General features: G+C 33.2%; 8 protein-coding genes across 11 annotated transcripts; 5 read left to right on the top strand and 3 right to left on the bottom strand.

Annotated features, from left to right (window-relative positions):
• Positions 1–1,601: 1,601 nt before the first annotated feature.
• On the top strand, positions 1,602–3,043 carry LOC128195545 (uncharacterized). 2 transcript variants are annotated; one of them, XM_052873491.1, is made up of 2 exons: positions 1,602–1,898; positions 1,983–3,043. In XM_052873491.1, the coding sequence occupies exons 1-2, from the start codon at positions 1,799–1,801 to the stop codon at positions 2,348–2,350; spliced, it is 468 nt and encodes a 155-aa protein (XP_052729451.1). In that variant the 5' UTR covers positions 1,602–1,798; the 3' UTR covers positions 2,351–3,043. The 2 variants fall into 2 exon arrangements, with proteins under 2 accessions (XP_052729451.1, XP_052729450.1); XM_052873490.1 differs by having other exon boundaries at positions 1,602–1,913.
• Positions 3,044–6,739: 3,696 nt separating this feature from the next.
• LOC108327382 (uncharacterized) lies at positions 6,740–8,994 on the top strand. The gene is made up of 4 exons (XM_017561091.1): positions 6,740–7,214; positions 7,490–7,739; positions 7,786–7,894; positions 8,119–8,994. The coding sequence occupies exons 1-4, from the start codon at positions 6,740–6,742 to the stop codon at positions 8,992–8,994; spliced, it is 1,710 nt and encodes a 569-aa protein (XP_017416580.1).
• A 2,204-nt stretch (positions 8,995–11,198) lies between these two features.
• Positions 11,199–17,413, bottom strand: LOC108327767 (enoyl-[acyl-carrier-protein] reductase [NADH] 2, chloroplastic-like). 2 transcript variants are annotated; one of them, XM_017561465.2, is made up of 13 exons: positions 17,210–17,413; positions 16,203–16,516; positions 14,200–14,309; positions 14,026–14,081; positions 13,852–13,936; positions 13,718–13,765; positions 12,700–12,774; positions 12,518–12,629; positions 12,380–12,431; positions 12,241–12,292; positions 12,073–12,130; positions 11,732–11,830; positions 11,199–11,639 (listed from the first exon to the last, which is right to left on the bottom strand). In XM_017561465.2, exons 2-13 carry the CDS (start codon positions 16,477–16,479, stop codon positions 11,485–11,487), a joined length of 1,179 nt encoding a protein of 392 aa, XP_017416954.1. In that variant the 5' UTR covers positions 16,480–16,516; positions 17,210–17,413; the 3' UTR covers positions 11,199–11,484. The 2 variants fall into 2 exon arrangements, with proteins under 2 accessions (XP_017416954.1, XP_052729843.1); XM_052873883.1 differs by lacking the exon at positions 17,210–17,413 and adding an exon at positions 16,888–17,015.
• Positions 17,414–23,654: 6,241 nt separating this feature from the next.
• LOC128195612 (uncharacterized) lies at positions 23,655–27,595 on the bottom strand. Of its 2 annotated transcripts, XM_052873766.1 has the most exons (4): positions 26,904–27,595; positions 25,827–25,940; positions 25,339–25,466; positions 23,655–24,099 (listed from the first exon to the last, which is right to left on the bottom strand). In XM_052873766.1, exons 2-4 carry the CDS (start codon positions 25,921–25,923, stop codon positions 23,806–23,808), a joined length of 519 nt encoding a protein of 172 aa, XP_052729726.1. In that variant the 5' UTR covers positions 25,924–25,940; positions 26,904–27,595; the 3' UTR covers positions 23,655–23,805. The 2 variants fall into 2 exon arrangements, with proteins under 2 accessions (XP_052729726.1, XP_052729725.1); XM_052873765.1 differs by lacking the exon at positions 26,904–27,595 and having other exon boundaries at positions 25,827–25,960.
• Positions 27,596–40,538: 12,943 nt separating this feature from the next.
• Positions 40,539–43,918, top strand: LOC108327004 (U-box domain-containing protein 9). Its single transcript, XM_017560654.2, has 2 exons — positions 40,539–41,331; positions 42,618–43,918. The coding sequence occupies exons 1-2, from the start codon at positions 41,035–41,037 to the stop codon at positions 43,701–43,703; spliced, it is 1,383 nt and encodes a 460-aa protein (XP_017416143.1). The 5' UTR covers positions 40,539–41,034; the 3' UTR covers positions 43,704–43,918.
• A 4,231-nt stretch (positions 43,919–48,149) lies between these two features.
• Positions 48,150–48,479, top strand: LOC108323614 (chaperone protein dnaJ 20, chloroplastic-like). Its single transcript, XM_017556090.2, has one exon. It carries the CDS (start codon positions 48,150–48,152, stop codon positions 48,477–48,479), a length of 330 nt encoding a protein of 109 aa, XP_017411579.2.
• Positions 48,480–56,635: 8,156 nt separating this feature from the next.
• Positions 56,636–59,617, bottom strand: LOC108328537 (E3 ubiquitin-protein ligase CHIP). Its single transcript, XM_017562417.2, has 8 exons — positions 59,281–59,617; positions 59,107–59,174; positions 58,493–58,556; positions 58,105–58,176; positions 57,547–57,680; positions 57,249–57,399; positions 57,028–57,138; positions 56,636–56,943 (listed from the first exon to the last, which is right to left on the bottom strand). The coding sequence occupies exons 1-8, from the start codon at positions 59,398–59,400 to the stop codon at positions 56,803–56,805; spliced, it is 861 nt and encodes a 286-aa protein (XP_017417906.1). The 5' UTR covers positions 59,401–59,617; the 3' UTR covers positions 56,636–56,802.
• A 2,296-nt stretch (positions 59,618–61,913) lies between these two features.
• LOC108327380 (uncharacterized) lies at positions 61,914–63,173 on the top strand. Its single transcript, XM_017561090.1, has 3 exons — positions 61,914–62,309; positions 62,425–62,759; positions 62,849–63,173. The coding sequence occupies exons 1-3, from the start codon at positions 61,914–61,916 to the stop codon at positions 63,171–63,173; spliced, it is 1,056 nt and encodes a 351-aa protein (XP_017416579.1).
• The last annotated feature ends 7,744 nt before the right edge of the window (positions 63,174–70,917 follow it).

Below are 70,917 nucleotides of genomic sequence, written 5' to 3'. Positions count from 1 at the left end.
AATATCATGTGATTGAGTGAACATTGAAAGCATGTGCACCTCTTGATTGAAGTCCTGTTGATGAACTAAATTGAGTATTTACTTATCTTGAAAGAAGGATTTTTGAATGTGGTGAACCATTGAATGGATTGGTAGAAGATTGGGTTACATCTTATTTGCTTGAGGGGGAAGCAAAGTTCTAAGTTTGGGGTTGTGATAACAGTTGAAAAGCTGTTATTTTTATATTTAAAATTGACTTCAGTTACAACCTTTATGACTTAGAAATTAGCTTGAACTCATGATTTTGTTGAATTAGTGGAAATAATAGAGTAGACAGGTTTTATGCTTGATTCCCTTGTTTTTGCAGGTTTTTAGATGAAATTGATGAAAGAAGTGAAAAGGGATAGAGATGGAATTAGAAAAGGACAAGAAAAGTGCAAAAGAGGACTCGCAAGAACCGTTGGCACCGCTGAGGGGAGAAAATCTGCTGAGGGGAAGAAGTGTCACGCGTTACTACCGCTGAGCGGCACTTTTCTGGGCTTGGGCCTACTTTTCTGTATTTTTTAGATTATTATATAAGCTTTAGGACGTTCTAGGGTTTGTATCTTTGGTTGGGAGCGAAGCAGAAACACATTTTTCACCCCTTGGAGGTAGAATTGGAGATGATGACGACTCTCCTCTTCTCTTTCTCGGGTTTTTCTATCTCTTCCATTCTTTCATTCCATTGTTCATCTAGTTTCACCATGAATATGGTGAACTAAACTTATTTTGTTGTTGGGGAATCAATGTAAATCTTTAGAAACTCTCTTGTATGGCATTTGTTCTTCAAGATCATTTATATGATACAGGCTTTCTTTCATTAATTGTTAGGGTTTTTCCTCTTTGCTCAAAGCATGCATAGTTTAACTCATTTGATATCATGATTATTGGTTTTGTCGATACGGAGACGTACGGGGAAGTCTAGATCTGGGGAATCTCTCCCAACAGTATATTACCAACCTAGAGATAGGAGTATGATAGTTGGTTGCCTTTAAGCTTCTGTTCACTATAATGCATGATTAATTGCTAGAGAGACAAGAGATTGTAAACTAGTGGTTATGATTAGGCTTTCTTCGCCGAGAGATCGGGTTTAAAGTAATTTAGAAAGTGACATTAACATTAATGAAAAGAATGATGAATTCCTAAATACAAGAGAGTGGAAAAGATGAACTTGATAAACCCCAACAACATATTCATCCATATAATTCAATTCACGCTTTTGTTTCTTCTTACCATTGATCATCATATGCATACATATTTACTTTTGAGTCTTTTGCATTTAAAACTTATAACACTTTGTTCTCAAGTCTTAATTAATTAATTAATCACATAAGTGTCTAGGCCTTGAGTTTCTTGGGAAACGATACTTGGTCTTACCAATATTATTACTTGCTACGATTCGGTTACACTTGTCGAGAGGTAAACAATACACATATAAAATCACATATTTAACATATATGCAATGAACAACACAATCATGTTCTCATATATGCTCGTACAGATTTACCACAGTAAAGAACAACATATAACATGTAAACACATAACATGTAACACAGAATATACATGTGTTATTAATTATGTATTGTCACCATCAAAAACACAGATATTTTTGAGATTAAGTTAAGCCAAACCTGTGCTCCCCTATCAACAATCTCAACAACTCAAGGTATAAATAACGGATGCCGGTCGGTCTAGCTTTTATTTGGACGACGAGCGACCCAAATTTCCCTTCTATTGGACCGCGCATCCTAAGAGGGTGATTTCCTGGGCCAAGTCTGCTATGACTCGAATTGAGTTGGAAGTGGTCAGTCAGCTTGATCAGCTACCCCGACGGACCTCTTCCCGAACGCTCATCGGCTACCTGGGTTCCAACGCTCTATGTACTAGAGTGTTCGGTAAGCCTTTTATGTTTTTTTTCTTGGGCTGTCATTTGTAACTTATCTAAATTTTCTTTTGTGTCGCAGATTTCTTTGGTGCAATGGAGAAAGGTAAAGTTTTTTTTACCGATGATGGCTCGACGAAAAGAAGAGTTTCAGAAGACCGGAGAAGGTACCTCCTTCGGTATCGTTCGTCCTCTGCTCCCAAAGTCCATCATTCCTTCCTGCACCGTCAACGCTGCTCTGCAGATAGCCCTGGAGCCTCAACCTTCTTCCACCCCTCCTACTTCAGCCCCTGCTCCCGAGGTTGCCCCCGTAAAAGTGGAGGAAAACGGAAGTCCTCTCGGGAAAGGTCTATATATTCACATAAAAGGCGAAAGAGGAAAATTCCCGAGGGGCCTTTGATTGTTGGTCCGTTGGACTTGAACGTGAGAATAGTGGAGCACCTTCAATAAAATCTCACTCTTGACAAGAAAAAACCTTTCAAAGGAATGAACGCTGGTGAAGCCTTGGACATGGGGTATGAATTAAATTTTCGATCCAACATTTATATGGTCTACGCTATGGGTGCACTAAGTACCTAATGACCGAGGAGCTAGACTCTGCCCGACAAGACCTAGAGGCTTCCTTGAAGGCAAACGAGGATCTGACTCAACACTTGGAGAAGGTCCTGAAGAATGTAGAGGACGATCGGGAAAAAGTTGTTGTCGCTCTTACCAAGGCCTAAAATGACAATCGTCTACTACAAAGGTCCAACGAAGATCTTAGGTTAGATCTTCAGAGAGCAACCGGGAAGAATAAAGACTTGGTCAAGGAGAGAGATGCCCTTTTGAGTGAGAGGTTGACTATTGAGAACAACTTTCTAGGCGATGAGATTTGCAATGAACACCTCCTTGGCTTCGAGAAGGGGATTTCCGAGTACCATTACTTTTTCAAGGTGCCACTTGATCAACCTGGTTATGATATTATGAAGACGCTGGTTGACAGACAACTTGTCACTATGTCCCTTCCTGCGGAGACCGAGGTGACTGCACCGCCCATGCCATCCGTGACAGAGGAACCTCAACGTGTTGAGGATATCTTAAATAGTAATAGGTCATGTATGAAATAGGTTTTCCTTGAGCATTTTCTATATTTCCTACTCGACACATTTTGTACGGCTCCGTAGTTAATGATCAATATAGTTTTTCCTGTCTTATTTTCTCCTTGCCTCTTTACCATACTCCAGTTAACGATTTATTACTTTAGTATTCTCCGTGAGTTCATGAAGAACATTCCTCACCGAACCACGGACACTAGGAGTTCACTTAGAACATTCCTAAGGTCGAAGAGGTCCGAGTGAGGGTTCACAAAGAATGTTTCTCATCGAACGACAAACACTAGGAGTTCACTTAGAATGTTCCCTAGGTCAAAGAGGTTTGAATGAGAGTTCACGAAGAATGTTCCTCACTGAACGGTAGAAACTAGCTAGGAATTCACCTAGAACGTTCCCTAGGTCAAAGAGGTTCAAGCGAGAGTTCACTTAGAATGTTCTCTAGGTCAAAGAGGTCCGAGTGAGAGTTCACGAAGAACGTTCATCACCGAACAACGGACACTAGGAGTTCACTTAGAACGTTCGCTAGGTCGAAGAGGTCCGAGTGAGAGTTCATGAAGAATGTTCCTCACTAAACGACGAACATTAGGAGTTCACTTAGAATGTTCCCTAGGTCGAAGAGGTTCAAGTGAGAGTTCACGAAGAACGTTCTTCATCGAACGACGGACACTAGGAGTTCACTTAGAATGTTCCCTAGGTCGAAGAGGTTCCGATGAGAGTTCATGAAGAACGTTCTTTACCGAACGACGGACACTAGGAGTTCACTTAGAACGTTCCCCAGTTCGAAGAGGTTCGAGTGAGAGTTCACGAAGAACGTTCCTCACTGAACGATGGACACTAGGAGTTCACTTTCAACGTTCCCAAGTTCGAAGAGGTTTGAGTGAGAGTTCACGAAGAACATTCCTCATCGAACCGCGGATACTATGAGTTCACTTAGAACGTTCCCTAATTCGAAGAGGTTCGAGTGAAAGTTCACGAAGAACGTTCCTCACTGAATGACGAACAGTAGGAGTTCACTTAGAACGTTCCCTAGGTCGAAGAGTATCAAGTAGGTGAATAGATATAGAACAACTGAAAACATCTGATATTATTACTTTAATGACTAATTACATAAGGTAATTAACTAAAATAAAATTTAAGATGAAAGAAACATTCTAAGTGTTTGGCACGACCTTGCCGTTTGGAAACTCGAGGTGGTAAGCTCCATAGTCGAGATTTTTCACAACTCGGAAATGGCCTTCCCAATTGGCTACAAACTTCCTGTGGACGCGGTTTCTTTGAGCTTTCGCAATTTTGCACCACACCAAATCACGTTCGACAAATTGTCGCGGTCATACCTTGGTATTGTACCGACGCGCTATCAAACTTTTTTGGGCCTCTGCACGAAAAATATTTTAAATAAAACAAACAAGCTACCTATTAGCGACAAAAAATAAGTTCATTATATTATCACATTTGTAACCAAATTAGTGACAATTTTTTTCAAAAATTAATAATATTTTTTCCCATTACTGAAAGAAAAAGAAGTCATCAAATTTTTATATTTTTGCAACTAAATTAGCCATCGAAGTTTCAGTTCTAAATTGATTTCCCATGGTAGAAGGTGACCAAGCTTTTTAATGAGAGATTAACGACCAAACTTTTTAATGAGAGATTAACGATCAAACTTTTAGTAATTATTTAACAACCAACTTTCAGTAATTATTTAACGACCAACTTTCAATTTTATCGTTAATGATTTGCGACTACGATTTTCGCTACAAATATTTTTGATCATTAAAAGTTTTCTAACTGACTTTACGCATTTTAGCCATTACGAAAGGTTACTAAAATGTTCTTTTTTTAGTGATATAATGATAGCAATTCAGGCCTAAATGAAGAAACCAACACTATCAACCAGGCCAGTGCAGTAGCTGATCCAATGATGTCAACAAGGGTTCGCAAGATGCCAAGATATTTAGCTGATTTCAAGCTTTGATTAGTGGGGGTATGAGTGAGAGAATATTTTTATATGACATGTCAAGATCTTAGTGGGTTTCTTATGGGTTTGTTATTAACCATATTTCTGTTATATAAGTGCTGATATGGTATGAATGGAATAAAGAAAGTTTCCTCTTTTCTTTATCACCAATTCTGCAGGAGGATCCTTGACCTCGAATCAAGGCTTTTTAACCTATCAATTTTGTGCTTTTGTTGAGAGTGTTCCCTTTTCTTTTTTTCACAATTTTTCCATGTCAGATCATAACACTCGTTCCAAATCCATCACCAATTTGGAAGAAGCTGTTCTCAAACTCACCGTTAACCAAAATGAAATTACTACCCGTTTGAATGCCATTGTTTCTCAGCTTTCCAGTCGAGATACACCCACTCCGCATTCTGATGACCACCGTTCATTTCACTCTGATGCTACTCCATTCACACCACATCTTCGTTTGGATGTTTCTCGGTTTGATGGAATAGACCCCATGGGTTGGATCTTTAAGATATCCCAATTTTTTGAATACCATCGCACACCGGAAGTGGATCGACTTCGGATTGCGTCTTTTTACATGGAGGGCCCAGCTCTTAATTGGTTCCAATGGTTGCATCGGAACAACATGATTCCTTCGTGGCAAGAGTTTCTACAAGCTTTAGAGGTTCGTTTTGCTCCTTCTTATTATGAAGATCCTCGTGGTTCTCTCTTTAAGTTGACACAGAAGGGTTCCATACAAGATTATTTGAATGAGTTTGAACAGCTTGCTAACCGCATTGTTGGTCTCCCTACAACTTTCTTGTTAAGTAACTTTATCTTTGGGTTAAACCTCGAGATCCGCCGAGAGGTTCAAGCATTGCAACCATAGACTTTAACACAGGCTACGGCATTAGCTAAGTTGCAAGACGACAAACTCAATTACTAGCGTCGTTACTTCTGTAATCGTCTTTCCACCTCTTCTTCATCTGGCCCACCGCTGCTTCCAATACCTTCTCGACCACCGACACCCGTTTCCACACCATCCAAACCGCATTATAAAAAGTTGACTCACGAGGAGATGTTGGCTCGTCGTGAGAAAGGATTGTGCTACAACTGTGATGAAAAATTCAGCCCGGGTCACAAGTGTAAGAGTCGTTTCTTTCTGTTAGTTGTCGTCGATTAGGATGATGACGTCCGGGGTGAGTCCCCGCGTTTAGAGGCGGATCCAAGTATTCTCCATCTGGAAGGTGTCGATCTGGGCCAGAGTGAAGTACTCACAACTTTATCCAAGACAGAGTGGCGAGTTTCTTGAACTTGGATAGTCAGCCCACTAACACATTGCGAGTAATGGTGGGAAATGGTAGCGAAATTGAATGTCATAGCATCTGTCCAGGGGTGAAATTAAAAATGCAGGGTCATAAGTTTATGGTGGATCTCCACGTACTCCTCATCAGTGGTGCTGATGTTGTCCTTGGTATCCAATGGCTCAAAGATTTGGGTCCGATTATTACTAATTATTCCTAACTCACTGTGAAGTTTATTAAAGAGGGGAAATTTGTGGAGTTCAAAGCTGACGCCCCTCCAAAGCCTAGTGACATTTCGGCTCAACAAGTTAAACGTATCCTACACACACATGGTGCAGCAGGATTCTTTCACATTCGTATACTACCTACTACACCTTCCCATATTTTACCTAACACACAAATCGCCCCTACTCATCCTATTCCTCAAATAGCCACCCTCTTACACAAATACTCTCAACTTTTCCAAAAACCGACATCCCTACCACCTTCTCGTAGTATGGATCACCAAATCCACCTCCTTTCCAATTCCTCACCAGTCTCGGTACGTCCGTATCGATATCCCCATTTCCAGAAAGTAGAAATTGAGAAACAAATTGAGGAGATGTTGTTTGATGGCATGATACAACCTAGTCATAGCCTTTTTTCCTCCTCAATCTTGCTTGTCAAGAAAAAAGATGGTAGTTGGAGATTCTGTGTTGACTTCCGAGCCCTTAATGTTATCACCATCAAGGACAAGTTTCGCATTCCAACAATCAATGTGTTCTTGGACGAGTTGGAGGGAGCATCATGGTTCTTGAAACTGGATCTGCAACAAGGCTATCATCAAATTCGGATGTTTGAAGTTGATGTTCCTAAAACCGTTTTTCGTACGCATCATGTGCATTATGAATATACTGTCATGCCGTTTGGGCTTTGTAATGCCCCTTCAACGTTTCAAGCAACTATGAATGAATTGCTAAAACCATTTATGCGTAAATTTTTTATTGTTTTTTTTATGACATTATGTTTTGTAGCAAATCCTTGGAGGATCATATTCAACACTTGGAGTTGACTTTCCAACAATTGACACAGGGCACGTTTTTTTTGCGTGGGTCTAAGTGTTTGTTTGCTCAACAACAAGTTGAGTATTTGGGGCATGTGGTGTCTGCAGCTGGTGTCGCACTAGAACATTAAAAAATTCAAGCAATGTTGGATTGGCCACCTCCTACTACGGTCAAAGCATTACGTGGTTTTCTGGGATTGACAGGATTTTATAGGCGATTCATAAAAGGTTATGCAACCATAGTGTCCCCCTTGATAGCACTTTTAAAGAAGGACGCATTCCTGTGGACCAGTGAAGCTCAAGCTGCTTTTGACACCTTGAAGAAAGCCATGACTGAAGCACCAGTCTTAGCCTTACCCAATTTTGACTTACCTTTTGTTTTGGAGACAGATGCCTCTAACTTAGCAATGGGGAGCAGTTTTGATGCAGGAGGGACATCTAATAACGTTTCACAGTAAATCATTTTGCCCAAAGCTTATGCGTTCCTCTACCTATGTCAGGGAACTTCATGCCATTACAGTTGCAGTTAAGAAGTGGCATCAATACTTACTTGGACACTCCTTTACAATCCTCAGGGATCATCGTAGCCTCAAGGAGTTGATGTCGCAGGTTATCCAAACACCAGAACAACAAGTTTATTTATCGAAGTTGTTAGGTTTCGATTATTCAATATAGTATAAACAGGGAGGACTAATGTAGTGGCAAATGCTTTGTCCCGTCCTTTTGATTTTGGGGACAACCAATTTTTTGTTCTATCTATGCCTCGTCTTTTATTTCTGGAGGAACTTCACAAAGCTCTTCTTACTAGTCCTGATTTTGTTCAATTGTTTAAGGATGTACAGAACAACCCGAATATTCAGGAGCACTACAGCACTCACCAAGACCTCTTGTTGTACAAAGGAAAAATATGGCTCAATCGTGACAATCCCTTCATTTTAGTATTGTTAAAGGAGTTTCACAAGACTCCACTAAGCGGGCATACAAGGGTTGCCAAAACTTTATCGAGGCTCCAACACAATTTTTATTGGAAAGGCATGCGTGAGGATGTTCAACAATTTGTTGCTCACTGTGAAACTTGTTTGCAAACCAAGTATGAAACTAAGCGACCAGCAGGGTTATTACAACCCCTCTCTATTCCAGTGGAACCTTGGGTTGACTTGTCATTGGATTTTATTACGGATTTGCCACTTTTCCAAGGATATACGGTCATTCTGGTGGTTGTTGATCGCTTTTCGAAAGGGGCGCATTTTGGAATGCTACCTGTGCACTTCACCTCGTTTAAGGTTGCACAACTCTTTTTGGAGATGGTTTCTAAATACCATGGATTCCCTCGCATCTTGGTTTCGGATCGAGATCCAATCTTCATTAGCAAATTTTGGAGAGAACTATTCAGATTGTGTGGTACCAAGTTACGCATGAGCACCTCCTTCCACCCTGAAACTGATGGCCAGACAAAGGTTTTAAACAGGGTATTAGAACAGTACCTACGTTCCATGGTTCACAACAAACCTAATGATTGGGAAAAATATTTAGGTTTAGTAGAGTGGTGTTACAATACCACTATTCATTCAGCCACTGGAATGTCTCCTTTTCAAGTCATGTATGAGAAGGAGCCTCCTTCGATTCCCCAATATTTTGCAGGCTCCTCGTCGGTGGATGCAGTTGATTCTCTACTTTCAACTCGTCAAGACATGTTGATTGCCCTTTGAAAGAAACTCCAAAAGGTACAAGATGAAATGAAGGTAGTTCTAGATGGTAAGCGGCGGAAAATGGAATATCAGGTTGATGATTAGGTATATGTGTGATTACGACCCTACCGCTAGAAGTCTGTTCGAGGTTTAGCTTATGAGAAACTGGGCAAGCGTTTTTACGATCCCTTTCGCATACTTGAACGACTTAGACCTGTTGCTTACAAGTTAGAGCTGCCTTCAAATTCCAAAATTCATCCAGTTTTTCATTGTTTTATGCTTAAGGCTCATCTTAGTCCTCTTCCTGATCATCAAGTTGATTTACCAGCAGAAACCCATGGTAATAGTCTGACAATTACTCCTATGGCTATACTGGATTCTAAGATAGACAAGTCTACAAACCCTTCTGTGAAATTAGTTTTGGTACAGTGGAAAGGTTGGCCCCCAAAGACACCACTTGGGAAGACTGGAATGAATTGCAGCTAGGACAAGGTAACTTTCCTAGGGAACGTTAATGATAGCAATTCAGGCCCAAATGAAGAAACCAACACTATCAACCAGGCCAGTGTAGTAGCTGATCTAATGATGTCAACAAGGGTTCGCAAGATGCCAAGATATTTAGCTGATTTCAAGCTTTGATTAGTGGGGGTATGAGTGAAGGAATATTTTTGTATGACATGTCAAGATCTTAGTGGGTTTATTATGGGTTTGTTATTAACCATGTTTCTGTTATATAAGTGCTGGTATGATATAAATGGAATAAAGAAAGTTTCCTCTTTTGTCTGTCACTGATTCTGCAAGAGGATCCTTAACCTCAAATCAAGACTTTTTAACCTATCATATAATGTATTGGTCGTGAGCTTCCAATCCTTTTTACGCATGTAAGGCTTATAGCCTTAACCCAGTGGATGCATGCACATAGCCTTATTTTTATGCCTATATGTAAAATATTCTTTATTGCAAACCAAAGAAGTAGCTTCTAAAGTACATAAAATAAAGCAAATGTATACTTGAAGAGTCCTAAATTTTAAAGTAGCTTCCCTAAGTTCTTGCTTTAGCTTCTAAACTTGTTTTCCTGTTAAGCTCTTCCTAATATGTCCCTTTGGCTTGAATTCTTATCTCTCTTTCTCATATTCTTGTTTTGCCTCCCAAATAGAAAACTCCTCCATCAAAAGGACTCAAGTCAGTAACATTAATGTTGTGCTTGTTTTTGTTGATAGACTATCAGACAGACAAAAATAAGAAAATGGCGTGTGTTTATTTCTAGCAATGAGACCAAAAGTACAACAACAAAAAAAAGACATGTTTATTTGTTCCGAGTGAAATGAGAAGAAAGAAGAAAAAAATTCCAGGTAAATGTTAATAATTAACATCTTTGTCCTCATTATTTTCTACACAACAAGAAAAACTAAACTTTGAAGTAGTATACACATATATATCATTTAATCGACTATTGATTATGTTATGTATATAATATAATTAATATAATATAATAAAATAATAAAAATTAAAGTAATTAAATGCAATTATTGCTTTTGCATGAGTAGTTCCAGTTTTCGGATGGATATTCTAATTCTTTGTTTGAATACATCTTTCCCAAAACCTTTCTTCTTTTATCCTGTTCTCTTTTAGTTCAAGTAATTCTTATAACCGGTTAGTTTCACAATTAAATATATATATATATATTTTTTTTAAATACAATTTTGTTAGGATGTAAAAGATATACTTAAGCAAATTAATTTTACTTCCAAACAAATACTTAAGCAATAGTAATTATAAAACATAAATTACTAATAAAGTCTCTAAAGAAAGTAATAAAATTATCAAATATAATCACATAAATTAATGAGTCATCAACCTACCTCATTGACCTTGTTCTCATCCCTAAATTTGGTGATTAATGATATACCTTTTTCTTCTAAAAGAAAATAAAAAAAAATCTTAATAAGAATTTGTTATCCTAGGGTTTAGCTAAGCTTCGTGCGATACATTCGTTATATATCTATTTGTTGGAAGCAAGAGCTGCAATAATTTGAAATCTTAAACAACATGTTCATAAATAAATAACAGTTTAATTGTTGTATTTTTCAAGTAATAAAGTTACCATTTTTTTATATAGTGGAAGTTAAACCTGCAAAATTTGAGAAATTTAAATTGATTTCAATTTTTAAATACAACTGTATTTGAAAGTACAAGGACTTCGTTAGAAACATTTCAAAGAGACATTAGAAAATTCAACCAACCTATTCAATTTTTTAAGAACTAAAACAATCTCAAATCCTCATCCCTCAAGGTATGACTCTTCAAATGAGAACATACATTGTGCAGAGGATGATGAAAAGTGTATCATAATTGATGAAAAACAGTGGTAAGGTAACAAAGTTCAAACAATGCTTAGAAATTTATGGAATTGTGAAAACTAACACCTCATGGTTTTTATTTTTCTTCATAATCCTAGGCCATAGGGTCTAAGTTGTAGCAGAGAAAAACTAAGGACCTCAATCTATAATTTCAATGGTGCTCCTTTGGAATGTCAAGTTGATGGAATATTGGACTGTCAACTCCAACACCCATAGCGTTTAGGCCATTGTCAACATAAATAACAGAACCTGTAATGGCTGATGCCAAAGGTGATGACAAGAATGCAGCAGTGTTGCCTACCTCCTCTGTTACAAAATCTCCAATGTGTAAGTAGTTGCAGGCAAAAAGGTGCAGAAGGGTCATTTCAGAAAGGAAGAGTCTCAGAGTGAAACATTACCAGCGTGTAGTTCTTTCTGAAGTGGTGCATTGGTGAATGAATAATCAATCATCATGTCAATGAAGCCAATTGCTTTTGCTGCACGGCTTCCCAGAGGACCTAGTCATTCAAAACAACTCAACATGTTGATCAATTTCTACTGAATTCATTGACATGCAACTGAAAACAATTTAAGTCAACCTGTCTATCAATTTGTTCTGAATTCAATGACATGCAAAAAAATAAAAAATAAAAAACCAACACTTCCTTCTTCACCAAGCAATTCACGTCATTAAGAATTTGTGTCATTACATGGAGAAAAGGAAAGCAGAAAAAAAACTCATTTGGTAAGCCATCAATACCTGCGGATATGGTATTGACTCTGATTCTTTTCTTTCTGCCAGCTTCAAAAGCAAGAACCTGAAAAGCAGAAAACATTATATATAATATCAAATATCCAAAGGGTAAAAGGGGGTTAGGAATAAGAAGCTAAATGCACATAATTTGAAAAACTGAAAAATAAAACTCACTCTAGTATCACTTTCTAAAGCAGCTTTTGCAGAGCTCATGCCACCACCATATCTGCATGCAGAACATTTTAAAACATTAAGTAAAAAAATGTGATCAAAATAAACAAGTTTGAGAACTTTTAAAGCATATCCAACACACCCAGGAATGATCCTCTCTGAAGCAATGTAAGTAAGAGAGATTGCAGATCCATCTACAACCAAAACAGTAAGGTGAGAACAATAACTGATTGAACAATGAAGCAACAAAATGGCAACCCTCTTTCAGTAATGAACATGCCTTGGTTCATGATTGGAAGAAAATGTTTGAGTAAGGAAATATAAGAGTAACTTGATGCAGACAAGGCAGCAAGATATCCTTTTCGAGATGTCTCAGACAATGGTTTGCTGACCTAAAACAAAGTTGAGTGTCAGGTAAAGCTAAAAGACATGAGGTAACAAGAAACCTCATTATTGTAATACCTCTGGTCCATTAGCAAGCGAGTGCACAAGTATGTCGATAGTGCCAAAATCTTTCTTGACAGATTCAGCAACTTCCTATAAAGTAAATCAGATCACAGTGTAAACTCTACATGTCACAAACTGAGACATATCACAATGTAGATGCCACTCAATAAAGCATCCTATGTTTCAAACATATATTGCCTATAATTGATCTCCATTATAAGTTAAACAAAAATCAAGTAATTAATTAATCATATAATCAGAAAGAAATTACGTTTTCAGTCTCAGGTTTGGTCATATAGAAGTTTAAAACAAACAACAAAATGTAAAGAAAAAGACCCTTCATCTTGTAGATGATTACATCATGTAAGGAATTTGTATGACTTATTTATGATTAAACTCATGTACCTTGTTGAATAAGTTATTAAAGCTTCTAGTCAACAGCCCAAATAAACTTTGGTATTGACTTTGACAAGGTTATACATGTTCATTAACAGGCAGGGAGCAGAGATACAACATTTAAAAAGATTTTCTTTTCTTTTATTAAAATGTAAATTCAAGAGTAGAATATATCTCTTTATTGGGTTGCAAGCTTTGGGTCTACATTATCTTAAAATATGAATAGATTGTATGACCTTGTATCCAGTCTCCCCTAAAGAATAGGTCCTAAAATTTTCTTGAATAAAAAAGCTTAATTATGATTTCTGTCTCCAAATTTATGATGAGCTTTACCTGTCTAAGAAGTGAAGCTATTTTGATTTGTCTTTACACATTGAATTGGCACCAGTGATGTTTACCAGCCAACTAATTCATCTTTACAATTATCAGGTGTAAAGCTTAAATGTATTCTAAACTGTATAAAAAATGGAATATTCTTCGAATTGATCATTAGTTATATGTTACAATTCCTCCTTTTTAAGCTAAATCAAATCAAAAACCTCTTTAGGCACAAAATTGCCACTCATTTCACATCAAAGCTATTGAAGGCGTATCATAATGGAAGAGAAATACAGATTACAGAATATTTAATCAATACCTGTACAGTCCAATTTGTGGCTCCAGCATAGCGCTTGTTAGCTTTCACCTGTACAGTTTCCACAAACATTAAAAGATTGTATGTTTAGTAAATGTAATTTGTTTATTTTGATAACTCAAGGATTTCTCTCTTACATCTTCTGGGACATCTTCAGGGTTGTCATATACTGCATCCAAAGGATACACTTTAGCAATCTCCATTAATGAACCATCTTGTAATCTGAAAGATGAATAGTTCCTTGTTAGCAAAATAAATGAGTCTCAAACTTTCTAAAAAATAAAATCAATAACACCGCTTAAGAGTTTTACTTGCGTGACTCATCGAATTTTCCTCGTCTTAGACTGGACTCAAATATATTTAAAGCCTGCATATAAATGTTCAAAGTTAGTACTTGACCACTTGTGTACTGCACAAAGATACATCAGGGTAAAAAGAAAACAATGCACAAATACACAACACCAAAATCTGTAATAACTACTCACAGGTACCCATGTGCCAACAAGAATTTCAGCTCCTGCTGCTGCAAGAGATTTTGCTATTGCCCAGCCATATCCATTGTCATCAGCCACACCAGCAATGAAAGCCCTTTTACCTGCAGATCACTAAACATTCAGTGGAATGCCACAACAAATCAAAGATATAAAATAGGACACTATGAAAGAAAAACTTACACTTGAATTATGAGAAAAGTGTAAACTCTTAGACATTATTGTTGAGTTGTTATATTATATAGAGGTTGCAGACACAACAGTTTTCTTAGTTCTCACATTTTCCAAGAATTCTCATTGTATTCAAATTGAGAAAAAGGTATCTTACATAAAGAAAAATAGAGCTTATATAAAACTTTGTATAACTGAATAGCTGTTACAAAACCAACAAAAAAAAAACAAAAAAAAAACTGTAACTGCTTATTTCAACTATTAGGAAAACAGAAACTAAAAGGGAAATATCTAGTAATAATCCCCGTCAAGTTGGGCAGTGAAGTTCACAAATTCCCAACTTGGTAACAAAAATGTCAAAAGAGGTGTGATGAATAGGTTTAGTGAAAGCGTCAGCAAGCTAGGCTTAGGTAAAAATAAGAAGTAGGTAAATTAAGCCTTGTTGAATTTTCTCGAGAATAACATGGCATTCGATCTTAATATGTTTGGTGTGTTAAACACATGATTGTGAGATGAGTGGATGGCAGATTGATTATCACAACACGACACTTGGATCCAAGGAAACATAAATATCATGAAGGACAAAATCCAACCATTGGATTTCACAAGGCTGGCCAAAGCTCTATATTCAACTGCAGAGGAAGAACAGGAAACAGTAGCCTGCTTCTTTGATTTCCAAGAGATCAATGAAGAGTCAAGAAAAACTCAAAAACCAATGATAGACCTTCTGGTATCCAAACAGCAAGCTCATCTGAATTGGCAAAGGCCGAGAGTCTAAGGTCTGATGAAGCAAAGAAGAACAAGCCATGAGCAGGGGATCCGTTGAGGTAATGAAAGATTCTTTGAGCAGCATTGTAATAAGTATCAAGAGGTTTGCACAGAAATTGGCTGAGTTGTTGTACACATAATCAATATCTTGCTTGATGATGGTGAGATACAAAAGTTTGCCAACTAACTGCCAGTAACCAGCAGCATTAGATAAAAGTTGTCCATGATTTGCTTGAAGTTTAATAGAAGGATCAGAAGGAGTGTTAGTAGGTTTAGAACCAATCAAACCACTGTCATCGAGAAGTTCAAGAATATATTTTCTCTGATTCATGTGAATTCCAGATTTGGACCTTGCAATTTCAAGACCGAGAAAGTATCTTAAAGATCCTAGGTCTTTGATTTTAAATTTGGTATCTAAGATGTGCTTAACATGATTAATTTCTGCCATATCATTGCTAATTAAAACAATATCATCCACCTAAACAAATAATGCAGTAAAAGAAGTAGAAGCAGATTTGACAAACAAAGCTTGATCTGCAGAAGATTATTCGTAATTAAGAGAAAGAAGAGTAGCAGATAAGGTACTATGCCATTGTCAACAAAGGGGAAGTAAACTAGGAGGAGGGACAATGTAAACCTCCTCATGAAGCTCTCCATGAAGGAAAGCATTGTTGACATCCAGTTTCTCCCAAAACCATCCTTTAATAGCTGCCATAGCAAGGGAAAATATGTAGTAATAAGTTTATTGATACTGTCTAAGAAGCAATGATTCTTACTCTTTATCTTTTCTAGTATGCCAACTTTCAGCAAAGTAGATTTTGGAATGAGTAAACTCTTGAATAGAGAAAAGAGGCTATGTAGTCTCAACACAAACCTTTTAACATTACTCCATATAACCACGGGAAGAAAAATTAAGGGCAGGGAATATATTCTTGATATCGTAAAGTAAACAAAAAAATTCAAGGTTACAGAATAGATTAAATAAAAACACACGATGTTTTGGACATATCCTACATACATGTGTTGATACAAAGCATTCATGGAAATAGAAGTGAAACCTTTCAAATCAATAGGCAATCCTGTAACTTCACTGTCTGAACTAGACACGGACATTGCATTTGTCCTGATTTTTTTGTATGTTACAGCGGCTGCTGTCATTTTCAAGAAAGGTTGTGATGATGAAACATGAAAAACACTTGCCAGTTTATGACATGAGTCATCAACCTTGAACCTGCCTCCAAGATTGACAGGGCTTACATTTGCAAACCTTTGTGATGATGGAATATTGGGTCTTGACATTGCAGTTGGAAAGTTGGACACTGTTGTTGTTGCCATCTCGTACAAATATGCAATGATGGCAGAGCACCTAGATCTGCACACAGAAATAACATTAGGATCAAAACATCACAATATGCTGAGAAATGATTAATACCTTTTCCATTGTCCTAACCTTGTACTTAACAAAACTTAAAATGACAAAGAAACCTTGGATACCAAATAAGCACAGCTCAGAAAAGAGGACAGGTTGATAAATAATTCAGAAGTTAAATCCAAAATCCAACCTCCTTATTGATCAGAGTCTAAAAGTGGCCAAGAACCAGGAAATAAAAACAAACAAAAAATAAAGGTTAGCTTTTACATTAAATCTATAACCCCTCAACGTTAAAGCTATTTACTAGATCACTCGCGGTTTCTAAAAAGCTTTTATCTTTTTCACAGATAACAAAAGCATGAAAAGACCACCTCAGTCCAATTACTAGATCCCCACAAATCTCCGCAACTGAGCCACCCACTTGTTTAAAAGTTCCATTTGTCACAGTCTCCGATGACAAAAACTGTTACTTGATCAAACATATCACATGCAGAAAGCCAACAAAAAAAGAGCCAAAAACATCAATACACACTTCCCTTGATCAAATGCAAACACAGTGACATTCTTCATGAAGAATAATTAACCTCCTTCTATTCAATAGAACCCACATTTGCATTATTGTATCAATATTGCATTGCAGAAACAAAACAAACAAGAACAAGAAGGTGGCCAGAGAAAGTAGATGTTTGTTACCTGGAGAGAAAGGAATGGGAAATGCAAAACTGGGCCTTGTATGTTGATATCTGTTAGACAATGGGGGCTGTGGAATTCTAGGAACTGGCGATGAAAACAATGCTGTACTTTGATGTGAAGTAGGTTAACAGTAGTTAAACGACTTTGGAAATATCTCCAAACCCAATGCAACATGCTTCTGTGGAACATTTGTATAAAACCTCTTCATGGTGTAAAACCTTAATAATAAGTGCCGACTAATGTAGATATGAAAAATATAATTAAGAAGACAAATTCTATAATTACGTTCTTAACAAATATTATTGGATATTTTGCACAGTAAACAAATTTTGAGGCAGATATCATTGCGTTATAATTTGGAAATTTTACAAAAGATAAAAACATTATAATTTAGAGTAAGAGACATTATTGATTTCGACGGTATATTTGAACTCAGAGATTTGCAAAAAAATATGAGAAAATTTATTATAAAATTTGTGAAAATGTCTGTCTCGATACGCTTTATTTAGAATAATTATTTTATAAAACACGAGATATGTTATCATTTTACTAGAGAAAGTTTTATGTCTCGAAATTTTGAAGGATTAATCTTCAGACTTTTAATTAAGTGTTTTTGTATGCAACGAGATAATGTAAACGATTTATGGACCCAAATATCTCAATCTTTAAATTATCACGATTTATTATTAAAATTGAATATTACAAAACTCAATATTTAAAATGTGTGAAAATTTTTAAAATGTATTTTTTTCCTTTCAAAAACTCCATATTTAAAATGTGTGAAAATTTTTAAAATGTATTTTTTTTCTTTCAAAAACTCAATTTTTAAAATGTAATTTTATAGTTACACTTTTTAACAAAGAAAACAAGAAGTCGTATTGTGTAACATCCCAAAAATACAGTATAAAATCATACCATAGAATATTCACAATTAACAATATTATAGTTCAGTTCTGAAAGAGAAGATGTACGTTTATGGCCGAACGGCCTTACAATAATACTTCAAAATTTAAACTTTACAAAACAAAAGTCTAGACCGACGGTTCCAAAACTAAGCTTACACCGATCGATTATACAAAATAGAACCAATTCTAACTATCGAACGGTCCTATGGTTCAACTTTCCCTTCCACTTCTGCTAGAGCCTCTTCCAGTAGACACTCTTCCTCTTCTGCTCACATCCACAGGATGATTATTGCAACAGAAAAAGACGGTCGAACGGAAAATACATAAAAAAGAGGAAAATAGGGTAAGCTTATGTAATTTAATTAATTTAGAAAACATAGAATTCACACAAATCTAAGATAAAATTCATAGGTCAATCATGCATCAACCAATCATACATTTCCAACCATAACCATACAGTAATGCATGCAATGACCAATCCCTTGACTCTAACTGTCTGGACTGTATGAATTTTGTGTAACTACGACGTTTTTGCACTCGGGTGATGTAATAGCTGGGATGCCCTCAACAGCTGCCACCCGAGGTTAGTCTGTTCCGCCCAAGTTCACCTTATGGACTAGGACCTCCTACCATTCTCACACATGACTTACTCCTCTCTACTTGACAATGAGTAATCACAGAATATCAGAATAAACGCTAGTTAAGCATAACCACATTCATACTCTACATTCAATAACAAATCCTGAGATATTCCTCCCTGGAATACTCTTTCATTTCCATAATATTCCATTCATATCACATTTTAAATACCATCATATTTCACCAATATAGTCAAACTGAAACCCAGAAAAAAAGATCCCATCTTGGAACAGAACCGAACGATTTTAGATTAACATAACCGAACCCTTATAAGATCGAGTGGTCTTTCACTTATATACAGAACAGGACCGAACGGTCCATACTAGGTAAGACTCATCAGAAGCCTAACACTTATGATAATACAAAATGTTTACTCACTACTCAACAATTATGACCAAACGGTCTTTACTACACAGAACTTCAAGAATGTTTGGAATACTATAGAATACATATAATTAAACTTAACCAAAAATAATGAATTCTTTTATCAGAGACCTAAGGGTTTAAATCGAACACTACAAACCATGGTCGAACACTATTGAGTTTGGACGAACACTCTTAATACCTAATGCAGATATATTACGGAATGTTATAAGATCAAATGCTTAGTTTAAATCCGAGAACTACTAAGACCGAGCACCTAGTCTATGACCGAGCACTACTGAGACCGAGCACCTGGTCTATGACCGAGCACTACTGAGACCGAGCACCTGGTCTATGACCGAGCACTACTGAACTTATATCAAAATGAAGGAGTATATATAATTGCACAACACTTATTTTCAATGAAGGATAAATATAACATCTACGACTTTAAGTATTATAGAATACATTAACTAAACTTATTAGGAAGCATAAAGAGGAAACTATACTTAGACCGAACGCTTATTTACCAATATACTAAGAGAAAAACCAATCGGTCATTAACTAAAATTCTCTACAGAAAAAGAATCCAGTTCAGACCGAATGCTCAAAGGAAAACCGAACGGTCAATAATGACTCTCGGTGACAAACACAGAATTACGCAGAAAGTTGCAAAATTAAGATCAAACCCTATATCATCCCAGTTTACATTATTTATAAATCATCCACTTATAAAAACAAACAATGTAGTAACATCAATACTTCATATTCATCAATTAATCAAACAAACATACAACCATTCAGAACAACGAATCATAATCAAATTATATAAGCTTCTCTTACCTCTAAACTCAGCCAAACGCTCACGGTTACAGTATCTAGCTCACCACTACTAATCTTATACACTTAGAGTTTCCTGGTTTACGAAACTAAACCAAAATAAAAGACCAGAATTGCTATCAGAATGAGAAGATAAACTCATGCAACGAGAACTCGGCTTGCATGTGTTAGAAAACGAACGTTCTAAGAAGAGAAGGAACTCACCAGCTTAAAACCACAACTTGATGGGTCTAAATGAAAATCCTTGACGCTGGGAGAGCTCAGACGTTGCTTGAATGGTGATCAGAAGAAGAAAAAGATGAGAATTCTTAGAGAGAAGATGGAGGAATCTAGAGATATGGAAGAGAAAATGAGGTTCAACAGTTTGGAGAAGAAGGGTGCATGTAGAAAGTGGCATCGAATTTTAAAATTTAAGCTTATATACCCCCTGCACAAACCGATCGGTCCTCTCTCCTGCAATCACCTGTCTTCCATTTCCTGAGTTCATTTTCCTCTTGCAGACACCTGATTTCCACTATATTGGAGAATTTAATGACCCTGATGTATTGTTTACGAGATATTTTCTGTAACTTGTTCAACATAGTAAAAAAATTCAATCAAAACGGTAACTAATAAGGAAATAATGAGTATGATTAATGTTTTCAAGAAAATCAATTAATATATTGAATTTTTTATATTTTTCATTGATTTGTGTAAGTTTATTAAAAAAAATTAATATTAGTAAACAAAGAGAAAGTGCAAAGAAGGCATGATGTATTGTCTATATCAAAATATTATTATTGTATTACGAAAACCTTGAGGGAGTTAATGAAAACGAATTTTTTAATGATATGTTTTAAGTAGCTTCTTCCTATTATTACTAAAATATGCACAAGCAGCTTCTATCGACATACGTGAGCAAAAGTGATAGTAATTAGGGTCACAGGATGATGTGAAGTTGAGGAATATTTTGTTAAGAGGTAGGGAAAAGATTAAAGAAGCTAAAGCATGTTGCACTAATTGTCAATACCCAATAAGATTTCAGAAAAAAGGTGTTCCAATTAATTACAATCAGTTTCTTTTAATCACTTGAAGTGCTGTCTCTACCTTGCGAGATAAAAAAGGATGTAACCTGTTGAAAGTGTTCTGTCTCTATGTTCACGAGTCCCACATTGGCCAAAACACAAATCAACCAAGTCTTTATAAATGTCTTAACAGGGACGTCAATTCGCCGAGTTGGTTAACGTCAGCTTGTGACTCTTGTGAGGGCAATACGGTGGTGGGATAATACTGAGGCTTAATTGGGTTGGGCTTTGATCACAAAATGCTGGGCCTGCGCACTCCGAGTTGAGAGTTGGCCCGTAAGTTTCGTGTGCCCTAAAGTGGAGGGCACTGCGTCAGGCTGGTTTCACAGAACAGCGAGAACCTTTCTCTCTTAACAGTGGAGGGATGTCAGGCTGCTGGAGTCACTGCCCTCTATTTGCCTAATTAACCTGGTTCTTAGACCATCACCTTTTTACTTTTGATGAATTCATTATATAGTTATTTTTTGACTAAAAGTGAAAGTTATTCCATTCAGGATTTTTGACAAAAGGCTTCAAGAGCTTCCACAAGGATGATTCATATTTTAAGTGCAAAATTTTGATGCTAACTCTGAAATGATAAAGGTTATGTTTTAAGGTAACGATGCTATTAAACAAGTATCTGAGATTGCCAATTTGCATCAATAACAGATAAGGGTCGGTTCATTCTATTTAAAGCCACAGTATTCTTAGGCACTTTCACATTTATTTTATGTTGAAAATAATCTCCACACAAACTTCTTGTGTATTTATGCAACTTTAACTTACAACATATCATACTGTGTCATAGACATATCTGATGTAAATATTGTCATACTCATATATTGAATGAAATATTTGCATAATATAGTATGAAAAATCTCACTAACAAATGAAAATCAAATTACGATCATATAAGTGTTTGAAGTCTTTGATAGGATCTTTATTCAATTTGTGAAACTATAATCTACGTACAGTTTATATAATACATAAGTGAATGGAAACAGCTGCCTACGTTATTGCTACTTAGTATAACAGATTTAGTTCATTATTTACATGACATAATGAAAAGTCTTATTTAAGTGAACATTATGTCAAGTATTCTAAGGTGTAACAGGTTTCCATACGGAAGGTTTTTACAATACATCGGTAGTATTTTTAAATTTGTGTTCAGTTGAATCAATTTGAGAAAGGGTAAACAAATTAATTTGAGTGAATTTAAGAATGAAATATGTGTCATTATTTTTCAAAGAATTTGAAAGTGTATAGTGAATTTGAAAATAAAATTTATGAAAATTTAAGAAGAATTTAACTGTGACAAATAAAAAATATTAATTGAAAATGAAGATTATTTTAGTAGTAATAGTAATATAAAATAATATTTATGAGTAATATATATTTTGGCAAAAATTATTTAAAATAAAGTAATATAAAAAAATATTTGGCAAAAATTGAAAATTTACACTTTAGGGAAGTGCAGGAAGAAATTATGGAAGTGCGGAAAAAGAATCCTTAAATTAATAGGGCCAAACTCTATTGAGTCGACATTATGTGGCTCGGCTCATCACATAATTTTGGCCGAATCCTCTAACCAGAGATAGCAGGTACCTATTTCAAATTTTTTCCCTTAAAATCATTTTATAAAATTGATAAAATTTAATAAAACTAAATTAGGATAACAAAATGTATTCCAATTTAGTGACATAAGGTCGTTATTAATGTTTTTTATTTTTAACATTTAGTCATTATTCGTATAAGTCTGCCCAAACATTTTTTATAGATGCAATTAGATGAATAGAAAGGACATTCCACAAGAATCCAATCCATGGCTAAAAGTTAGGTATGTCATTAATTGGATCCAATTCATAGTATATTCAATTTATGAAAAGCATTTATACACAATTTTTTTATTAAAATATCTTTTAATTATATATAACAAAAAAAATACAATTAATGATAGATAAATACATTTTCTAAATAATAATAAATTAAAAAGAAAAATAAATACTACTTTTATCAAGAATAAAATGTTACTATATTAAATATAAGTAAGTTAAAAAAAAAGACTTTTAAAATTGAGAAAAGATCTTAAGAAAATTAATTATCAAATTTAAGACACTTCGTTTTTACTGATATGTCATGCCAAAATTAACTTAAGAACTAAATGCAAATTAAGATTAATTTGGATCCCAACAATCTTAAAATTCAATTTACCTTAATAGAATCTGTAATTTGGTTAATATATTAAAATTAAAACTCAGATACAACAGTTAGAAAGTAAAATTCAATGCAAACAGATTAGAGATTCACTACAAAAAAAGAGGGCATTACCGAAGGCCAGAATCCTTCGGTAACATCCAAAAGCCGTCGATAATGACAATTTACCGAGGGATTAGCGACGGCTATTAGACCGTCGGTAAACATGTTGTCGCTAACCATTACCGACGGCCTACGGCCCTCGGTAATTACCGAAGGACAGAAGCCTTCGGTAATTACCGAAGGACAGAAGCCTTCGGTAATTACCGAAGGACAGAAGCCTTCGGTAATTACCGAAGGACAGAAGCCTTCGGTAATTACCGAAAGACAGTATCACATAATAGCTCATTTATTTCTCTTTATTTCTCTATGACAGCTCACTTATCACAAGACAAATTCCAATTCACTATAACAGCTCATTTATTTCTCTGAAAAATCTGCACTTATCCAATTAAAAAAACACAATTTGTGAATGCATTAGAACAAGTTCACCGACCAGCTTAAGCACACAGGTCAATTTGACCGAATAATAGCAACGTGTAAAATTGAATTCCTAATGCACTACACCTACAATTAACCAAACGAATCTAATACATACTGCATGATATGACAAAACAAACAGCAATTGCACTACTTTCCCTTGTGATCTTCGAAGCTCTTTGGAAATATCTCGAAGCTGAGAGAGCGTAACAGGATTCCCTTGAAGGACCCACTTCTGAAGAATGTTTGTGGCGCTTCGCTTGGGGAGCCTTAGCCTCAAGATTCTGCTCCTTAGGTCATCACCTTCCACACTCTCTTCAACTAAATCATTGCTCACAGCACCCAAAGACACAAATCTTGTTCTGTTCTGAACATAAGTAAAACGGTTACTTCTGCAAGATGAGAAGATGCAATTTTCTGATCAATTACCCATAACCAAACACTCAATTATGATGGTTGACAAGAAAGTATGATCAGAAAAATCAGTTAAGATGCAGAATCATAAAAGATTGGTAGAGAATATAATTGAAATTTATGATGCAAGACTTTAGTATTGAAAAATAAACAAGACACAAATAGCTTTATGCCCACATAATTAGCAAATATGATGGGTAAGATATGTGCAATAATCAAACTTTATACTCCTATCAAAATTCACAAAACGCTATCTATATTTGATAAAATCAAATACAAAATTTGATTTATACACTCATATCTCATCTCTTTATCTGTGCAATAATCAAACTCGATCTTACTGGAAAAATCTAATTAACTTAAATATTATATTCACTAATATTTAATCAATCAAATAATTAAGAGATTTATTGGAAAAAATAGCAATAAAGGAATATAAAGCCAACTTGAAACGTTAATTTTGACAGGTTAATATAAAGGAAAAAATCATTTATATAAATCAACTCATTTAGTATTTGACAGGTTAATTTTGACTTATGAATCATGTACATCTATCTATAACCATGCCAATCAAATCAATTACGGTTGGAATTGATATTTACGGTACAATGCTTCCAATTATTCATGCAAAAAAGCAATTAAGATAAACGTTCAACCACATCAATAATTGATCAAAAGTGAAAAGATGTGTGGACTTTTCAAATCATGGGAAAAAGAAGTATTGTTCTTCCAATTGCATTTAATCCAAGGCTTTTAGATTCCGGAACAGAGATGCATCCAATTGCATTTAATCCCAACACTAATTTCTTTATGGCAACAATTTTTCCATTTTTTAGAGTACCCTATTATTCCAAATATATGATTGGCAAATCAGTGAAAGAGATCTTCAGTTTATGTAACTGTAGCTTTAAGTATTTCTTTGTTAGGTTTTGTATTTATATTTATTTTTTGAAGACATTTTTCTTTCTTTTTTTAATTTATTTTAAAAAATTATCAAATCTTTATTGTATACTTTTAAAAACTTGTAAAGGACATTAGGAAAATGATTATTTGTTTATTAATTGCAAACATAAACAAAAACTTCAAATAAAAGAGAATATTTTGACAGCTTTTAAAAAAATCTTACACATTAATCATTGTCATTAGGATGCTTGCAATTATGTTATTAAAATATACACAACATAAAATTCACCTTGTATACAGCACCAAAACCTCCTTCTCCAAGTTTATTTTCAGCACTGAAATTTTTAGTTCCAGCTTTCAAATCATTATATTTGTAGTTAACTGGTCCTCTTAACTCAGTTGCTCCCAGTATGTCACCTGCAACGGAACACAAGTTTAGATTTTGAAATAAATGATATAGATACGACTTTTCAGAATAAAATAATTGATAATAACAAATAAAAGGGTTGTGTTGTGCAGTATACTACATCAAATGCAGAAAAATTGTCGAAGATTAAATTGCTTCGAACAAAACGCAATCTGATACTGCTTTTGGTAGCTTGTCATTATTTCTATTTGAAAAAACATTAAGCAGGAACTAATTTATACCAAGCGTTGCATGCAAGTGAAAACTTTCCACATTTACATACCTCTGTGAACCTTGTCAGATTTTGAGAATTTCAAACAGCAAAATCAAAGTGAATTTAAATATATTTGAATGAATAGACAGATAGATACCTGAGGAAGCAATCGTTGTAGATAACTCTGGCGCCATTGGCTTTGGAGCAGTTGCGGATTTGGGTGGAGGCAGTGTCGAAGCAAGAAAGACAATCATTTTTGGAGAGATAGTTTCTGCATTGAAACATTGTATATGTGAGGGTCCCTCCCCTTGATTTCTGTTATGTGCCAAAGAGTTTGAGGGTACACGGGATTTGTCCTCATGTCGCCATCTCGTGTTGTTATTATCCGTGCCAACTCTCCCCTTAGCTGGCTATCCTCTGTCTCCACCAACCTTACCACTCGGTTAATGCAAACCTACAAATCAATCCCCTTCAATTTCACTACCAAATCGCAAACGCATTATCACCTCATTCAGTCCACTCACACCATCTCCCTCATTTTATTTCACCCCTCCCACTATATATATCCGCCAACACTTCCCTCTTTCATAGCAATTCACCAACAGCATTTCACTTTTTTCTTAGACAACATAAACAAATGGCCTCTCTTACATCTTTAAGCTTTCTCCTATGTTTATTTCTGGTTGTTTCAATTCTTCCTTTCAGTTCAGCCAGCAAACTCACTGAGTCAGAGCCCCAACTGAAGTTCCAATTCCACAGAGCACCTCTTCTCACAGGTAAAATCTCCGTCAACATCATTTGTTATGGCAAGTTCAAACCTTCCTAGAAATCCATACTCACTGACTTCATCATCTCCCTTTCATCTCCCAAACCTGTCAACATCATCCCCCTTTCATCATCCCAATTGCTTCCTAGGATTTTTTATATTTGAACAATTAAAGTTTGTTATATTTTTGTTCGTGAATATATATGTAAGGATTTTTATTTTGTATTCAAATAGACAGGGAAGCTGATGTATCATATTTGTCATGCAGGGATTCTCAAATAGTAAATTGAGCGTATTTTCCCAAACTTCTTTCCACACAGAAAAAGAATAACAAAAAAAGAATAACAATGCTACTGGATATTTCATACAAAAAACAAAACACAACAACTGATATTTGGCCACCATGAAGGAAGGAAATAAAGGCAATGTTTATGAAAAATAAAATCATTAGAGAAAAGTAATGCTTACAGATCGAGGCGGATCGACGAGGAACCTTGGAAACTGGCACAGATCGAGCTAATCGAAGAAGAAGAAGAACGGATGACGGAAAACGAAGGCAAACCCTAGATTGAATGGTTTGATCGGTGCAAATTCTAGGGTTAGGGATTTGGGATGTTTTGATCGGTGGAGAGAAAGGATTCAACGATTGAATAGATGGAATGGAATGAACAGCGGTTTTAATCGGGCAAAAGATAGAACAATCGGTGAAAAATGGATTCTTTGGTGGATTAGGCCGAGGTAAGGGAGAAATGTACAAGATAATGAAGATCTAGAGACTAACCATGGCTGGGCGGATTAAGATCTGAGGCGAAGGAACTTGAAATATGGATCGAAGACGAGGGAAGCTTCGAGAGAAAAAGAAATGTGTGCGGGTGGATCTCTCCAGAGAATGGCTAAATGAAGATGTGGTTCGAATATCAAGCAGACATTACCGAAGGGCAAACGACCCTCGGTAAGCAGACATTACCGAAGGGCAAATGGCCCTCGGTAATAAACCTTCGGTAATATACGATTTTATTGTAGTGATTATTATTAAGAATGAAAAATGATATATGTGTATATATATTGAGAATGAAGCAGCAGCAAGAAATTGAGCATCTAGTGATTAGAGATTATTGTCCTTATGTTATTATATTAGGAAGCAATGATAGTTGTGAGGCAAGTAGATTTATGACATGAGTGGAACTAAAGTTGGCATTGTGTTTTCCCTTTCTAATCAATTGAAAATCCAAATCAATAAAAGATTAATTATTCACAGAATCTGAACTCTGATGAACTGGATTCACAGAATCAAACCATATCCTTTAACTTTCCTGCACCATACTAAGATTACATCAACTGTTAGTCACTTTTCTTAAAATAGGCACATGAAGGCCAAATCCAAATTACAAGAAACCTAAACAACTCATATTTATAAGGGAAAAATTCGGTCTTTGCTTTTCTGCTCCATCTGTTGCTCTCGTCTTAAATTGCTGAAATTTTGATGAAAAAGAAATTATGTTCTGGATTAAACATTGGTGTTATAAATTTTTTAGTACTCATTAAAGTGATAATGGCTTATAGATGATGACACAATGATAGTTATGTATGTAGATTTAAGTCTCATTAAATAATTAATCTCATATTTTATTAGTGTTATATTTTCTTCTTGTTTTCCCTTTGTCAATCATCGAAATTTGGAGAAAGTTATAGTAAAAGAGTGGAAGACCATTTGGGTTTGGGATGGTGATTTTGAGTGGTTTAATGGGTAAATGTAGCCTACCAAATTCAACATTACCAATGGAAGTGAGTGTTGGCAACTGAAATAGACATGTAGAAAGTGTGCATAGAAGAGAGACCAAAAATTTAAGAGTGTTTCAATAGGAACAAAAATTCCCCTAAAATGGGGCTAAAATAAGGTTCATTCAATCAACATTTTACCTTCCCAATGATCATAATTATATAAATTGAAAAAAAAAATGTTCAAGAAGAAAAATTTAACTCAAAATTAAAATTTGATTTTGATTTTTTTTTTAACTAAACTCCAAAGTATGTTAAATTTTAGCAATTTCAAGTCGCCAAAACCTAACCCTAGCCACCTAATTTTTCAATTGATGAAAAGTGTAATAACCTAATTATTCTTGTTCCTTTTATTTCTGAAGGACGAGTCATAATTTCAAAATAATGTCATAACTTATTATAACCATTTAAATATCACAAGAGTAATACAAGATGCAATTAAAAGCAAAGTTATAAAAAAGTATTCGTGTAGGGACTCAAAGTGGAGAATTAAATTGTTAAGAAGGCTTTGCCTTAGTCATTTATAATTGTTGTTAAAAAAAGTATTTTACATATATGTCCTTTCCTACCATGTGTGCTTTATATGGTTGGTGTGTTTGTGAATATTTATGTTGTTCCTTTACTTTATTGGCAAGAGTGAACCCTAATCCCTCCATATATCAGCAATTAATGAGAAGAAGAAGGATGGGTATTATTAATTTCTGTCAATTCAATTTCAATTTTAAAGATTTCTTTCTCTAGACTATGTGTAGTAATAATAGCACAAATTGAAGCTCTACGAAACTCTGATACATTCAAATTGAACATTTTCCAAACAATTGAAAACAAATAGGCTACATAGATATGCACAAAATGAAATTTCCAATCAATATAAATTGTTATCTCTTGAGGTCTTTTGTAGAAGATGTAGAAAAAAGTCATTGAGAGATTTTTCTTAGTTAATTGTGAATGTTCGAGTGGATTGAAGAATTTCCCCATTTAAAAAAGATATAAATTTAATTTATTTCATTTTATCTTAACAAATTTATGAGAAAATGGTTACTCGGATTAAATATTTCTAAGGTAGTGAGTTTATTCTCTTAAAAGGTAATGCTAAATTAATATGAAAAAAGAAATGATAAACTATAATAAAATAAACATTATATATATATATATATATATATATATATATATATTATTTTGTCAATCTTTTATCAATTAATTAAGCTTTTGTAAGGCAAACGAATAAGATAGTGTATAGAAATTAAAATTTAATTTTAATTCTTTCAATAAATCTCTAAAAAAGGTCATTTTTTATTATTATTTATTTGTTCTAGAATTTTTAAGAGATTAACTGATGAAACTAATATCACTCTTAATATAAAATCTTAATAGTTCTAATACCACATTAAAAGAATTTATATTTTTAAAAGATAATTTATCGTATAAAAAACTATGACAATATAGAACTGTAAAATTAATATTTGTAAATTTTATTTTTCTTATACATCACTTAATTTTCTTATTTTTATTAAACATCAAACATTGGATTGATATTCATAGTCCTAACTTATTATAAGGTAAAAAGAAAAAGTTAATTTGACATGTTCATTTCAAATCAAGATTCTTTTTCAAATGAAGATTCTTTTGGGTACAAGGATAGCTAATGGGTTTTCTTTTTGCATGTTATAGCCAAAGTATACAAATTTTGCAGAACAAATTATGATGTTTTGGACACTTACACATAATAGATTGTTTATCAGCACCACTACACCTTGCCGACAAAATAAAAGGGCAGAATTTGTTAGAACGTCTTTCATAGATTTGATTTGATAGAAAACCAAACATAAAGGCAAATTTTCATAATAGAATAAGAAAAAACCCAAGGTAAAGTAATTTTGGTTGGTGGAATTCTGACATCATTTCAACAGTGTGATTGACTTTATTTGTGGATATCTTAGGGTTCCAAAAAAAAAAACTCAATTTTTTCATGATCCTATTCAATTCCTTTTGTCAAACTTATCCAACTTTGAGGGCATTGGAGGAGAGACACCTAGCTTTCAAAGTTTGTGCCCCACCATTGAAGGGTCCTTATAAGCACCTTTTCTTCTTCTTTTTCTTCATCTAAGTATCAAATGACTCAAATGGAGTGGTCCTTCCATTTGTTACACTTTCATCATCATCACCCATTCAAGGAAACTACCCTTAAATTAAATCTACTTAAACCTTGTTCCATCTCCATATATATACATCGCATTTTCTTTAACTTTCAAACTCAACATCACATGTTACTATAAATAAATGTCATCATTAATTTTGTTTATGCCTCCAATGAAACAAATTTTGAGACCTTGTCCTCTCTCAAATTATTCAAGTGCATTTCATAATTGTAGTTGAGTCGTGTTCTTATGGGCAAAAAAAAATTTGGATTGAATTATTATTTGGGCTATATACAAACCATAATTTTAATCATGAGTTTTTGTTTTATTATTATTACTATTATTTTGCCATCATAATGAGCACTAGTATTTTTTAACATTCGATATGATAAGGTTGGTTAATTGAACAATATTTTTAATGTATTTCTTTAATGTATGTAATATTAAATTATAGGCTATAAACTAAACATATACGAATATTGCTAACAAATATATCATCAAAATATAACGCTGTCCACATTTCTAACTTTACATTGCCCAGATTTCAAAATCTACTCTTATTTTGAATGTAAAATTATCTCGCTTGGTATTTTTATTTTTGTGAAATTTATGGGTAAATTTTGAGAATTGAACCATTATATTGGTACACAATTTCGTCTAAGAACGTTTTACGATAAAAGAGATAGGGGAACTTGGGGAATACATATACGTAATAGATCAAACAGTTGATTTATGAAGAAAAATAAAAGGATATTATGAAATAAATGTTATGATTTTTCTTAAATTTTATAATTAAACTTTACTTATCGCTATATAACTGCTTGATAAAGTGTAATATGTTGAAAATTTAAATTTCGCTTATGAAGTTGGACCATCTCAAATGTGAAAATTATACCGCATTACATTTGTAAATAATTTGGTAATGACTTAATTAATAATTGTTAAATCTAACAACAGATTCCAATGTCATTTTATAATTTTTGAGTTTGAGTGTACTAAGTGTTACATTGTATTTTGGTACTACGTACATTTTATTTTAATCATATTAATAATTTATTAGAAAATCTATTATAAGAATAAGTAAAACTTTATTCGGTAAGAGTTTTTTCTTAAACAACTTGTTAACCAATAACATACATAAACAAGTTTTGAAAACAATTATTTTTATTGTTCTCTTTAACATCATAAAATTAGAATAAACAAGGAAGATATGACATATATATCCCTTCAATGTACGTTAACAAGAAATATCATTAGTATTGGGGTCTATCAAGGAGGATGTTTACCGGAAAGATACAAACATCAATGAGATCTGAGGTCAACCATATAAAGGATTAACACCACTCTCTATCCAAAACCTTAAGGTAATGGATTAATGAGTCTTTCATCTTTATATAATGCTTTACTTTCTCATTTCTATTTAATGTGAGACTTAGACTCACTTGGATTCCCAACAATCTCCTCCTTAAGGGTGAGTCCCTTCCACATAAGTACACTTCCTCTCTAGCGAAAGCATTCCCGACCAACCACAACCACGAGTAGCCCTCGGTCACCAAGACAAACCATCGGCTCTGATACCACTATTGGGGTCTATCAAGGAGGAGGTTCACCAAAGAGATACAAACACCAATGAGATCTGAGTTCAACCATATAAAGGATTTACACTACTTTCTACCAAAAACCTTAAGGTAATGGGTTAATGGGTCTTTCATCTTTATATAGTGCTCTACTTTCTCATTTCTATCTAATGTGGGACTTAGACTCGCACTTGGATTCTCAACAATTAGAACATTAGACATACCACTGAATAGTGCACAAGATTCAAGATATAATCGAAGACCTCATGTTTGACTCTTTCTTTTACCTTGTACAAAATAACAAGGCAAGTAAAGGCTAGGTTCAAAGACAATGAAATGTTTAAAAAGTATATTAAGATTGTCAAAATTTTCTTTTATAAATATATACAAATTTGAAGGGATAAAAATATAAATTTAGTAACATTAAATAATAAATACTTTTATTCATATATTAATTGATTTTTATTTATGTAAAAAAAAAGGGAGGGATAGCTAATAATATATAAAGTTCTACCTGAAAAGATTGTCGTTGTAAAAAAATTATGGAACTTATCAAGGTCAAGAACGAGGAAACCAATAAAATGAAAATGGGAGCAATCAAATTTCTAACTAAGATGAAGAAGAAAACCAACATGTCAATTAGGTTCAACAAAACCTTCAAGACATAAGAGGCACCAACAATACAATTGTCGAAAGATTTATTGGTGGTAGAAGTTCAAATTCAATAAGAAAGAGATATCTTTTAAGTGTACATACAATTGACCTATTTCTATCAATATTTCTTTCTTGTATCACGTTCATGAACTATTTTTGCAATAATGACTCAATGCAAGTGTTAACACTCCGGCAAGTGTATCGAATTGTATCAAGTAATAATAAATGGTAAGACCAAGTATCATTTCTCAAGAGACTCACAACACTAAACAGTTATGTAATCGCTTAACCAATTAAGACCTAAGAACAATTTTTGGGGTTTTTGAATGCAAATGCAATAAAAATAAACATGAATGCAAATTTGATCAATTGAGGCTAAACACAAGGGTGAATGGATGATATTGAAAATATGAGATGAATATGTTGTTAGGGTTTAGATTTCACCTAATCACTCTCATGCATATAAGAATTCATCTTCTTCATTGATGTTAATGCCACTTTCTAATTTACCTTAAACCCGATGTCTCGGTGAAGAAAACCTACTCTTAATTACTTAATCACAATGTCTTGTATCCCCAACAATTAATTATGCATTACATTCGCATAGAAGCTTAAAGGCAACCAACCCTCCTATTCCTATGTCTAGGTAATATTGGTTTTGGGAGAATTTCCCCAGTTCTAGATTTTCCCATATGTGTCCATATCGACAAAATCAATGATCATGCAATTGAATGAGTTAAACAAAGCATACATAGAGCGTAGAGGAAAAACCCTAACAATTAATGAAGTAAAGTATTTATAATATAAATCAATTCAATACATGAGGGTTTAAGAGGTTACATATTTCCCAACAACAAATAAGGTTTAGTTCCCCATTATCATGGAGAAACTATATGAACAATGGAATGAAAGAATGAAAAAGATAGAAAAACCCTAGAAAGAGAAGAAGAGAGCTGTCACATCCCCAAATCTACCCCCAAGGGGTGAAAAATGTGTTTCTGTGCTCAAGCCATCAAAAGATACATTACCTAGGACGTCCAACTCCTTAAATAGACCATAAAAATAACAGAAAACAGATCCAAGCCCACTAAATAACACAAAACGGGTCCAAGCCCACTTCGCTAGCGCTTAGCGCCCTAAAAGGGAGCCCAGGAGTAGCTGTGGCACTAAACTGACGCTCAGCGGTAGCGCTCAGGCGTGAGACAGAAGAAATTGGCGCTCAACGCCCTTTTTTCAACATTATAGTTGACTTTTCTGCACACTAGTTGACTTTTCATTTTGGTTGGCTTTTCTGCATTTTGGTTGACTTTTTTGCATTCCAACTATTTGGTACTTTAACTCTTCTTTCAAATAATTCCAATAGTCTACAAAATCAAGGGAATTTAGTGATGAAATCATCAAGTATAACCTCAACTCTCTTATTCACAAAACTAAAGCAAAAACATGTGTTAAAGCTAGTTTCTAAATCATAAAGGGTGTTTTTAATATCAAAATTAAGTATAAAAATAACGATTTTTCAACCGTTATCACAACCCCAAACTTAGAACTTTGCTTGTCCTCAAGCAAACAAGATATAACTCTGTCTTCCACCAATCAATACAATGGTTCACCACATTCAAAAACTCTTTCTTCCAAGACAAGTAATTACTCAAATCAGCTCATCAAAACAGAATTCAGTCAAGATGTACACATGCCTTGATAAAAACCACTCATCATGATGTTCACATAATCACATAATATCCAACAGATGTTATTCTCATGAATGATCAATTAACTAAACATGTCATCATGTATTTATGGAACTATTCATCACCAGACAAAGTGTTTCACTCAATCACACAAGTGTATATAGAGGTCAATTCTTCACTCTACTTATCCCAATGTCACATAAAACAAAAATTGCCTTTCATTTACCACAATCAAACATACTCACAGACATCACAGACAAGTATCTTAACCTGTTTGTAAAATCTTATCTTAATCATTTGGTCATGTTTGCTAGAAAAAAGGTCCACATGGTTCAATTCAAATTGAAGTACTAAAACTCTCCAAAATGGATTGAAGAAACTCATCCTCAAGAATAGTGCAAGGATGTTGAATTCATTCCAAAAGTGGAGAGTTCACCAAAAGAAGAAGAAGTTGATTTAGACTCTCAAGAGATAATAATACATAAAGCTTCGCCTGAAAAGAAAGTCGTGGCAAAAAATCATGGAGTTTACCAAGGTTAAAGATGAGGAAAACAATAAAATGAAAAAGGGGAGAAGTCAAGTTTCTAACCAAGATGAAGAAGAGAACCAACATGTTAATCTAGTGTAACAAAATTTTCAAGACATCGGAAGCATCATCAATTCAATTGTCGAAAGAACAATGGTGGGAGTTCAAATTCAATGAGAAAGAGACACCTCTTAAATGTACATACAATAATGACTCAATGCAAGACAACCCAATCATGTCATCTCCAATTATTAAGTAAGAAAAATATTCATAGACTAAAGAAGTTCAACTAGCATATTGTATTGGTCAATCTTACTAATGTTAGATATTCCTAACCCGCTTATAAAATCCGATCTTAACTCTTCACTCAAGTTTGCTAGAAAGAAAATTTCACATGGTTTAACCTAAATTGAAGTACTATAGAACTCTCTAATAACTAATGGATTGAAGAAACTCATCCTTAAGAATAGTGCAAGATGTTGAATTCATGCCAAAAGTGAAGAGTTCACCAAAAGAAGAGGAAGTTGATTTAGACTCTCAATCTGAATTTTAAGAAGGTTGTCTAACCTTTGACAAGCTTATGATAAACTTCAAGTTGGACCAACAACTTATTCAATGAGTTGGACAAAAAGAGTCACACAGTTTAGTTTGAAAATAGATAGAAGATGTACTTAGATATAATTTTAACATGTTTTCTTAAAGAGTGATGTACATGCTAAATAATCATGATAGAGGTATATCCTAAACATGAATGAGAGGAACTTGAGGAAGAACATTTGAAATTCAAAGGATCTATTACAAGGTCAAAGAACATAACACATCTCATTGAATCTTATAATGTTTCGTGAAGATCATGAACATAATTGAAGAATAATTTAAAAAATTAAATAAATTATAATTTTATTTAAATTTTATATAATGTTAAATTCGTTGGACGAGCCAGTTTGTGCTTATTGGGCAAGTGGGTCTTGTTAGGTGAACGTTTGCTTCTATAATTTTTGTTTTATGTTATTTTTATGTGTTTAAGTTTTTGGATTTTATTTTAGGGTTTCTAGGTTTTCCTAAACTTATATGCCTATATATAGAGGTATCATAAACTGATGTAAACACTTTTGAGTCATATTATATGTATTTGCATTCTTTGAGAGAGAATTCTATTGATTTTTGAATTAAAACTCTTATTTATATCAAAGATTAACATCTTTGTGATGAGTCTTTACTTAACTTATCAAAATGCTAGATTATGACATCTTCATTTCTGTTTTATTTTGTATTCTTTTCTAATTTATTTTTATTGTGTCTCTTAAGGATTCAAATTTAAAAACATCGTATTTTTTCTATGATCGTATCAATTCACCTAGATTTCATGTGTGAAATCTCGATAGTCAAAGTTAAACTTGATTCCAACACTTTTTTCTCTCTCTTTAAGTGACCTTTGAAAATCATTCAAATAAATTTTTCTCCAAAACAGAAGTTTCGATCTTAACGTTGTAATGTAAGCAATCAAACTTTCCCATGACATGTACATAATGTGATAAAGATTAATAGAGCAAGAAAAGAAAAACATGGTTACCTAAGTTTTTATCTTTAAATTGAGTTATAAGATCTCTATGAAATACACAAAGTAAACTTTTATAATTAGAATTAGATGTAAGAATGTTTATGATGATTTTATGTCTACTTTATCTTCAAGGCCCTCTATCCTAGACTTAAACTTAGTTACTTGTTGCTAATATAGGATGAATCAAGGAATAAGATTCAAATAAAATAACAAACTTTCCTTAAGAACCTCAAGAGAGCATTTGAGTTTTAAAAAAAATATTTTTGAAGTTTTTAAAGGTGATGTATAAATGATAAAGAGTGTGTTGATTGGATCACCTAATTGACTTTGCAACTTTAAATATTGAAAATTCAATACATTAAGGTGAAATAACACACTCATCCCATGAGTCACTTACTTGAACAAATCATTAACGAAATGAAGTGTGAGCAAGATATCATATAGTTTAAGAGTTTCAAAATTTGAGTTTTAATATTGTATAAAACAAAGTTGTTGTATTCAAACATAACATAAAAATAAATTAAATCAAAATTTGTAAATTATACCATATTAAACTTAACAAAATAAGTCAACTTATTCAAATATGTTTAATACTCTCGTATCATTTTAAGAATTGATGTTGAAGATAATTTAAATATGTATTCATTTAATGCTTTAAGACATTTTTATTTCTATGATAAACTTACTTTCAGAATTAATCAAATAAGCACAATTCCCTTCACTATCTTATTTTGAGACTCTTACTTTCCAACGTGAGAAAGTCCTATTGAAGTTTATCTCCACCCTATACTTCCCATGCTAACCAAAACACAATTTGAAAATTTCCAAAGAGGTTGAAGAGGAGACTTTCCCTTTTTACCAGTTGGTCATCATATGATTTATTTTGACTAACTAATTTTTTTATGCTCATGATGCAGGAGATTAAGTATAGTTATTAAATTATTATGAACTTATATGTGTAAAATTTTAATGTAAAAATATATATTAATTTTATCATCACTTCAGACTGAAGCAAATGGTAGAGGGAGTGAAAGGCGAAGATCCAATAATCCAGGACATGTGCGAGTGCCAATGAAGGATTCTATCCATTGTCATCTCATATTTATTATATACAAAAGTATATTTAATGGATACAAAGAAGTTAATAAACATGTGAAAAATTAAAATTAATTAATTAATTTGTTTTTTTTTATCATGATAAAACAAACAGGAATAAAATATGCGTAATTATGATAGAAAAAGAAATAAAAATAGAGTGTAACAATTTATTTTTAAATTTAATTTAATGAGTATTTTAATTTAAAATAATTGGAAAACTAGATCAGAATTTGATGGATTAAAATATAGTTTAAAAGTCGTTTCTAAAATCCGAATTCTAAAACTTTAGGTAAATATATAAATAATGTGATAGGATATACTTTTTCTTTTCAAAGTGGTGGAAAAAGATTTCTTTCATTTACATCTTAAAATTACGAACCGAAATAAGATCGAATCCGGTTCAGTGATTTATCTCACGTGCCGGTCGACCCGGTTCACTGATTACTGCTAAAAACACTTTAAAATTGTTGATGGAACCCACATGTTCCCCTATCCCAGAATTCTTGTCGGAGAGTGACACGAATACGACACGTGTTCTCATCCAGCATTTTACGTGTACAAACCCTAAAACTCCGCCACGTGGACATGCGGGTACAGCATTGAACTACGATAGTCGAAAGTAGTGGAATAAAACCACGGTGCAAGGAGAATAGAAGTGCAGCAAAAGTGACCGTTGGATTGATTAGGAAATAGGGGGTGCATGGTTTTAGTGTAGTGGTGGGTGCAGGAGATGGTGCCCCGTGGCGGAGACGAGTACAAAGGAAGTTTTACCCACGCGGCGTGCCAGCTGTGAGGGCCGTGGAGTCCGTGATTGCGTGCAGGGTGGAGCATGCGGGACCCACGTATGCCCTCAGTCTCACTACACTACACACTTCCCATCTGATTAATCATATGTTAATTTATGTAATTTTGTAAAATTATTAGTATTTTTTTAAAATGAAAAATTGTGTATGGATGAATGAACTATCACTTACCTGTCATGCTCCCCAATACCCACTTATTCTTCTCACCAATCCCACTCAATAATACCTTCAATTCTTTATTTTTTTTTTCTAATATCATTGCATTCTTACCTCATTTCTTTTTCTTTTCATTAATCACAATGCATTATATAAAATCAATATTAGTTATAAATACATGATATGCATTTATTTAATTCTTATTATCATTCAAACTACAATGTTTTGAAGTTCACAAGACAATTTTATTTTGCTTCTGTTAGATAAAGAAATTAAGAGATAAAAGTGTATATAAATACTTTTTTTGCATGTAAAATAACTTATATTTTCAATTTGTAATGAAGCATAATATATTTTTGATTTATTTTAAAAAATAATTATTTTATAGTTAAAAGGATATTATTTTCTCTGTTTTACAATTATCAGAGTTTTGTTAATTTAGAAAATTTCATAGAGGCTTTATTTTTTTAATAAAGTATTATTGTTTGCAATTTATCTTCAAATTAGTTATTATACCCTTTACCAGGTGACTAAATATTTAAAAAGCTTATATTATTTAAGTAAAATTATATGAAAACATGGTACATTTATTAATATTAATAATATTCACGAAATAACATTAAACTGCATTCCCTATAAAACGGGAGGAATAATCATTTTATAAAGAGAGTGCCGATATCTATTATTATTATTCTTAACTATATGTGAAAAAAGCTTAAAAAAAGGTTATTATAAGATTGAAAAAATAATTTCAAGAAAATCATTTTGTTTCAGTTAAATTATTTATTATAATTAAAAAGCTGTAAACATATATAATAATTAACTTATTTTTTCACTCAACATAGTTTAGCTCAAATCATCCACAATAGAAAATTGACTTATATATTTATTTAAACAAAAATAAACACTTAATTTGTATATATTTTATATTTAATGTTGAATTAAACTTTTGTTGGTGAAGTTGTGTAGATCTTCACATGCATGGTTATGAACTTTCATTAAGGCCAATATATTAGTTCAAATAACATGTTCTTATTTAAATATGTTTCACAAGACACTGTTTACCGACACCATAGCGTTTAATCACTGTAAGAATAATTGTTTTAGTTATTCGATCCTTATCAATTAATAATTACTTGATTAAACATGTTTATGCATTAAATTTTCGTGTTTTTCAGTTTAATTTGAAATGCAGACTTCTGCCACAGTATATTATTGAATAATATGCGTTCCGTTCTGAAACCACCATTGTTTTAACATATAATAATCATATCAATGAACATTCAAATAATCAATAAATAATTTTTCGATGTAGAATTTTTCTAATAAAATTTAAATACTTATTATAGAATTAACAGTCAGATAAATTATATAAAAAAGACTAACCTAAAGTAACGCACCATAACAATGTGTCACAGCTCAAATATTTATATAAAAAAGTCTACGTCTATTAATTACACTTCATTTATTATATTGACAGATCAGCAGTTAAAATTAAATATGACATTAACTTTTATACGAAGTCAAACTCAAGATCATGCATAAAATTATCCTCTCTTTTCTTTCTCGAAAGAAATTAAGTATAATGGACTGACAAATATATTTTTATTATATAATCTTTCCGGTTTAATTGTAATTTAAAAATATTTAAAATTGTAAATCTGTAAAAGTAACAAAGGAAATGTCTATTTCTTTTAAGAAAAAGTAGAATGTTAACATTATGTGTGTGATTTATATGAATGGGGAAACAAAAAAATATATACTATTCCTTTTAGTATTTAATTAAACTAAGACTCAAACCTATAATTGATTTGCAATATTGTATTTTTTATATATTATTTGTGTTATTTTAGTTCTTAAAAATTCTTATTTATATAAACCAAATTTTGAAATAGGAGTAAGTTCATAACTACCAAAGGAGAATTCCATGGTAAAATAATAGTTTGGAGGGTCAATATTGATGCAAAATAGTACAAGTAAAGTTTCCAAGGGACGAAATTACACATATTATATATTTGAATATATAGCACACATGATGAATTTGAAGTAGTAAATTGGTAAAATAATGTGAAACTTGGGGAAAAAGACTAAGAGAATATTAACACCTTTTTCTCTCTCTGTGTCTCTCGGTCTCAGATTTTTGAGTGAACAGCTTGCAGATGAATTTAGGCAATGGCCAAAGCAAGAGAGTGAGATATTAATACTATATTATGTAAGAAGAAGAAAGTGTGGTGAGAGGGAAAAACTAAGGTGGAGTGGAGTTATGAGTTTGTCTTTATGGTAAAGTCCTTGTTTTCCTCTCCATGGTTAAATGTTACTGAGAATAGAAGGCAGCAGAATAATAAAAGCATCCAAAGGAACATAGTGAGAGAGAGAGAGAGAGAGAGAGAGAGATTCACTCACTCACACAAATTTCCTTTCTTTTGAAAAGAAGAGCCATACGTAAAGGAGAGAGAAAGAGAGAAGAGAAGATGAAACACAGGGTGTTGAACAGCTGATATTCTCTGCTTCTCCATTCTCTGAACCAAATTTTCAATTTTTAACACAAGCAAGCTTCTGGGGTTGTTGAAAAGTAGAAGGCTTTGGGGTCTGATCCATTGGGATCATCATCATCATCACATGGCCAAGCCAGGGGTGGTTGAATCTGATCCAGGGGTGATGGTGAAGAAGGCCATAGAGTTGAAGAGGGAGCTTCAGAGGTTGGTGAAGTCCATTGTGGATGATGAGGATTGCAGCACTGAGACCATTGATCAGGCAAAAGAGACTCTTTCTGTTCTCAAGGAGTTGAAACTCAGAAGGAGGTCTTCACTGTCTTTGAAGCTGCACAACAGGAATGTGTCATCTTGCCCTGATGAATTCAAGTGTCCTCTTTCCAAGGAATTGATGAGAGATCCTGTCATTGTGGCTTCTGGTCAGGTTAGTGCCAGAATTTTAAGTGGAGAATCAGAATTCTTAATCTTTTTTTTTCTTTGTTAATCCTCTTATTTTGCCTATAAACAAACTATTGACATGCTTTGATTTTTAAGATATTGAAGGTATTTATTTTTACATTTAATACCCTTTTCTATAAAATATTGGAAGGATTGGTAACTTTTTGTGGTGTCTGAGGAAATGCTGGAAGCAGAACTAAAACAAAATTAGGGTGCTGTGCTGTTATCATTGTTATTAATTTAAAAAACATCTGGGCACATGAAAAAATGAGTTGATGAATTATCCAGTTGAGGCGAAAAGGGTAGAAAGTTCTTAACAAAAATGCTTTTTTGTTTCATTTTTGTAGGAATTAATTTAACTAAAGTGAAGATATAGATTCTGGTTTTGGCCTTTTGTACATCTCTCTTTTGCTGGAATTTCTGTACTTTATTCTATATTAAGTGACTAAAAAGGTGTGGGAAAGATAGAAAGGGAATATATTCAGTTCTTCCCAAGTCCAGTGCAGAGCCATAGAGATATTATTTTTTTCTTTTGTTTGATGAAGTTAATTATATTTCTCATATTATCTGTTTTAATAAATGTGATGATAAATCGTTCCAACTTTTGGAGTTGTATTTTCCTCTGTTCGTTCCTTGTTTTCTTTCAATCCAAACAGTTTTAAACTGTTTCACATTTTGTTGTTCAATGTGTGAGTGGGAATTGCTGCATTTTACTTTGAAATAGTTTTACACTGGCTCTCATGGAAGTGCAATACCAAGTACTTTTTGTTTGATGTGCCGAACTTCTGTGATCTTCCATCTAGTTATGTAGTTAGCTTATGTTTGAAGTGTACATTTCAAGAAACAAAAAAGAGGAAAAAGAAAAAAGAAAAAGGGCAATTTGATGATGTACCTATGATAGCCATTGCAGATGGAAAGAGAAGGAGTGGGAGGTGGAAAAAGAATAATATTATTCTGTGTCCATAAATGTGATTCTTGAGTGAGTGGCGGTGGTGATTGTATATTTTGTGTAGAACTTTTGACTCGTTTTCTCAAAAGGGAATAATTAAAATCTAGTGTTCTTGGCCTTTTTTCTTTTTCTAAATTACTACAGTGATGTCTTCCACCACCACCCAACTACCTTTTCTTACTATCTGTCCAAAGCCTTTTTCTGTGCAATGATACTGATTGGTTTTGAGTTTGAAACAGATATGGAGTTTATGCAGATATTTTCCCTGTCCAATTATGAACAATGATTCATTTTGTTTCCCTCTTTTGGTTTCAATCATGCAGACATATGATAGACCTTTCATTCAAAAATGGCTAAGTGCTGGAAACAGGACTTGCCCTCGAACCCATCAAGTTCTTTCACAAACTGTTCTTACACCAAATCATCTAATAAGGGAAATGATAGAACAGTGGTCAAAAAACCAAGGTGTTGAATTGTCGAATACTGTTCAATACATCGATGAGGAAGGTTTAAACGAAGCAGACAGAGAGATTTTTCTCCGTTTTCTTAAGAAAATGTCATCAACACTTTCTGATCAGAAGACGGCTGCAAAAGAACTGCGCATGTTGACAAAGAAGCATCCTTGTTTCCGGGTACTTTTCTGCGATTCTGCAGATGCGATTCCCCAATTGCTGAAGCCAATTTGTGGGAGTGATTCTTCCAGCAGTGTTCACCCTGATCTCCAAGAAGACGTGATCACAACACTCCTCAATATCTCTATTCATGACAACAACAAAAAGCTAGTGGCTGAAACACCAATGGTGATTCCTCTCCTTATGAGAGCATTGAGATCAGGAACAATTGAAACAAGAAGCAATGCTGCAGCTGCCCTTTTCACCTTGTCGGCTATTGACTCAAACAAGGAAATCATAGGGAAATCAGGTGCCTTAAAGCCATTGATCGATCTCTTAGAAGAAGGGCATCCCTTAGCCATGAAGGATGTTGCTTCAGCAATTTTTAACATATGTGTGATGCATGAGAACAAGGCAAGAGCAGTGAAGGAGGGTGCAGTGAGAGTGATTTTGACAAAGATAAAGAATGAGGTTCATGTTGATGAATTACTAGCCATCCTTGCACTGCTTTCAAGTCACCAAAGGGCTGTTCATGAGATGGGAGATCTTGGAGCAGTGGTTAGCTTGTTGAGAATTATCAGAGAGAGCAAATGTGAACGCAACAAAGAGAATTGTGTGGCAATCCTTCAAACAATTTGTTTGCATGACAGATCAAAGTTGAAGGAAATAAGGGAAGAAGAGAACAGTCACAAAACAATCTCTGAGCTAGCACAGAGTGGAACATCAAGGGCTAAGAGAAAAGCTAGTGGAATTCTTGAGAGACTTAACAGGGTTGTTAATATCACACACACTGCATAATGTCTCTGCAGCCCTCTCTCATCGTATATTCTGCATAATTCTCTCTCTCTTCACCAATTTTTGTACATTCCCTTTTCTCAACTCATCTTCATCAGTTACTCACTCAATAAAGTCATCTGCTCTTTGCCTCCAAAATCTTCTATACACAACTCTCTACCATGGATCTTTTGGCTTAAAACTTTTACTTTATAATATATATCATCTCTATGTTACATTATATGGTGTTATGTTATGGAAAGAAAGAACATTAGGATAGTCTGGGCCCACTCAAAGTTCAAACAAGTAAAACTCTTGTTTTAAACCATCTTACAATGCTCTTCTATGATTATGAGCACAGAAAATTTTTCATTGTTTAAAATTGGTTAAACACAATTGCTTGCTTATATAGGGATTTTATATAATCAACATCATATCACATGTTACAATGGGAAAAAAAATTTTAAACAACGATTGTAAAAGTTAAACAATTTATCTAAACGACAATGCTAAAGTTTCTCTAAAGTGAAATTCCATTATGAATTTAGTAATATTGTTAGATTATTTGAATTGTTTTTTGGATCAATACATTGATCTTAATTGAAATTGAACTTAATTACATTTACATTATACCTTTTTTTGCAAATTACCTCAAACTTTTTTAGTTTATTATGTTTAGAAAAATGTTTCATCAATACACACGTGTCTCTATAAACATCTAATTTCATTAAGAAACGATTTAGGTGCATTGTATGGGTTGCGTATCAATTTTTTTTTTCTGGTGGCACGTGTGATTTTGATTTCTTTAAAATTTAAGATATTTGTTATGTAAGGTGAATTAGTCCTTATGAGTGGGGTAATATATATATTAATTTTGGAGAGAAAGAGATGATATTTGTGAGTTAAAGCAAATTGGTAATATAAACTCCCATTAGAATGAAAAAATAATTGAATTGCTTAAAGTTTAGTAACTTGATTAAATGACGAACATTTAAGATGCTATAAAGAGAGATAATATATATATATATATATATATATATATATATATATATATATATATATATATATATATTGTAGGTGATACTACATGATAAAAAGAAACGAAAAATATTATAATTGAGTGAACGTAATACACATGCGTAGATAATATATTATTATTATTATTATTATTATTGTAGGGTATTGTTTGTATATTTTTTTAATAAACTATAAGAACTTTACAGAAAATTGTTTTTAAGGATACTTTCTATATTATTTAGGTATAAAAAAAATTGTATAATTTTCCAAAGCATATTAAAATTAATTTTAAGAGTAGAAATCAAAGCACATGCATTCATATTCCGATATCTTTGTGTTCTTTTTGAATATTATGGAATCCAAGTTGACTTAGTGTGGATTAATTTAAGAGGATAATGATTTTTTATGGCTATTCTTTATTGTAAATTTAATACTTAAAAGATTAAGATGCATTAATTAAATTTGATTCCTTAAGCAAATTAGAAGGGACTTTGTTTTCCATTTTTCATTGATAATGGTTGTAAAAAAAAGAAGAAGAAAGAGCCATACGTAAGAAGCAACATAGAAAAAAAAGATAAAAATGTGAAAATGAAAGGAAAGAAATATTACCTCAGAACTCAGTAGGGACCAAGTTCACTTAGAAAAGACGAGAAAGAAAGGAAGTGATTGGAGAAAATATCTCACATTTCACGATTCAACACTGATTGATTCCAAATCTTTTAAACAAATAAAAACTATTAAAGGGAATAATATAATAAAGTTTCTGGTAAAAAGAGACTAAAGAACTTATTATTATTCCAAGAGAACTCCATAGATTTTGAATTGAAATTTTTTTGTCTACAAATTCCAAATCATTTATCATCCACTTTAAAATATTTTTAAATATATTGTATATATAAATATGAACACTTGATGCAAGATTAAATTAGATAATAATAGACTTTTGTTATTTTAAACCGTTCATAAAATGTAACAATTTTTCACATACTAATTATCAAATGACCTAATCGGATAAAACTAGTTGGTTAATAAGTTTAATGAATAAAATACTTGACGTGTTAGTGGTTAATCAATTATGTCATAGTCTTTATTATTGTTGTGTTATACTATTAAAAGATGCACATGTTTGATATTTATGAATACTATGTTGTAAATATCTCATACAAGGAATCTTTATTTGATACCTGTATGGATAACTTCATTAAATGATTGTTCAAAGTATATACCATTTATATTTGATATGAAAATCATTAGTGTGTAAAGTTAAACTACAAAGTTTACCTATTAATAGTGCAATATTTAACACTTTCATACATTAAACACAAAAAGTAGAATAAGTTAATAAAAGTCAAGTACTAGTATAACATGTTAATGATTTGTTTTTATCGATGCAAACATTATAGATATACAAGTTGATTATAGAAGGAAGAGTTAAATATATACAAGTTGACTCAAGAACACATATACCATTTAATAAATGATCGTAAAACTTAGAGAAGTGTAAAATGTGATAAAAATAAATACACATGAAATATATGAATTCGCTTTTAGTATTTGTCCTCAAATTTGTAAAAAATACATGAATCATTTTTTGCACAAAAGCGGAAACATTATTTTTGTATTTCTAATTGGAAGCATGAATTTTTTTTAAGAGAATTAAATTATTTTAACTAATCCTATTTTTAATGTATTATTTTTATTTTAAATTATTTCATTCTCATTGCTTAAATGTATGCACATTATGATAAAGATTATAATTATGAAAAAGTTGAATACGAAAGTTCTTCCAAGGTCACATCCAATGTTAACGAAATGAAAAAATAACAATAATGTTTTTAAAGTTATCACAAGATGATGATTAAATACTACATATTTTAGTTGCAAAGTATAAATAAATAAAGAGGATAATAATAAAAAGTAAGTTAAATGAAAGTAAATAAAGTAATATATAATTCAAAATAAATAAGTGCTTAGTAAAACACACAAAAGTTTATTAAGATTAATTTTAACCTCACTTTCCCATGTCTTCTTGATTAAAGCAATACACTATAAATACTTTTAGAAACTTAAGATTTCTTTCAATCTCTTGTTTCAAATTCTCGCTCTCCTTCTCTCTTTCCCATGTATAGAGATGACAAAACTTTTTATACCAATGGATATATGCATGTAAAATTTGTGGCTCATGGATATCCTTAATGAATTATCAAGGGTAATGGCTACATGTATTTTATAACTCGTTTGTTGATGGAGGCAAGTACAAGTATTATAGTATCTGACTCAGATACATTTTATTAGCATGGCTAAAAAATCAGCGTCCGCGGATAAAATTCGTGACCGATAGTTGGTACTCGATGATATTTATTATATGTTAAATTTAATTGATATTAAATTTTAATTTATATTATATTTTATATATTTACGGGTATCTGTGGGTTTTAAAATATCCGCGAGTATTTTTGAAACGGGTATTCGTGCGGGTAGTCAATGTGGATAGCGGGTGGATTCTTTTTTTCAGGTTGGGTTGCGGGTAGGCACCATCAGTGCCCGACCCGACTCGTTGTCATCCCTACGTGTTACCAACTAATAATTATTAGTGAATTTTATTTGAGTATTTTTTTAAAAATTTAAATTATCAAAATAAAATTATTAATAAAAGAAATATTAATCATGGAATAATTGTTTAAAATTTTACTTTATATATTTCTACGTTTTATATTTACACCTATGAAATTGAAGTCATTTTATAATAGGTTAAATATGTTTTTAGTTCTTGAACTTTGATGTAAAATTGGAATTCGTCTTGTTTGAAACTTTAATATATTTTGGTCCTCAATATTTAAAAATGAATGGATATAATTCTTTTAATCCAATTAAGATAAATTTTATTAATGTGTCAAACACGTTTCATGCTAGTATATGAGTTGTTTACACGGTTTAATATGTTTCCGTTTCAATATCGGTTAGGAAATGCATTTGACACGTAAAAAAAAAATTAATGCAATTGGATTAAAATGACTATATTCAGGGTGTTACTCCCTCCACCACCACCACTTCTCCCTCCACCTCCCCACAAATTTCGTAATGACAAAATTGTCCTTTTAAATTTTAACTTTTTTACTTTTAATTACCAAATCCTACATACATCACTTTTACTCTCTCGCTCATAGCCCTACCCCCTAAGCTTTCTCTTACTCTCTCTCTTGAGATCCGCCTCTTCTTCTCACCTCCGTCACACTCTTTTCTCTCGCTCAGACATCTCATCCAAACTCTACCTTTGCTCTCCGTGGTGGTGTGGTGCTCTCTCTGTGTGGTGGTGTGGTGCTCTCTCTCCGTGGTGGTGCGGTGCGGTGGTGTGATGCTCATATCTATTATTAGTTTTTCGTTTCATGCAGAGCCACGAAACAACAGGCATGTGTGAAGGAGAACTTGTACAAGGTACTGAGTTTGAGTCCCATGAGTGCAACCACAGATGACATAAAGAAAGCGTACAGATCAATGGCTCTTCAGTACCACCCCAACGTGTGCCATGACGGTTCCAAGAAAGAAGAGTTGACGAGGATGTTTGTGCAGCTCAACGCCGCCTACACCACCTTGTCCAACCCACAGCTTCGAGCGGATTATGATTATGAGTTGGGTTTGAGAAGCAAGAAAAGTGTGGGTAATGAGAGTTGGAGATGTAGGTGGCAGGAGCGGGTGGTTGAGTTGAAGAGAAGGTCTTACACGCGTATGGCACAAAGGGACGGATCCTGGGGCTCTAGAGTCAGAGCACGAAACATGAATTGAAATCAAACATCTCAATGAACCACTTCAAAAACTCAGATAGTTTTGGACTAACTTGTGTTTTTATTTCGATGAATATATGTAATATGTAGTTCAGTTTTTCAATACTAAAAACTACGCAGGATTAGTTCAACTACAGTGGTTGATGTATGTATAATAATTTCTCTGTAGTAATTCCATTTTTCTCGCTACTTCCTCGTATTATTTTTTGTGAAGAAAAGTTTAGGGTAAACTATATATATATATATATATATATTTATATTTATATATATATATATATTTATATATATATATATATATATATCGTTCACTAATAAATATTCAAAGCTATTCACACCAGTGTAAAACTAAGCTTCCACAACGTACAACTTATTATAGACTCAGAAAAATTAAAAATAGAATAATTATACGGTGACATTATGTAAATAAGTAGAACTTTTTTATGTAAGAATAACACTTAATGTTATTATATTTGTGAAAATTTTGAATAAATTACTAGTTTTGTATTTAGGATGGGTGAAATTCACACATGCAGTCAGAAGGTGTACAGGAGTATATTCACAAGTGGGTTTGGATTAGATTTGAAAAAGTATAATTCAAAAGAATTAATTTTATTGATCAGAGTTGCCCAAAAATTTGCACCATCTAAATCAAATTATCAAATGAGATATGAGATGCTTCACATCAGAAAAATGGATCCCAATCATACCATACAAATATATATAAGATATTGTTCTTAATCTTGTGGTGTGTGTTGGTCATCGATCAGGTATAGCAAACTCCCTGAAACATTTTTATTTGCGACATTCCATCCATATAGAAATCAAGCATATATAATCAACTTTATCCATCAAATCATGAAGTCAATTTTCTCTCTTCTTCTGCAACTATTGAGCGCATGTATATCATTACGAATATATTAATATTCCCATAAATTAAGATATAAACACATAACACATTTTATATTTCCTTTTCCTTTCATACATCAGCATATAAAACATGAAATAATAGAAGATAACCAAGCAGAGCTATGGAAGACACATCTGCATACTCCCTGCTCAGAAACTTTCTAATGAGCACTTTGAATTAATTCCTACCATTTGGATTTCAACGGTTGAATTGAAGCTATAGTTATTTAATTTCTTCATAATACTCCTTCACCATTTGCACTTGAAACAACATCAGCCACTGTTGGAAATATGTTATTTTCTCCAATGACATCCGTTAACTTAGATGCACGGAGTTTCTTTATCACAATTGGTCCTGGGTTTGCCATGATAAGCTCAAAATTAACATAATAGAATAAACTAATAAAAACAAAATCTTAAAAATCTTAAATTAACGTATTAAATGGATATGAGCATCTATTAACGGATGTCAACATCCGTTTAAGGTGAAACGGATGTCGACATCCATTTCCCCTTAAACGGATGTTCACGTCCGTTGACGGATGCTCATATTCGTTTAATGGTTTCCACGTTAATTTAGGGTTCATACCTTGCCGCTTTTTCACAGTGCTTTCAGTAAGTTTTCCAAAGCGTTGATGGAGTCCACCACCACCTTCAAGCAATCTCGAGACTGAATTTTGCCACTGCTACAGCAATTCCTTCAACCACATGCAACCTCTCACTCACCACACTCTCACACCACAACAATGAAAGAAAGAGAGGAGAAAGAATTCCCAAAATGAATAGGTTGTGTATCGCTGCATGCGCTCAGAGGATTGGAGTGGTTAAAAATTATAAAATTTTAATCCTAAAAATAAAGTTTTACTGAAGGATAAAATAGGAATAAAGAGATGGAGTGAGGGGTAGAAGAGAAAGAGGGAGGTGGAAGGGGTGGTGGTGGAGGGAGCAACACCCCTATATTCATTTGAGTACTGTCAAAACGGGCCACCCGACCCAACCTAGCCCAGCCCATCATGGGTTGGTCACTTCGTGAGCCAACCTAACCCGATAGCAAGCTGAAAAATTCGAACTCGGCCTAGTCTACCACAGATTGGTGGGTTAAACGAGTTGATTCACTTATTCACTTAATTACAAGTTCTTTTTAATTCAAAAAAAAATTACAATTTGTTTGTAATTCAAATTTAAATAATTTCACTCTAAAATGATGTTAAACTCCAAAAACAATTCAAAATAAAAAAATTAACATAAAACTCAAATGTAATCCAAAAGCAAACTCAAGAAACGAATAAATAAATTTATAATATTAATAATTTTTGTGTCACTTATCTATTTATAAGATTAGAATCTTGAATTGATAAATTTATAATATTTTGTTATCTTGAAACGTCTTTTTCTTTATTCTCATTTACAATACAATAAAAAAAGTTAACTAATAATAATGAAACACAAAATAATAAATAATTAAACTAAACTAGGTGGGTTGGTGAGTCAATCCTGCTCACCACGGGTTCAATCCGGGTGTGCCGGGTTCTAATTAAGTCGGGTTAAATATTATTCCTATAAAAAAATTTCATTTTTTTCAAACCCAACTCGATTGAAACCCTTAGTGAGTCAGGTTGACCAACGAGTTCTAACCCATTTTGATAATGCTAATTTATTCACTTTTAAAGATTAAAAACCAAAATGTATCAAAGTTTCAAATAAAAACCAATTTTGCATTAAAATTCAGGATTATAAACATACTTAACTCTTATATAAAAAATTTATATATTGAAGCAACGCATTTAAATTTACTTTTTAAAAAGAACAAATTTAATTGCATTTATATTTTAGTGATTAATTTGATTTGAATTATACTTAATTTTTTTTATCTAAAATTATATTTTAAAGATTTATTTTTAAATAGTTTTATCAAGAGACGAGTAGCAGACAATATTACTCCTCCTATCGTAAAAAAAATTAATGTAATTGGATTAAAAATGACTATATTCATTTGAGGGGTGTTGCTCCCTCCACCACCACACCTTTCTCCCTCCACCTCCCCTTTACTATTTTTTCCCTCAGTAAAATTTTATTTTTAGGGTTATTATTTTTTAATTTTACCCATTCACAACCTATTCTAGTCCCATACATGAGTAAAATACTTTTATTTCATTTTAACATTATAGTTCTTCCTCTCTTTCTTTCGTCGTTGTGAGATACTACAAGTTGCAAAGGTTGGTGGTGGTGGAAAGAATTATCAAGTAGTCTCCCTCTCGTGGTGCAGTGCGTGGAGTGGTGCAATGCGTGGAGTGCTTCCTCGTATTCGAATAAACCTTGAAATAAAACCCTAAAATAAAAAATGTAACCTTTAAACGGAGGTGACATCCTTCAACGGATGTCAACATCCTTCAACGGATGTCAACATCCTTCAACGGATGTCAACATCCGTTTAAGGAAAAACGGATGTCGACATCCGTTTTACCTTAAACGGATGTTGACATCCGTTGAAGATGTCACTGTTTAAAGGTTACGTTTTTTATTTTAGAGTTTGTTTTATTAGGTTACATCTCCGTTGATGTATACTTCCTCACACTGGTTGATGCTCTAGACGTTCCTCGATGTTCCTCACACCACGACGACAACGCTCCTTCACACCATGGTGGCAATGGAAGCTTTCAAACAAAAAAAAACTGGAAAGAAAAAGGAATGGAAGTGCGGGAGGTGGGGAGGTGAAACGAAAATGGGGAAAGGGTAAGAGAGTTCCGTGGGTGGGTGCTGGGAAAGTAAAATTAGGGTTTCAAATTATTTAAAATAGGGTAAAAGTAAAAATCTTTTTAACTTAAGGATATAATTGTATTTAAAATAATGTGGGGTGGTGGAGGAAGTATAGGGTGGTGGTGGAGGGAGCAACACCCTCATTTGAGTGCTGTCCAAACGAGCCACCCGACCCAACCTAGTCCAGCCCATCATAGCGAGCTGAAAAATTCGAACTCGGCCCAGTCTACCACAGATTAGTGGGTTAAACGAGTTGATTCACTTATTCACTTAATTACAAGTTTTTTTTTAATTCCAAAATAAATTACAATTTGTTTGTAATTTAAATTTAAATAATTTCACTCTAAAATGATGTTAAACTCTAAAAATAATTCAAAATAAAAACAATAACATAAAAACTCAAATGTAATCCAAAAGAAAAATCAAGAAACGAATAAATAAATTTATAATATTAATAATTTTTCTGTCACTTATCTATTTATAAGATTAGAGCTTGAATGAATAAATTTATAATATTTTGTTCTCTTGTCTTTTTCTTTATTCCCATTTACAATACAATAAAAAAAGTTAATTAATAATAATGAAACACAAAATAATAAATAATTAAACTAAATTAGGTGGGCTGATGAGCCAACCCTGCTCATCACGGGTTCAATCCGGGTGTGCCGGATTCTAATTAAGCCGAGTTGAAAATTATCCATATAAAAAATTTCATTTTTTCAAACCTAACTCGACTGAAACCCTTAGTGGATCAAATTGACCAACGGATTCTAACCCATTTTGATAATGCTAATTTATTCACTTTTAAAGTTTAAAAACCAAAATGTATCAAAGTTTCAAATAAAAACCAATTTTGCATTAAAATTCAGGAGTATAAACATACTTAACCATTTTATAAAATATTAATTTTTAAAAATTTATATATTGAAGCAACGCATTTAAATTTACTTTTTAAAAAGAACAAATTTAATTGCATTTATATTTTAGTGATTAATTTGATTTGAATTATACTTAAAAAAGAATTTTTATCTAAAATTATATTTTGAAGATTTATTTTTAAATAGTTTTATCAAGAGACGAGTAGCAGACAGCATTACTCCTCGTATCGTACCCAACCTGGTAACCACTCCTACCCATATAGTTTACATTCTCTTTTAACTTTTCTTCTACTTCATCAATTTATAGACCAAGTTTAATCTATTTTCATTTTTTTCTTCCAAGTCATGATTACGTGGATTAATGAAGAGATAATCCTGATCTCGTTGTCATATCTTCTTCATTTTCTTTTCTTTTTTCTTTTTTTAAATTCTTTCTTCTTATCACTTATAAAAATACTTCTTTTAAAAATTATTTTTTGAAACAAAAGTTTGTTTTAGTGCTTCATCATACTTAAACTTAACATTTAACGACAGTTCTTTACCATTACATGTCATTTAGTCCTTCATTATACTTAAATTTAATATTTTATGACAGTTTTTTACCGTTACAATATTGATAGAAGTAAATTTGTAACATCCCAAAATATAGTAATTTCCATAGATTAGAGATAATAACAATTAACAGTTAAAACATGCAGTCTTACACTAATCACGAAAAATTACAAAGCCGAACGTTCTTACGTACAGGGGTAAAATACCATGCAGCAGTATTTCAAAATTTAATGACGAACGGTTTTACAAACTTTAACCGAACGTCCAAAATCTAGCAGAACATAAAAACTACAACTAACGAGCGCTCTAGGGCTCGGCTTTAACCTCTACTTCAACCAGATTGGCGTCCTCCAAATTTTCTTCTTCCAGCGCTTCTTCAAGCAACGCCTCTCCGTCTGCTCACATCCACACGGATGATCATTGCATAGACAAGACGAACGTTCAAGGACGAACGACAACATAAGAAAGAGACACAGGGTAAGCTTAAGTAATTTAATCCATACAACCCATATAACAATTTAACATATGCGATTAACATACCCGACAATTAACAATACATCAAAGCATAAAATAAATCATCCAAACTCTCATAAGACCGACCGTCCGGACTGTATGAATCCATGTAACTACAGGCGTTCTTGCACTCGGGTGGTGTGGTAACTGGAAACACTCATCAGCTGCCACCCGAGGTTAGCCCTATCAGTCCAAAGTACTCAATAGGACTAGGACCTCCTGCCATTCCCACACATGACCTACTCCCCTCTACTTGAGGACGAGCACTCACGGAATATCAGGATGAACAACCATCAGCAATTTTTCCATGGTCATACTATACAACTCATCACATTCAAATCAGAGAGATGTTCCTCCTTGGAACGCTCGTTAAAATTCCAAAATCACAGTTTCATCTCATACATGATTCGCACCTTTTATAATTCCCTTTAAATCACATTTTCATTCTTAGTTCCACTTTCATAAAAAGACGAACGTTCAGCCCCCTTCATAATGAGGACGAACGTTAATGTGGTACAGAGAGAGACACTCGTTTCTGACAGAAAGAAAACGAACGTCCTTCCAATGACGGACGTCATGACCACTTGCATCAGTTAAATGACTGATTCTAGAACGATTCAACTGATACTTAGAATAACTTAAATTTCAAGGACATTAGATTAAATCTAATTGAATAAAGACATCATAAGACTTTTAGATATTAAAAACGGATACGAATTTATAAAAGGTACTACCCGCCAGTCAATGACCGAACGCGGTAGCGGATATAAATTTACTGTTTGAACGAGCGCTAATTAACTTTATGGGCGAACGCTATTTCCATTCAGGACGAACGCTATTTAAATTCAGGACGAACGCTATTATCGCGCGTTGCAATTTACGGAAAAGACGAGCGTTCGGTCTGAGACCGAGCGCCACTCAGGACGAACGCTCGATACAAGACCGAGAGCCTATTTGGACGAACGCTCAGTAGATGACCGAACACTAATTAGAACGAACGCTCGATATAAGACCGAGCGTTACAAATCTGAGTTCAATTATTTAAAATCGTTGGACACCACTAGGATGAGCCGAACGCTCAAACCTAGACTTTCACAAGAGGACGCTCGTTCTTAAGCCGAATCCTTTCCAAATGAAAGAACTCTTATTCTAAATCATTTTCAGGAATAGCCGAACGGTAGAAGACCGTTCGATGACGAGCGTGCATTATCAAAGTAAGGACTATTATATTTTCCAGATTTTTCATCTACAATAACTTCACATTTTTCATACGATTCATATCTTATAATTTATCCCCACCATAAATCTCATACATTACAGAATTCATATTATCATACATAACTTACAGAAATCATCCATTTTCCAATTCATACGTTTCAGTCTCAACATACAGTTCATACAATATCACTCATACACAACCAGTACAACAGGGTTCATTCAATTACAGTTAAACATCATGCATTTCATACATCCAGTACACTTCATGCTTTCACACACATTATACAGTATCAATTAAATTACTAAAGCTTCCCTTACCTGGATCAGTAGTGAACGAACGTCCTAACGTGAAAATCCGTGTTCGCCCAACTATCACTTCTATCCTCAGACTACTCAACTCTTGGAACTAAAATCAAACCCAAAAATCAAAATTTGATTCAGAGACAGAGAATGCATGTAACCATATTTGGTTTTTGCATGAACCCTAATAATGAACAGCTAAGGGACGAACGTACCAGAATTCAAAACTGGAACTTGTTCGGTTTGATGGAAAGCTTACGGCGTCTGGATTGCTTCTACGGTTTCTGAAATTGGGTCGGAGAAGAAGAAGGTAAGTTATGGTAGAGAGAAGATGGAGGTTCTAGAGAGAAGGCAGAGAAGTTGGGAGCAAAAGTTCAGGGAAGAAGATGATGCATGCAGAGAAATGGGAGAGGGTTTTCCAGAAAAGTAATTTCTCTTCCCACGTAGGACGAACGTCCATTCGCCTGGTGCCACTTGGATTCCACTAACGTTTTCGAACGTTCCAAAGTGACACTTGGCAGTTGCATGCAGAATGAGTGTGAGTGCGTTTTAATGGCACTGCACGTGTGACGAAGGTGCATTAAATGGCATCAAGAACGAGAGGTGTGGGTTCGTTTCTTAATAAAATTTCTGGACAGAATTTGAGAGTAATAATTACGTGATTTGACAGATGGCAGTGGTTTAAATTTTCGAGACCTCACAAAATTCACATAAATTGTACAAAGATGATAGAAATAATACATTCACATATTGTCTAAAGATAAAAATATTAAAAAAAAATTAAAACCAAAAAAGTTTTATCAATCATATCTAAGATCTAGTAACAAGTGACATCTCATACAATTAAACTTGTTTAACTTTTACAAATACATGTAATCTACATTATTTCCTTTGCACATCTCATGCTATTAAAAATATAAACATGTAAAGTATTATTTCTACACATATTAATAAAAATAATGAATAAAATTAAAAACTATTAATAAAAAATAGACTCATTTTTCTTTGCTTTCAACTCGTCCAAACACATACACTTTCTACCATAACTCTTTTCATTATACTCAATTTCCACCAACGCAATTTCTTTATCAACATCCAAAGATAGCATTAGTGTCCCACAGGAGATAAAGACCCACTTACATTGGCTACTATTCTATATAAAGAAGTGAAGGAGAAGAACAACAAACCCAAAACAAACTATTAAAAGCTTTTGGTTAATATATCTTTGTATGCCCACCCATGTTTATCCAAGAATGCCTCAACTGCTTGCTTTATTGCTAGGTTTGGTATTAGCTGTGATGGATCAAGAGGTTCTCGAGTCACTGGATCAAACTTACCCACCTAATTTTAGACAAATTAAGAGGATTTAATACCATGAATAACAAAAAATTTAGTCTCAAGGATCTCACATACAAATCAATTTACCTTCTCAAGATGGTCAATAATCACTGTCTTCTCGTATGTAAGTCCACTTGGGGTAATCACAGGATCACAGAAAATATCAAGTGAGATTCTACAGCACAGATAATCTGGCACCTAAAATAATTGACAAATGTATTCCCAGGATAAATCATATAGACATTTGAAAAGGACCTATTAAGTTACAAAGAAGATAAAACAAAAGATCAGAGTTGAGTTGTGTGTACCTCAGTAGGCATGTCTTGTTCTGCAACTTTATCAAACACTCTTCCTAAAGCCTCTAACTGTTCTAAATGGGTAGTATCATCTTCTACAGATCCTTCCGTGTGGGGGACTTCGAGAAAATGTTTTTCCTTTAGAGCATCCTCACAAGCTTCTCTGAGATAAACAACATTTATGACAATAGCTCAACATGATAAATTATCATTCTCTAACCAACAAATAAGTTACAGTACATAGAAAAACAAGTATTAAGGAATGAGTCATAGTTATGTAGGTCCAATAATCACTAGAAAATTAACATACTTCAAGCTCTGTAGTTCCCATGATCGCTTAACATATGAATGTTCCCACTCTAGGTATTTTGCTTTTGCAAGCTCTTGCCATATTTCCTCTACCATTTGGCCCTTAGGATGGGAACCTCTATCAAGATCCAAAGCCTGTTAATGACCATAACCAATGAGAAACTAGTCGTGCATAAAAAGAGGGAAAAATCCATGTTATGGAAAAAATAATGTTTGTGGCTTCTTTTCACTTCGAATATTAAAGTTGCATCTAAATAGAACTAACGTCAAAATGAAAAGAAGCTACCAACATAAATTTTTCATTCCTGATGAATATTCTCTAATTTGATATTTTTAAAATCATATAAAAAGAATAAAATAATAGCATAAGTTTACTATGTTAATTTCATGTTCATCTTTATAAGCATTATATAACTATTTAAATTTAAAAATAGAATATTTGCCTTGCCCTGCTTTCCCTCCCAGCTATATGCAAAAATAATAGTTATATATCTTAAAGCATGTAAAAATTCCTTAAGAATATAGGAAACAAGTGGCATCAACGGAGAATGAATACAACCTTCTTCAATTCTAAGATTCCTCTAGCAAACTCTTGTCTCTCTACCAATGCAAGACCTAACAAATAGTGGGCCTGAATTAGCAAAAGAAATATAAGCAGCAGTTAATTATGTAACAGTATATTATCGAAAACAATAATAAGATATACATAAGGTGTAATGCAATGCAACAACTATGATATAAAAAACCTAATAAATCTTGTCAAGATAAGTCCTGATACCAAATTAGATAGTGATGAAATCTAATGCAATACTACAAAACTAGGTTGTAAGATGAGTTTTGCATCCTTTGTATGTTATGATTTGTTCATTTCTAATGTGAGATCTTCAACCCAATGCATCTTACGTGTTCCATCAATAACATGAAAATAACAAGTAGATGACAAATACCTTAACCAAATTGCTGTCAAGCTTGATAGCTTCACGAGAGTCTTCCTCTACTCTGGTCCAATTACTGCAATCACCAAAATTAAACATGATACTCTCAAGAAAACAAACAAAAAAAAAATCCCTAACAAAATAAAGTAAAGTAAACAAATATTATACTTCCTATAAATGAACCCACTCTCAATTTAGTTACCACATCAAAATTCAACCCTTAAATATACAAACTAGTTTCACTTCTTTTGCTCTTTGTAGTAGAGACCAACTCGAGAAGAGTTCCAATGAAATAATTCAAGAATTCAGTCGAACAAACAATCACTCTGGAAAAACAACAAATCAATAATAATTAAAAAAAAAGGATCTGGGTTTAACTTTATCACATAAAAAAACAGATTATGAGGTGAATGTTAGTACCACTTATGTACTATTTTTCAAATTCGACCTCTAGTGCTACTAATGCCATTTTAGAATAATGTAACGAAATGCTATAAAGTTTACTTTTTTCATCTATAAACTGAAATTTCGACACTATGTTTTGTTTAAGCGGGGCATTTTTCGACAATAATAATAAAAAAAATGAAGAGGGAAAACAAAACATGGTAGGGTTCCAAATTCAAAACCTGCGCTTGAGATGACAGAGAGCACGGTTGGTCCAATACACCGGAACATCGGGGCACAGTGCAATCGCCTTGAAGTCGAACGAGAAAAGAGATAAATCAATAAGCAAGAAAAACAGCAAAAGCTACAAACATGACAACATGCACCAACCAAAAGCCCTGAAAAAAAAAAAAGACCTCAGTGTAAGCATCAATGGCAGCTCCAAAACGCTGTTTCTTGAAGTAATTGTTGCCGTCCTTTCGAAGTTGCTCCGCTTGTTTTGCCACAGACAAGAAATCCTCGACTTTTGGAGGCATTGTTGTTTGTTTGTTGGTTCCTTTCCCTCTCTGCAACAGAGTGCTTAAGTGCGTTGTGTGAGAAGAATGGGCATTGGAGCAAGAAGTAAATGCGTGAAGTTGAAGAGTGCGTAATTACGAGACATTGTTTAATTTGTTTGGGCACTAAATCCAGCCCCTTAAATGTTGAAAGGGTTACTACTACTTTCCAAAGATTCAATGGGTCGACTTCCTCTTCTTATCACTACGTTTGGGGAATATGAAAATTGCATCTATCGAACAAAGTATATATAAAGAGAGAGGAGAGAGAGGGAGGGGTTTAATTAAGTTTCAAATCATTCATAAATTGATAATTTAATTTAGATTTAAACCCTCTTTTGGTCCTCGTATTTGTGTATTTGTACGACAATTTCAAGTGAGTCATCATTTTTTTTCGGTCTCAATCGTGTTCATAAACTTGTTAAAATGAGTCAATTAAGTTCTCTCCATTAATTTATTAGTAACGTCGTTTGCCTGTGATTACGTGGTGCACAGAAAATGAGCTTAGTTATAATGATTTAAATACGTGGATATTAGTTTTTTAAAAAAACGTATATACGTGGCAGGAAATGAGGGAATTAGTGATTTTTATTGGGTTTTTTTTAATTGAAACAGAAAAACGTAAAAGGGAATTAGGGATTTCATGTTAGGGATTTTGATGTGGTGAGTGAGTGTGAGAATTAGGGCTCGGGAGAATTTGCAAAGACGAAGAGAATCACGTGGTGGTGGACGAACCGAATTGAAAGTGGAGGCCAGTTAATGTTAGTTTCGTATCGTTTCGCCTTTACGAATATGTAGTTATTTTGCTATGGTTATGCGTTGTTGTGGTCCCGAATGTGTTGCATTGTGGTCCCGATTTTGCTATCTTTTAGCGTTTAGGTTATAATTGGTTTGGTATTGTTATTCTGGGATGGGTCTCGATTTTGGTATGTTACTGTATGTTGAAATGTGTACAGTGTTGTGGTCCCAAAATTGCATTTATCAATTGTTTAGAAGTAGTGGTCACCTTTTCTATCTAAGTGTTTCTTTAGTGGGGATGTTAGTTTGTTCCCTTGTTCCTTTGATGTCTAATTGTTTGCTTAGTTAGTAAAGAGTGAAATCATAATATTCCCCCCCCCCCCCCCCCCCCCCCCCTCCAATGTACAGGTCTTAAAAGCTTGTGCTTCAAACATAATATTGCATGGCTGAACTTATTAAAGTTGTGGTCCATCATTGTGGGCATTTTGTTAGTGATGACAATGGAAATTTAAAATTTGATGGCGAGATAGCAAAATGGTCTTGTGATCCAGACCTGTGGTGCTATTTTGGAATATTAGCTTCAGTGAAAGACTTAGGTTATATAGACATAAAAGAACTTCGGTACAGTTTAGGAGGTCAGTCAGTGGTGTCAGATAGGTTAAAATTGTTGACTGATGATAAGGGTGCTATGCATATGCTGAATATTACAAGGTTAAATGATGAAGTTCATTTGAACGTGGTTCATAATACCATGGAACCACAGATAATAGAAATGATTGATTGGGTTGATGATGATGTTAATGATGAAGGTGATGTTGCAAGAAAAGTGGAGGGTGAGGCTGAGGGTGAGGTTCACGGTGAGGATGAGGGTCAGGTTGAAGGTGAGGCTGAAGTTGGAACAGAAATGGAGGAGGGTCACTGTTAGGGTGAGGTTGAAGGTGAGGCTGACTTTGGAACAAAAATGGAGCAGGGTGAGAGTAAAGTTGCTAAACACATTGAACATGTTGAGAATGGTGAAGTACATGATGTAGAGGAGGTTGAGATACATGATGTCAATGATTTTGAGCTAGAAGATGTAGAAAAGGATGAGAATGAGGATGATCATGTAGATGAGTCTGTGAGTGAAGAAAGTCTAGTTGATGTCACCATTGAGTGTGACATTTGTACTTCGAAAGGAAATGTGAGGGAAGAACAACCTTTCAGTTTAGTAGGTGAGTCTTCAAGGACAACTGATAATGAATTCGTGCATGATGTTCGTGGCTTGTCTGACATTGAGTGGGTGTCAGATGAGTTGGATAGTGGTCCAGATAGTGACGAGGATGATGATTCCATTCGTAGAACTTTGTTTCCCACATTTAGCATGCCTAAAAGTTTGACGGATTATAAATGGGAAGTAGGAACCTATTTCACTGAGAAAAAGGAATTCATAGAGGCCATTAGGACTTATGCACTGAGTAATGGTAGAAATTTGAAATTCATGAAGAATGACAAGAAGAGGGTTGTTGTAAAATGTTTGGGGAGCAAGGGGAAATGCAAATGGTATGCTTATTGTGCCTATAGGTCTGGTGTGAAGTCATGGCAACTAAGAAAAGTGATTGACGATCATAACTGTAGTACATATTTCAATGTGAAGTTGATGACTTCTAAGTGGTTGAGTCAAAGGATGCAAAAAATCTGTCAGAGAGAACCCTAATATGAAGGTCATGGACATTAGGGACAAAGTAAGTAGGAAATGAAATGTAGGAATCTCTAGAAATATGGCTTTTAGGGCAAGAGCCATGGCAAAAGATAATATTGAGGGGTCATTCAATGAACAATATAGAAGAATCTATGATTATGGTCATGAGCTTCTCAGAGCAAATCCAGGTTCAATAGTCAAAATAAAGGTTGAAAATAGTAATGATGAGTGTATATTCAATAGGATTTATGTATGCTTGAAAGCATGCAAAGATAGCTTCATTAGTTGTAGACCCATCATTGGGTTGGAGGGATGCTTTTTGAAAGGCAAGTATGGAGGGGAGTTACTAACAGCAGTTGGAAGAGATGGAAATGAAGAAATTCTGCCCATTTCATATGTTGTTGTTGAGGTAGAAAACAAAGACTCGTGGACTTGGTTCTTGGAGCTTCTCATTGTAGACCTTGGTGGGGAAGTTGTTTGTGGAGCATGTACATTTATTCAGACCAACAAAAGGTCAGTAACTGAAAAGAAATGTTAATTACAACCTACTTCAGAAATAACTCAGTTGACTTCGGTATTTTAAATTGTAGGGTCTTCTGCCAGCTATTCAAGATCTTCTACCTAGGGTAGAGCAAAGATTTTGTGGTAGACATTTGTATTCTAACTTCAGAAAGAAATATCCTAGATTCACCCCTAGATCACAATCTGACACTCTTGTCAACAACATGTGTGAGGGCTTCAACAGTGTGCTAGTTCATACTAGGTGTAAGCCAATTATCACTATGTTAGAAAACATTAGGGTTTACATCATGAAGAGATGGGCTACGAACAGGAAAAAGATGGCATTATATCAAGGTTCTGTGTGCCCTAAGGTTCTGAACAAATTTCAAAAGCAGTCATGGTTAACCAGATATTGGTTACCAAGGTAACTTTAAACCTACAATTAATTTGTGTTCATCACTAAGAAGAGCTTGTTCATCATTAATTTGTTTTGTCATTTTGTACTCATGACAGATGGTCATCACATCAATTATTTGAAGTCCTACACATTTCACAATTTGGGGAGCAATTTGTTGTGAATCTTGAAAACAAGGAGTGCAGTTGTAGAAAGTGGTTAATTACTGGCATTCCTTGCACTCACGCCATAACCGCAATGAAATTCTTTAATTTAAATGAAAAAGACTACATTGGCCATTGGTTTAGGAAGTCTACTTATGAAGAGATCTACAACACCATCATTTATCCTATTAATGGTCAACTTGTCTGGGACATAACTTCATATCCAGATGTATTACCCCCAAAGAAGAGGACAATGCCAGGAAGACCCAAGAAAAAATGAAGACTAGAGGCTTGGGAGTTGAAGAAGAATGACACTGAATTAAGAAAGGGTGGGAACAAAAAAACTTGTGCTCTCTGCAAAGAACTTGGACACAACAAAAAATCATGTCCACAACGACCTACAACATTAGATATGCCTCCACCAACAACAGATGTGCCTGCTGACCAACCTACTCAACAAACACAACTCACAATACCTCCACCAACAGAAGTGCCTATTACTCAAGAATCTGCTGAGTCTCCTTCTGATGAATGAAGTCACATTTAAATGTCTTGTAATTTGTACTGATGAAGGAAGAATGTAATATCACTTTTTTTTGGTGTAATGTGTACTGATGAAGACATATGAGGTTTTCTTTTGTTGTAATTTGTACTGATAAAGTAATATGAGGTTTCTTTTGTTATGTTATGCACTGAGTAAGACAAAGTTGCTATCAGGTTTTGTTTTGCTTTAATTTGTACTGATGAAGTAATATCAGGTTTCTTTTATTATGTTATGCATTGAGTAAGACAAAATTGTTATCAGCTTTTATTGACCATTGCTTTATGATGTTACGTTTGCACTTTCTTTAACTTATGCTGCCCATATGAAATTAAATAAATTAAATAAGACACTATTAAACATCATTAGAAGTAACCTTTATAAATAAAACAGACAATAACATTCCAAATATCAAATTACATTGATATCAACCTAGTTTCATCAACCTATTTTCATCAACATTGATATCACAATTACATTACAAACAAATGTAACAAACATCATCCCCATTAAAACCTTCATCCTTTTCTCCAAAATAACTACACTTTTCTCCAAACAACCTATTGTCAGCTTTTCAACATCTCTTTCTTCCATCTTCATCACACTTTGTTCCATCTTCATCAAACTTCCACCCACTTCTTCATTTCTTGCACTTGCACTACAGTCTTCTACATTCACCACATTTCGATAATGAATTACTTCTTCATTGCACCACTCAAAGAAGTTGCATCCAACAAAATCTTCTCTCGCAACCTGTGGAAGAAGAAAACACATTCCCTCGCCAACGAAATCAAAACTCCCACCATGTGCAAATCAAAACTAGACAAAAACTCACAATTCTGCTTCCATTAAACTTACCTTGAAGTTAGGGCAACCCCAAAATCTTTTGCCCTTGTTTTTAGGGGTTCTGGCAACGCGAAAGACTGCAGGCTGACCACAAAAGCAAGTGGGTTTTACACCCAACCTGCTCCCACTGGTAGAACTATGTTGAAAGCCTCAACCCGTGCATTTGGAAGAAGAAGATGAAGCAAACATTTTGTGAGTTGAACAGTGATTCCATAACTCTTCCTCCCCAACACGGACATGTTAAACATTTTGGAAATTAGGGTTGCTTTAAATATTAAGTTTTAGGGCTAACAACATCACACGTGGCAATCTAATTACACAACAGAACACCAATCTAATTTAATGCACAATGCCTTGTCAACTAAAACAAATTACAACTCAACACAGGCAAACAACGTTACTGATAAATTAACGGAGAGGGCTTAATTGGTTCATTTTAACAAGTTTATGGACCCGATTGAGACCGAAAAAAAATGATGACCCACTTGAGATTGACACACAAGTACGAGGACAAAATCAAGGTTTAAACCTTTAATTTAAGTTTTTATTAGATATATTAAGTTATGGAGTGATGGTAAAAAATATTTTATTAATATATTTTATGCAAGACTACAGAAGATTGAGTATTTGAGTTGAGAGATGTTTTAAAACAATGACACCGAATATTTTAAATTTAAATAATTCAATAATATATAGAAATTATTAAACTCATCTTATTATAAAAAACATTTACCATTTCTCTAAAAACATTTCTCTTAGTTCTCTCTGCATTTTGTTTACAATTTCTAACTCTTACATCATCTATTTGACGATCTAAGTGATCACGATGGAGAATCCTTCCTTTCTATTCGATCACTTTTCTTTATACAGCAAGTAAACTTCTGCTCCTTTTCCTTTGGTTCTTTGGTCATGCGTAGGGGTTCTCTTCGCATGTGTTAGATTAGTTTTCTACCTATCTCATTGTCAATCTGAGGTCCTAAGGACTTGCTTTGATCATGCTCTTGTGGTTTATACGTTTCTTTATAGTTCCTTGAGTTCGAAGCAAGAGCAGCAAGTTGTGTAAAGCAATGATAGTTTCTCTAAGGTAAGAAAAACTAATGTTTATGCTTAAATTGTTGAAATTTATGTATGATTAATGAACTGTTATGACAAGATGATGATTTAGTTGAAATTGAGATGAGTGACTTGTTGATAATTGTGTTTGATTGGGTAAATTCAGTAATGTGATGCTTAATGCCTTGTATGAACTTGTGTTGAATTGTGATAATATTGTGAATGATGTTTTGGTGCAATGCTGGTGTGTTATTTGGTTGAATTGTTGAATGGAATTGTATTTGTAGAATTTAGGATCATTTTGGTCAAAAGGGGTTGTGTTGGTAGTTGACTTTTGGAATAAATGGTAAAATGGAAGAAATGATAATTTAGGATCTTTGGTAGTGTCATTTGGGATGGATTTGGATGAGGATTGAACAAGTAGATGATTTAGATTTTCATAGTAAATGATAGGTTATGTTTTACATTGACTTTTAAAGTGTATTTTTAGGTTTTGAGTAGTGAATTTTACAAGTAGAAGGTTTTAGGAAAAATGGAGAGTATGTGGTTTGCTTTTAAGTTAAATTCGACTTGTTCAGACCCCTAAGTTGCTTGGTTAAGAATAAAAATTGGTATATTTGAGTTTTTGTCCAAAAAGTGAGCTTTGAGTTGATTTTAAGTGGAAATTTCATAGTAGAAGGAGTCAATACTCGTTTAGATTGGAGTATATAACGGTTGGTTATAGCTTTGATGATCATTTAGAAGTGTTAGAAGTTGGTAGAAATACATGGGAGAAGACATGAGAGGTTGGAGTGGTGTTCTTGGCAGATTTGGAGGGTTATTGGTTTATGCAGAGGGGTTGAGCGAGCAAACTACTCGTTGAGCGAGTAAATAAGGGTTCTGGTAGTGAGTTTCAGGAGTTAGATGAGCTCCCTCACTGGTCTGTGGTAGTTATTTGTTTTTGCACTAGTTGTGCGAGTGGAATTGATTCGCTGGGCGAGTTTGTAGGGAGTTTGGGTTGTAGTTGCAGAGCTAGGCGAGCCAACTTAGTGAGAGCTCATTGGTTTTGCTCTCGTTGGGCGAGTGAAAACTGCTCGTTGGGTAGTGAGTCTAGGTTTCATTAGTCATTTTCATTGATTTTCTCTTTTGTGCTTAGTGGTGAATGATAGAATGTTGTACTTTATACTTTGTGATATGACTAAAAAGAGTGATGGCCTGTGAATGATGTTATAAGGAGTTCAAGGAGAGTTCCTTTGTAATGGCTATGTGTGTAAATGTATGTATTGATATATGAAGCTAGTAATTATAGGTTATTATGACGCTCTCAATAACCTCTAGTCTCAAGAAGAGAAAGATGGTTATATGGTGGAGAGTAGCAGGAGGTCCCTATTTTATTGGTTATTTGTTAGCCATAGATGCTTGAAAGGATTAACCTTGGAGTGTGGTGATTTGTTGGTGAGAATGTTGTTGTTGTTCCTCCTCAAAGGCAAAGGCCTCTATAGTTTGATATCAATACATGTATCAAGATGGTCATTCTAGAGTTAGAATTTGAACGGTGTGTGAATATTGTTTGGTGAGTGATAGTTGAACTATTGAATGACGAATATAAATGATACTTATGTACGCTCTTTGATAAATTACCTTACCATTTTCTATGTTTGTGTTTGTGCATCTCTTGGGTTGCCATGATCATCTTGATGATGTGAGTAAACGAGGAGTTGTCTCTAGATCAGATGTTAGGTGACGGCGATGGAGCAGAAAACCAGTCTTAAACTTCTTAGTTAATGATGTTATATATATATATATATATATATATATATATATATATATATATATATATATATATATATATATATATATATATTTATAGTTGTGTATGGTGTCGCTTTGATAAACTTTTATCTACACTTTAACTTTCAAGTGTAAAGAGTTATGTTAAATAGTATTTTATCTTCTCTTTTAGTATATGTTATACTATTATGGTTACTCTTGGATATTTCTAAAAGTTCATATATATTTTCCTCATAGTGCTAGTTATATTGGTATGTTATCTATCATATAAGTGTTAATACTATTGAAAATTTAGGATGTTACATTTTATATTTAAATTAAGTTTTTTAAATTATGTTTTAAAAAAAATAATATAAGGATAACAATATATTTATTTATTTATTACTTATATATTATAATTAAAATATTATAAGTATTTAATATTTTGTCACATTTTATTTTATATACAATGTACAATAATAAAATAAAATAACAAGTTTTTCTATAACACATTTTATATTTTTAAAATGTATTTCTAAAAGGTTAAAATTTCAAAAATTAAATTAACATACAATTTTATTTTACTTTTTAAATTGAATTTCTATAATTTTATTTTTTTAATTAAGGGTGGGAAAAATTAATTGAATTATATTAAAGTGTTAAAATTTTCAATGAATCAAAAAATAGTTTGAACTAAATTGAACTATTACATAAAAATCTTGTAAAGAAAAAAAAATAATTAAGTAGATATGAAAGATTTGTCTTGACTAAGAATATAGGTTCTTCCATAAACAACAAAATTATAAAGTTGATATGAGTTGAGTCAAGCCAAAGATTGAGACGGATCAGGTTAGACAAAATGTTGAAACTAATTGGGGCTGAAAATTGGGTCGAATTTGGTTGGGACTAACATAGTTGAAACTCAATTGAGTTATAGTCCCAACCTTAAATCAACCAAATTAGGTTGGAAATGTCACAAACAAAACTCATTCAAGTTGGTCTCAACCGAAATTCAGTCGAGTAGGCCTTGACAAAAAATTAATCAAGTTCGATCAAGTCGAGCACGTGTAAAACCTGATCGAGTCAGTCACAATAGAAATTCGACTGAGTCGACCCTTGTCGAAAATTGATATAATTCGACGAGTCAACTCCGATAAAAAATTGACTGAATTCGACTAAGTCAACTTCAACCAAATAAGTAAAAGATATAAAACAAATTAGTTTTAGATTAACGAGTAGTTAACTCAAGTGTAACTTTAAAAGTTCAATTTTCTAAAAATATAGACCGTAAAATGGTACAATTCATTTTTTTTAATTTTATAATAGGTTAATTGATAATTAAGTACCATTCAATTAATTTTATCTAGTTTTAGTTAACTAGATGAATCTTATCTGATAATTTTTCTTACTTGTTTCTTCCTATTAAAACAATATGAATTTTTGTAGTTAATATAAAACAATAACCGATTTTTATTGTATTTAATTGAAAATGTGTTATATTGTAGTTAATAAAGTTTCAATAAAATAATAATAAAACTTATTTATCTATTAATTACAATTTATTTTATATTAATCATGTTATATCGTCTAATTAAAAAAAGTAAAACTATAAAAACTTAATTGAAAATTATAAAATTTTTAATCAAATGATATATTAAAAATATTTTTATAGAAACTCAATTATATACACATAAATTTATACTCGAAACTTATAAAAGAAAAGAAGGAGAAATAAAAATAAGTTATCTAACCGAAAGATTTCTATTGAAGTAAAATAGTTTTAATTTTGAATTTATTGAAAATTTTAGGAAGAGGAGATGGAATCTAAAATCTCTAAAGTTTGCCTTAAAAAAAACGTATTGTGTTTGTCTCGTCTCGAGAATTTTGTAACAATTTTTTAAGTATCAAAGAAGACTCTTCTTTATTATACTCAATTAACTCTCTCTGTTAGTAAAAATCACTAGTACAAAAATCGCGTATAACGTCGAATATTTTGAGCTTTTAAGGATGAATTCGCAAACGACGTCATATCAAGAGACGTTAAATTTACGTCGAATTTAAAAAATTTGACGTTAAATTAACGTCGAATATTTTTAATCAACGACGTTAACTTAACGTCAAATTTTGTGAATATTCGATGTTAATATAATTTTTTTGATTTTTTTAATTAATTGTGATCCTTTTTTACAACTCTATGAGACCTAAAAAGCAAAAAAATAACAAATTTCAATTTTTGGTATTTTATAAAGCATGAACTATGAACGTGTAGTATAGTATCAACAACAAACAATAATAACTAACAACAAACAAGTTCAATCAAACAACAAACAAATTCAACTAAACAACAAGAACAAAGTTAAAAAAAACAACAAACAAGTTCAACAAAAAAAACAACAAACAAGTTCAACAAATAAGTTCTTCAAAACGAAAACGAAAACGAAAACTAACCTTCAAAAGGTGGGTTCGTCGGAATAAAGTTTCGTCATAGTCAGAGAGAAAGCAGAATGCGCCTATGAAGGACAAGAGCACGAAAATAATCGGTTAAAACAAACAAAAATCAAACATAAAGTAATTAACATTCATTTGTATCAAATGAAAGAAAGATTACATGCGATGCTCGTCAAACTCCGTTCGAGAAAAGTTCTAGAAGAGAAGATGATATCGCACGCTAAGATAAAGTGAACGAATTTTCAATCTCTTGCTTAAATTTTATTGAATTCACTAACCTTTTGACGTCGAATTTAAAAGTCATTCGACGTTTTATATCATTTTACGTCGAATTACAGTTCTAAACGACGTTTAACAGTTGCATTTATTTACAAAAATGTCACCGCTCATTTTTAACGTTGGTTATTCAGTGGTTGGACGTTGAACGCGTGACGTTATACGTTATTTTTGTACTAGTGAATATAACATTGCAATATTTTAATAATAAAAGGGTAAGTTAAATAAAGGTTTTTAATAAGAAAAGTTTATTTTTATATAAAAATAATAATTTTTTTTTCTAAAAACTATTTATTTTATTTTATCTTTTCTCTTATTTCTCGTATCACTTTTAATCTGATTAAAGATTAGAGACCATAAGATTACTCTTGGCAAGAAACTCTACAAAACTCATTCATTATAAAGTTAAATAGAGTAAGTTCTTGAGTCACATGTAAATTTTAGAGTAGTGTATGTGACTCAAGGTTGTTCTTGGTGACTCTTTGTTGTTCTCAAATCCTAGTTTTTGTTGTTTTCCTATGTGTTTGTGTTTTATAAGGAAATTTTTATTTGAGGGAAATGCCCTTAGTCAAGGTAAAGGAAGCTAATTTTAATTAATTGCTTATTGATTTTTGCTTTATAGTTGCATGTGTATGAGAATTGTAGTTTTGAACCTAGAGTTACAAATTTCTGAATTAAAATGAGTTGGTTGGAAAAGTATGTAAAGTTAGGTGTTTATGTAAGTTGTAAAATAGGTTATTTTTATGATTTGATATAAAATTGTGAAATTAAATCCTTTTGGTTGAGTTGATGTTTTAATATAAATGGTTTGAAGTGTTGGTTTGCTTTTGTTTTAGAGGACTTTTGAATGCATGTTAAGTGTGTCTTGGATTTTGGTATGATGGAATCTATTAAATTTGGTCAATTGGACTCAATGGGTTTTAAAATGGTGAAATGATTTAGTATTGAATTTGCCTTGATTAACATTGTGTTGAATATTTATAAATTTTAAATTGAGTTGTGATATGCATAAAAGCTATTATATATCTTTGTTTGACAATACCTCTCTGAGAATCTTGAATTAAGTAATATGTGTTAAAAATGAAACCACTATATATCAATCCCAGAAGGG

Source organism: Vigna angularis, chromosome 2, assembly GCF_016808095.1.
Source record: "Vigna angularis cultivar LongXiaoDou No.4 chromosome 2, ASM1680809v1, whole genome shotgun sequence".
Taxonomy (NCBI): Eukaryota; Viridiplantae; Streptophyta; class Magnoliopsida; order Fabales; family Fabaceae; genus Vigna; species Vigna angularis.
The sequence above is the reverse complement of the archived record's forward strand: the minus strand, read 5'-3'. Positions and strand labels throughout refer to the sequence as shown.

Excerpts from the sequence above, each read along its gene's own strand:
- LOC108327004 (XM_017560654.2), top strand. The coding sequence starts at position 41,035 with ATGGCCAAGCCAGGGGTGGTTGAATCTGATCCAGGGGTGATGGTGAAG. Across the intron at positions 41,332-42,617 it reads TCATTGTGGCTTCTGGTCAG|ACATATGATAGACCTTTCAT; the intron begins GTTAGTGCCAGA and ends TCAATCATGCAG.
- LOC108323614 (XM_017556090.2), top strand. The coding sequence starts at position 48,150 with ATGAGTGCAACCACAGATGACATAAAGAAAGCGTACAGATCAATGGCT.
- LOC128195612 (XM_052873766.1), bottom strand. The coding sequence starts at position 25,923 with ATGATTGTCTTTCTTGCTTCGACACTGCCTCCACCCAAATCCGCAACT. Across the intron at positions 25,467-25,826 it reads TACAACGATTGCTTCCTCAG|GTGACATACTGGGAGCAACT; the intron begins GTATCTATCTGT and ends GTTCCGTTGCAG. Across the intron at positions 24,100-25,338 it reads GTTTTGGTGCTGTATACAAG|AACAGAACAAGATTTGTGTC; the intron begins GTGAATTTTATG and ends ACTTATGTTCAG.
- LOC128195545 (XM_052873490.1), top strand. The coding sequence starts at position 1,799 with ATGACTCGAATTGAGTTGGAAGTGGTCAGTCAGCTTGATCAGCTACCC. Across the intron at positions 1,914-1,982 it reads TCTATGTACTAGAGTGTTCG|ATTTCTTTGGTGCAATGGAG; the intron begins GTAAGCCTTTTA and ends TTTGTGTCGCAG.
- LOC108328537 (XM_017562417.2), bottom strand. The coding sequence starts at position 59,400 with ATGCCTCCAAAAGTCGAGGATTTCTTGTCTGTGGCAAAACAAGCGGAG. Across the intron at positions 57,139-57,248 it reads AACAAGACATGCCTACTGAG|GTGCCAGATTATCTGTGCTG; the intron begins GTACACACAACT and ends CAATTATTTTAG. Across the intron at positions 56,944-57,027 it reads TTATTGACCATCTTGAGAAG|GTGGGTAAGTTTGATCCAGT; the intron begins GTAAATTGATTT and ends GTCTAAAATTAG.
- LOC108327380 (XM_017561090.1), top strand. The coding sequence starts at position 61,914 with ATGGCTTTTAGGGCAAGAGCCATGGCAAAAGATAATATTGAGGGGTCA. Across the intron at positions 62,310-62,424 it reads TAGACCTTGGTGGGGAAGTT|GGTCTTCTGCCAGCTATTCA; the intron begins GTTTGTGGAGCA and ends TTTAAATTGTAG. Across the intron at positions 62,760-62,848 it reads ACCAGATATTGGTTACCAAG|ATGGTCATCACATCAATTAT; the intron begins GTAACTTTAAAC and ends TACTCATGACAG.
- LOC108327382 (XM_017561091.1), top strand. The coding sequence starts at position 6,740 with ATGGATCACCAAATCCACCTCCTTTCCAATTCCTCACCAGTCTCGGTA. Across the intron at positions 7,215-7,489 it reads ATTGCTAAAACCATTTATGC|GATTTTATAGGCGATTCATA; the intron begins GTAAATTTTTTA and ends TGGGATTGACAG. Across the intron at positions 7,740-7,785 it reads ACATCTAATAACGTTTCACA|GGAACTTCATGCCATTACAG; the intron begins GTAAATCATTTT and ends TACCTATGTCAG.
- LOC108327767 (XM_017561465.2), bottom strand. The coding sequence starts at position 16,479 with ATGGCAACAACAACAGTGTCCAACTTTCCAACTGCAATGTCAAGACCC. Across the intron at positions 14,310-16,202 it reads ATTGCCTATTGATTTGAAAG|GTAAAAGGGCTTTCATTGCT; the intron begins GTTTCACTTCTA and ends AGTGATCTGCAG. Across the intron at positions 11,831-12,072 it reads AGTCAATACCATATCCGCAG|GTCCTCTGGGAAGCCGTGCA; the intron begins GTATTGATGGCT and ends TTGAATGACTAG.